We start from the raw sequence: 71,868 nt of genomic DNA on the forward strand, positions 1-71,868 counted from the left end.
ATAAAACTCCTTCAGAGTCAGTTTTGCTGCTTGCAACCGAAGAATGCTAATTGATTCAAGTGGCTTTGGAAAGTTACCACTAGCAGTAAGGTGGATATAGATAACTTTTCGGAGAAGTTTTGCTATGAAGAGAAATGGACTGATAGCTAGAAAGGCATTGGGGTCAAAGGATTTTTTTTTTAATGATGGAAGATATTACATCATGTTTATATACTGATGGGAAGAACTGATGATGCTGCAGGAGAGAGTAGAGGACAAATGCTGGAGCAAACTCCTTGTGTGTGAGAAAGGGAATACAGTCCATCGAATGTGTGAGAGGACTGGTCTTAGGTAGGCACACCCTGATTCACCCCGATTAACGAAAGACAAGGAAGGCTATATGGGCAAAGATATAGGCAGGTTGGTAAACTGTTGGTGGAGGTTCTTTTTTGGAAGCATCTATCAATTAAGAACAAAGGACATCATTGAGAGTGAGGAGGAAGAAGTGGGTATTGGAAGTTTAAAGGAGGGAAGAATATACATGTAATTGTATGGAGAGTGAGATTTGGGGGAAATAGTAGGGTGGAGAGGGCAGGCCTAAGAGTCTACTTCAGTTGTCATGAATTTTGGGTAATGCCAGGCATCATAATTGCATTTAGCTGCTAAGCTGCAGGTACGGAGTAGGCAGAGAATTGATATAATAGCCATTTGGATTCTGCCAGATAAATCTGGCAAAGACAGAAAGCGGCCAGGGTGCTGAGAAGAGTTCGAGGAACTGAGAGGCCAGGGCATTGGAAAGATTACCTACATGGATATTGAAATCATCAAAAATTATTCCAGGAGTAATGTTGGGAGAGACAAAGAATTAAGGGCTAAATCTCAGAATGAGGTCCAGCAACCTGGAGATCTTACACTTGACCTCCACAAGGAAGACTTGTGGGTGATAGCATACTTATCAAATGAGCTGGTGGTTTTAGTGTGGCAATAATTGCGTAAAGTGTTAATGAGAAATAAGTAGGCTATCCACCCCATTTCCAGGTTCTGCTGTATATGGCATGTGGAGGAGAAAGCAGTCATCAATTGACAGGGCTGCAGGGGAAAGGTATATGCGTAGGGGAGAGCCAGATTTCTTAGAGCAAGGAGATGAAAGGAACATTCATCACTTGAAGGCAAACAAGATTTTACTAATAATAGATCCCAGGCTCAGAAGTTACGCGACTTGCTCAGGGTTACACATGTAGTGAGAACAGCTGAGGAAATCCAATGCTTTTCTACTACAGTGAACAGCTTATGGTTGTTATCTGACGTAATAGGCATATACGAGAAAAGGGACTACAAAGATAAGAAAAAAAGGATCAGAAAACGCGAAGCCGCAAGACGTCAGCAGAACCCTTCAATCACAAGGAACTTCGCCAGCCCCGCATTGCCTTGTGGGTCTTGTATGCTCTCGGCTGGTCTTAACCGGAAAAGACCGAGGCAAGGGTGCGTTGCATGGCGGGAGTGTCTCCCGCCTCTAAAGAAGCCCCTCCTCCTCCGAAAGCCGGGCAGCGCCGGCGCAAATCGTTCTTCTGGAGGCGCGGGACGCTTGTTTTGTGGTGACTTCGCTTAGGCCGCTGTGCCGTACAACCGGTAGAGGCTCTGTTTCCCTGAAACTTTAGAGCCTCAGGCCATTTGAGGCATTTGAGGCGAAATGGTTACGGACGAGAGAGGATCAGGCGGTGGCAATGGAGGGGCCGCCGCCATCTCAGGCTGCCCGTAGGGAAAAAGCCTGAGGGGCCCTCGCAGTCGTTGGAGCCTGCGCTTTCTTCCTTTGCTGGGCCCTGCCTACTGCGAAGATGAGTTCGGCCTGGGTCCCTTCTTTCGAGAAGGAACATCTCTGGATGTATCTGCAGGCGCTCGGCTTCGAGCCGGGCTCGGCGACCGTAGCCGGTGGAAAGATCGTGTCGCACACGCACCTCGGAGTGTAAGGAGGCCGGGGCCGACGGGGCGGGCGAGTCTGAGCCTGGCCGGGCTGGCGTGACCCGCCTTGTTGCGGACCTCGTAGGTTGATGAATTAAGTAGTCGGTTACTGGGGCCCGGCACTGGCTGCAGAGTTCCTGCTTCCAGTGGCAGCCAGCCTGGTGGCAGGAGACTGTCTGTTACGGGACCTTGCCGGGAGCGCCTTGTAGGGGAGTAGAGTCTGCAGTTGGGGCGAAACTGAAGGGGCGGCTTATTCCTGCTTTGGTAGTGAAGCTGGGTGGTCTGTGAAGTCGAGGGAGAGGTGGCGGTTTGGTAACGGAGGGACTTGGGAACGCCTTCCGTTAGGTGCAAACGCCTTTAGGACTCGAGGGAGACTTTCAAGGTAGTTGATCTTTAGTTTATAATTTTCACTAACTGAAATAGCAGGCTGAAGCCTGCCACAGTTAGCAAAAAACTAGTAGAGAGTGGTATTAAGATGAAAAGTGAAAAAAAGCCCCTTCCTGCTTTGCTACAGATGTTACAGATCTCATCATAAAATTTAATGCTTGGGCTTCCCTCGTGGCGCAGTGGTTGAGAGTCCGCCTGCCGATGCAGGGGACGTAGGTTCGTGTCCCGGTCCGGGAAGATCCCATATGCTGCGGAGCGGCTGGGCCCGTGAGCCATGGCCGCTGAGCCTGCGCGTCCGGAGCCTGTGCTCCGCAACGGGAGAGGCCCCAACAGTGAGAGGCCCGCGTACCGCAAAAAAACAAAAAACTTAATGCTTTGTTTATATTTCTATGTCTTAACTTAAAAACTTTAGACAGTCTCTATTATCTTGCCCACTATAGGCCAAGGAAAATTTGGGATACATAGGCTATCTCCTGTTCTCAATCTTCTTGACTTTTGTAATTACGTTATTTCCGTTTTTCTTGTGGCAGTATTTAAATAATGTGCTTAGACCTCTGTTTCTTGATGTATCAATCTCAAAAGTATCTCTGGATTCCCCACGATGTAATTTCACGGTGAAGGCTGCTATTTATACGATAATTAGCGCACCTACACTTACCTACCCTCTGCCTTCTCCCTCTTGACTTTTTTCAGCTGTATTAGAACTGTTTTACTTCAAGGTTTAGAGCTGTAATTAAGTTTTGTTTGGTAACTGTTTGGAAGTTACTACTATTTATATGTAGAAAGGTTTTGTCTAGAAGTCTAGTCTAAAAATTGACAACCAGTGGGTAGCATTTTTCAGGTTATGATTATGTATTAATAAATGTGCCACCTATCTCACATGATTTGATGCCCCACCATATGGCAGAAAAACTTAAAGCTTCTCCCAGGCATCCACTGAGGATGGTTCCCATTGCCACTGCATCCTCTCTGTTGTTTTGGCAATCTTAGTTTTCTCTGCTCTGGCTTATTCAATTGCAGTCTTCTTTCTGCCTTTGAAAATTAAATAAAATCTGTCAAGTTCTGGTTCAGTGATGATAGTTTTTTTTTTTAAACATTGTTATAGATTCACTGCACCCCCCCATGTCTTTAGAGTTGTCTCAGTTGGTTAGTGGGAGGGATATACTAAAACAGATGTCACCTTTAAAATGCTTTAAGCAAGAATGTGGCATCAAATTTACTTCAAAATTAAAACATTTTTTTGATTCACTTATGTTTACATATGTTAGAATTCATTCTTTTTGGTGTGCAGTTCTATGTGTTTCTAGTTTCTGTGAGCATGTAATTGTGTAGCCACTTTTCTTATAAAGTTAAATGTACATTTAACATATGATCCAGCAATTCCATTCCTAGACATTTGCCCAAAAGATTTGCATTTTGGAAAAATAATTCTGGTTGCATTACAGAGAATGGATTAGAGGGGGAATCAGGGCTTTGCAGTTAGGTAGACCTAAACTAAGGAGTCAGTGGGAATGGAAAGGAAAGGTGATTCATTCATTTGTAGGTGTTTTTTTTTTTTTGCTTGGAAGTTGATTCGCTTTTATTTATTTTGCCAGTGAATGTGTAAGAGCAACATATACATTCTTTTGTCATCTATTTAGGAAAAATTTTGAAAGCTTAAGGATAATGTCGAGCCATATTTACTATGAGATATAAGCCTAAACAAAATTTCTATTCCAAGGAAGAAAAAAATCCAGTTTTCCCAAAGGAAAACTTTGTCTGCTTTCCTTACATTGAAATGCAAGTATTGCTGAAAACCAGTTTTTAATCCTCCACTTGACACACAGCCTGAAGTGTAATTAGCTAAGTTTGCAAGAGGGGGTTATTTTGTTAGGGTCCAAGATGTGTCTTTATCACACAGCAATGTGTTTGTTTGTTTATTTATTTATTTTGGCTGCATTGGGTCTTTGTTGCTGCACGCAGGCTTTCTCTAGTTGCGGCGAGCGGGGCTACTCTTCGTTGCGGTGTGCGGGTATCTCATTGCAGCGACCTCTCGTTGCAGAGCCTGGGCTCCAGGCACGCGGGCTTCAGTAATTGTGGCGCACGGGCTCAGTAGTTGTGGCTCGTGGGCTCTAGAGCACAGGCTCAGTAGTTGTGATGCACGGGCTTAGTTGCTCCGCGGCATATGGGATCTTCCTGGACCAGGGCTCGAACCCGTGTCCCCTGCATTGGCAGGCGGATTCTTAACCACTGTGCCACCAGGGAAGTCCCGCAATGTGCTTTTTACAAGCAGACTTGTGGACCATGACTAAAGGACATGTACAGATTCCAGTTCAATACATGACAAGGCATTTAAGGGGCTGCCAGTAGAGCTGACTTTTTGATTATTCTAGAAAGTAGAGACTCATCAACGAACACAGTAATCCCACTCTGCAAAGCTGGAGGCTGGCTAAAAGGAGCATTCCCACCAGACTTTCTGTGCCATAGCAAAGGAGATGCAGAGTCTGTGGCTGGGTACACTAAGACATTGTTAGACCTACTGTACAACTGTGCACTTCATAACAGGGTAAAATTGCAGTAGTAAATTGTCTAACATTTTTCTGAGGTTATATTCCATAAGCTTAAAATTCAGATGTACTTATTTAAAGCATTCAAAACATTGGGTTCTAAGAATGTTTATGCATAAGGTTAATATCTGCCCTGTAGAGATTTATATATTTCTGCACAAATACCTCCAGTTTATCTGAATGCATCGGTTTTGGACCAGCAGCTCCTGGCATTGGGAGAGGTGGGTTTCCAGAAGTCAGCACAGGTACATTTGGTAAAAGTTTGGCAGGGACCAGGCCCATCCCAGGATGAGGTAAGTAGGGATTGAAAGCCATGGCAGGATTAGCTTCCAGGGATGGAGTCACAGGAAAAGAAGTAAGTGATGACATTTGAGCATTTTGGAGCATAAACTGCATCTGCTGGGTGAACATGGCTGCAGCAGTCTTTTGTTGAATTGGATTGTTCCATCCATTAATTTCCAGCTGCATTTTTAAATGTGGAGGAGGGTGAAGGTACTTGCAGTTCTCTCTAGCACACCGACCCTTAAGGTCATAAGCAGCCCCCTCCATGGAATCAGCCCAGGCTCTACTAGGCCTTCAGTTGCCCGAAGCAAAGCAGAAGGCACTCTCAGCCCCCCATTCATTTGTTTATTCAACAGATATTAATTGAACACAGTATTGGACCTGGGTATACAGTGGTGAACAGAGCAAACATAAACTTTTCCCGTATAAAATTTCAGTCCAGTGGGTGAGCAAACCTTTAACAAATATCTTTTTAAAAATTAGAAGTGTTGAAGAGAACAGGATACTATATGAAAAAAATAGCAGGTTTGAGAGATGATAAGGAGGTAGGAACTTCATTTGTATTTGTTGAGGAATAGAAACATTCCAAGGATAAAAGAGTTGTTTGACAAAAGGATAAGCATGGGAATTTTAATGTTAACTCTTTTTTCCAACTCAAAGCTTATTTCAGGAAAATAGCTTTATGTGTTCACGGGAGTACTCAGATCTATTTGTCATGTCATCTGTATTATGAAGATAATCAAACTGCTTTCTAATGTTGGGATTAGATAAAATACTTCATGTTAAAGCTGCAAGCACAGCTATTAACTTCATATGATTGCAGTGAAGATTAGATGAGTTGCTGCTTGTAAAAGGCTTAATTAAAATAATATCTGATAAATAATAAACTCAATAAATATTTAGCTGTTTTTATTGTCAGAAAATGTTGGTGGGTATCATCATTTTCACCATATGTTAGACCATGGTTTTCTCTCTACCTAATTAGGCTTTCCTTTTCTTTTTGTAGAATGTTTTCATTGCAGTAAAGCCAAGTTCTACTAGTTTTCTTCTAATCGATCTATATTTTCAGAATGAAAACAAAAACTTGTGTTTAATTGTTTATAAATATATACATGAATTAGAAAAATTAATTTGCCTTGACCTCTTGAACAGAATGAAAAATATTAATAGGTCAGACTCTTAAATAGCTTTTGATGATGCTTAGTTTTATTAACCTTTTTCTTTTTTTTTTTCCTACTTCTATTTCTTTTTAAACCATTAGGAACATGTTTGACAAGTTGAACCGTGATGCCTTTCAGATAGTTTCTTATTTTTTGTTTCAAACGCTTGACCAGTCTCTCACTAAAGAAGTTTTCAAGTGAGTAAAAGTTATTTCATTTTCTTTTTGTAGGGGATTTAAAAAGGGATTAAGACTTTATATAAGCCAGAATTTCAACTTTGGACTTCAACTATTATTTTGAATGGATGTTATAAAAATTAGGCTTGAGCCTTACAAATTTAGTACTTAACCTTTATAAATCTGAGTGATTTTTTTTTGTAAAATTATTTTAAATTAAAATAAAAATATAAAAATGTGAATATTCACTAGCCTTGGTTCTAAGTTATTTTGCATGTGATTTGGGTTTCATCTATAAGAAAAAGTGTTCAAATTTGTTTTAATATTTATATTGTGCCCTCATCCTCTTACATAGTAAGTCCATTGTTTAGGGCATTGTTTTTATTTGTGATAATTTATTTTTAATATTTTGCCTTCAGTTAAAGTTATGAGTGACCAGGAGAACAAGTGTATTTGAAACATATTTTCGAAATCCCTATCATTAAGGTCTAGGGCTTCCTCTGCTCAAATAAAAATAGATTTTTTGATTTTTTTTCTAGATTATAAACAAAATACAGCTTACTTTAACCAGTTCAGCAAATACAGAAAAAGTTAAAGAAGGAAGTAAAAATTATTCCTAAACCCAACTAGAGAATATCACTGTTGACATTCCAACTTTTTAGTCTTTTTTTCTTTGCATACTTAATTTTTTTCTATGAATGTAGCATGTAAGTTATGCTATAGAAATACAAAAAAAAATGGGGCCCTAATCAAATAATTGCCTCAGAATAAACATTTAGACAAAACATTATAAGGAGAAAGCAATAGGCAAATTTTAAAGTTCATTATTTTTGACTAAAACTGAATTTTTAATAATTTCATATCTTGTTTGTCCACAAAACAGTAGCACCCCTGACTGTAATATAGGTTATCTCTAGGGGTCATGATCTCTTATGCCATTCTTTCTGTGCTTTTCATGTGTAACCATGTGTTTTTCTCTTTTTCCCCAGGTATTAATTATTATCCTAATTTATTTATACCATCTTTATGCATTAGTCCAGTGAATTCATTGAGAGTGTTGTCTTCTTTAGCTGATTTTCAGTAATTTTAATAGTGATTCATCCCTATATTTAACTTATATATTCATTGACAATTTGCACTAAACTGAATTCAACCCTATAGATATTCATAAAGAAAAAAACCTAATTTCTTACAGGTTGGTGTTTCTCTTTAGTTGAAATTTATGAATGTTAGCCTTGATTTAGCATTAATATTTCTAGTATAGGAGATAATTTTGATGTTTTAAAATTTTGCTGAGTTTGCTTTTTTATTCATAATTCTAATTTTTATTTTAAAGACTTTGTTGGCCTCCATTTGACCAAAAAAGTGATACTGAATTCCGAAAACATTGCTGTGAATGGTTAAAAAAGATTTCTGTAAGTATTTTCTTTCTGAAAGATGCAAACGTTTAAGAGGTAATTTCTTTTCAGGCTTTATTGAGGTACATTAATTTTTTTAGAGGTGAAATCTTTTTAGTGCTTTTATGCTAACAGTATAAGCAAGAAATACTAATCAGGATAATACTTTCTGGTGGTTTTTGGTTGGGATTCTATATTTTTGGGAAGCCAGCATTGTTGGCTAAGTGCATTAGAAATAGATTTTTGAGTTCCTGGGAATTTATATCACAGTTTTTGTTTAAAGAAAAATTTTTTTTACCATAGATTATTTTAGCTTATGCCCCCAAATAGTATCAATAATTGTGGCTTTAAATTTTAATTGCTTTTTGTGACTGAGTCCACCAAGAGTTTAGAAGGATTCAAAAATTCAACTTGTGGTTCAAATGGAATAATTCTGGTAAACCCTGTTATGCTTCAAAACAGTGTGATGTAAATATAAAGGTTGTTGTTGTTAAGGTCTTCAAATCATCTTGTTTCTTTTTTCCATAGGCTGAATGTGGAAGTAGCTTCCCTCAAGTTGTTGGTTCACTATTTCTTTCTCCTGGTGGTCCTAAGTTTATTCATCTGATGTATCACTTTGCAAGATTTGTTGCAATAAATTATATAAAAACCCATTCTAAAAGTAAGTTAAGCTTACAGTAGGAGTTTTTTTTGTTTTGATTCTTAAGTTTTTATTATTTTTTTATAATTTGTAAATCATTAAGAGATTTTAATAAAATAAAGATAAAAATATTACTTTACCTCAAAAGGCAAATGGTTAATATTTTATTGGAACTGTAGTTTGAAATCCTCTTGTAATGAACATAGGTAGCAATACCGATTATTTTCTTATGTTCTAATACAGGGGTTGGGAAACATTTTCTGTGTAAGGCCTGACAGTAAATATTTTATACTTTGTGAACCACATAAGAGTGTCTGTCACATATACCTGTTTGTGAGGTTTGTTTAATTTTTAGTTTTTGTAATATAACCCCTTAAAATGTAGAAAGCAGTTCTAGCTTTCTGACCTCAGAAAAACAGCGAGTGGGCCAGGTTAGACCTGCAGGTTATAGTTTGCTTATAATTCATTGTATTAAATGTTGTGTTGAATTTGTTAGAGATTTATTTTGGCTACTGGCAATGTGTTGGAATATTTTGGTTCACAATTGCTGTTTTAAAGGGATTTGATCTATTTGCTAAATTATAGAAACAAAATATTGGATTTTTCACCTAAGACTTAAAAGAATGCTATTTGTAGCTTACTAAGTATGCTGCTCAGTTTAATTGAGTTAGGCTCATAAAACATGGGAGGTAAAAGCTGGAAAAGTTGATGCAATAATAGCCCATCTTCCAATTTCTAGAGACAACCATTGCTTACATTTTGGTTTGTTTTCTTGTAGGTGTTTTTGTTGTTGTTTGTTTTTTTTTAATGCACATATTATATGTTTTAATTATTTTGAATAAATGATAGATTCTCATGATTCAAAAATCAGGAAGTGAAAAGTCTGTCTTCCATCTCTAACTACCTAGTTTCCCTTCCCAGAAGCAACCATTGTAATGAATAATACTAGCAAATGTGTATATATTCTGTTTTTTAAACGCTAAATGGTGACATACATCTGGGTTTGAATCTTGTGTTTTTTATGCAACAGTGTCTATTGGAGATCATCCCATGTCAGTTCATAGATCTTCCTTACTCTGTCTCTCTCTTAAGAACTGCATATTTGAATGGATGTGTCATAGTGTATTTAATCACACATTTGTTCTGAAATCAGTTCTGCTGACAGACAGTTGGCTTTTTTCCTAATCTTTTGCTATAAAAATAATGCTACAGTGACAAACTTTATACACATATCATTTTGTGTATGTTCAAGTATATATTGTATGTGTGTGTGTATATATATATATATATATATATATATATGTATATATGCACTCAAACACATACCTTTTTTCCAGTTTATCTTCTGTGCATGATTTTTTAAAACATGTACATGTGGTCTTGCTTTATAAGCATTTACATATTTTATTTATTTATTTTTATTTTATTTTTTAAATTTTATTTATTTATTTATTTTTTGCGGTACGCGGGCCTCTCCCTGTTGTGGCCTCTCCCGTTGTGGAGCACAGTCTCCGGACGCGCAGGCTCAGCAGCCATGGCTCATGGGCCCAGCCACTCCGCGGCATGTGGGATCTTCCCGGACCGGGGCACGAACCCGTGTCCCCCACATCGGCAGGTGGACTCTCAACCACTGCGCCACCAGGGAAGCCCTACATATTTTAAATTTAATGTAACATAAGCATTTTACCAGCTTTTCTGTTAGATTTATTCCAGTTACATGTAACCCAAACTATTTTATATGAATTATGTGTATTTGGATTTGGCAAGAGTTTATTGTACATAAGGCTTTTAAGCATGGATTGTCATATTTCTCATTTAAAGCAGTTTCATTCAACACATTCAATCTCTAGGTGACTTCTACATCCAGCGGACTCATCCCCTGTTAAATATTTAGGAGTTTTGGTTATTTCTTTGCGGGTAATCTAGGACCTGGATTTACAATGTTAAGTATGGTGTGGGGTCACTATTTTCCAGAATATCCATCTTTATTGTATTGAGCCATCTTAAAGTAGGATTTATTACATTTTATTACAGGTGAAAACCTGGACTCTCAAATGTTTAGATGGATTGTTGTCAGGGTCTGCTTTGGTCATTAGTAACATAGCCAAGAATTACTTGAGAAATAGAGATTGGTTTTATTTGGTTGTCTTGTCCTGTTGATCTTACTAGGAAGAAAAGTACGCTGATGGCAGCAATGAAGGTGATGTGATCTCACCTCACCTCTTTTAATTGATTTTCTTCCTTTGTTGTTAAAAGATCAGTTGAGAAGTTGCTTATGTGTGATGATGTATTTGTTCATGGATGTATCACGCTGTGATAATAAGAATTACTTGGGGCACATGGACTCTGAGAATTTTTAATTATGTAAAATAACTCAACTTCAGATATCCTTTTTTATTGCCTCATTTAAAAATAGGTCATCCTTGCTTTTGCTGAAATTAGTTGTATCTTTTTGTATATGTGGCATGCCAGCTCTTAAGGAGTTGTTAGTTAAATGAGGTTGTTAATCTCTCAGTAATCTCACACTTTTATATCTATTAGCTTGTACGTCTAAGTTTTGTATATTTTATTTGTGTTCTGTGTAGATTCTTCTGTACATTTTACAGAGACATTTAATGTAAAGCCACAAGATTTGCACAAGTGCATCGCCAGATGCCATGTAGCACGTAACAGATTTTTACAAATTTTGCAAAGAGAAGATTATGTTACCCGAAAATACCAGGAAAATGCACAGTAAGTAATACTTTGATAGTTAGAAAATGTAAATTCCTTTCTTTATGAACAAATGTCATCAGTATCCTTTTTTTTAACCCATTGGTGTATGCACTTTATTTTTAATTCTATCAATATTTATTTATTTATTTAATTTATTTTTGACTGCGTTCGTTGGGTCTTCGTTGCTGTGCGCGGGCTTTCTCTAGTTGCGGTGAGTGGGGGCTACTCTTCATTGTGGTGCACGGGCTTCTCATTGCGGTGGCTTCTCTTGTTGTGGAGCACGGGTTCTAGGCGCGCGGGCTTCAGTAGTTGTGGCATGTGGGCTCAGTAGTTGTGGCACATGGGCTTAGTTGCTCTGTGGCATGTGGGATCATCCCGGACCAGGGCTCGAACCCGTGTCCCCTCCACTGGCAGGCAGATTCTTAACCACTGCGCCACCAGGGAAGTCCCTCATCAGTATTCTTTCAATGGCAATAATTCATGTCTACCTCAAAACCCCCTGGCTGTTATCTTTCCTTTTTTTTTTTTTCTCGGTACGCGGGCCTCTCACTGTTGTGGCCTCTCCCGTTGCAGAGCACAGGCTCTGGACGCGCAGGCTCAGCAGCCATGGCTCACGGGCCCAGCTGCTCCGCGTCATGTGGGATCTTCCCAGACCAGGGCGCGAACCCGAGTCCCCTGCATTGGTAGGCAGACTCTCAACCACTGTGCCGCCAGGGAAGCCCCTATCTTTCCATTTTAAAGCCTGATAACTTATGAATAAAATGTTTTATAACTTTAGGCATACTGTAAATGAAAATTTAGAGAAAAGGAAGATATCATTTTAGTTCAAAAACTCAATTTCTTTAGGTGCTTTTTCTTTTAAACATGGAAATAAATTTTTAAGCTGTAATTATAGTGCTCATTCTATTTTGTATCCTTTTTTCTCTTAATATTTCATTCTATAAATTTTTCCATATTGCCATAATGTATTACTTTTAATTTCTACTTAGTGTCTTAGTTGAAGAGGTATTCCATAGTTTCTTTATCCATTTTATACTGTCTTACATTTACATTCATCTCTTCAGCACTTTTCTTTCTTGAGTTACTTCTGTGTGCTGGATATTGGTTATATACTAGTCCTACAGCATTAAACAAGACAAGCAAGGTTCTTACTCTCTAGATATAAATTGTGTCCAATTTTTTACAATTATAAACAACTGTAGTAAGATAACTTTTTAAATGCTGTTATCTATTCCCAAAGCTACAGAATCCTTTGACATCTCCTTAAAACTACAATGTTGCCTGTTTTAGGTAACATTTAAAATTATCCCCATGGTATGTGAGATAAGGATAAAAGAGCAGAGTAGTCTTAACTGACTTCCAACATTTTTACTTGAAGTCAGAGAGTATATGAGCCAAGAAGTCCTGGTCCATTTCAATAGCCGCCTATATGTTAGACCACTCCTGTAACTCTTAAAGGGAGTCTGGAGTCCCTTTATGACTGGCTGCTGGGTATAATTGGAAGAGTAGTCCTCAGAGGCCTTGAGCAAAGATATGAAATGAGGGAAAATATCAAAGCGGGCTATACTAGTTAGTTGTAATAGATTTACAGTTGTCATTTTGTATGTTTTGTATGTTTTCTTCCAGATTATCAGTTAAACAAATACAGAATTTGAGATCAGAATGTATAGGACAGCAAAACGAGATAAAAAAGTAAGTGACTTTTAGAGTTGAAAGTTCCTTGAGATACTAGTTTAGCTTCCTGCATGTTACCGGTAAGGAGATTAGTTAAAATAACATATCAATAGCTAGTTGATAATAGGATGAGAACATAATTCTGATTCCTAGTCCAGTTCTTCTAATAAATTATGATAGCTTTGAGCTTGAATTTTATTTTTGCTTTTAATAGGTGGTTGTTAGCAGGTGAGTTTGCAGATTAATTAGCTCTTTGGATGGTAAATTACCATATGGTTTTTTTATTGACTAATGAGATTATTTAATTTTTAACTAGAATGGAACCCTATGATGACCAAAGTAATATACAAGAGAAAATTCAAAAGGTGAGACCTTTTTTTTGAATTTTATTTTATTTATTTTTTATACAACAGGTTCTTATTAGTTATGTATTTTATACATATAGTGTATATATGTCAATCCCAATCTCCCAATTCATCGCACCCCACCCCCCATTCCCCCCTTGGTGTCCATATGTTTGTTCTCTAATCTGTGTCTTTATTTCTTCTGCCTTGCATACTGGTTCATCTGTACCATTTTTCTAGATTCCACATATATGTGTTAATGTATATTTGTTTTTCTCTTTCTGGCTTACTTCACTCTGTATATGACAGTCTCTAGGTCCTTTCATGTCTCTACAAATGACCCAGTTTCGTTCCTTTTTATGGCTGAGTAATAATTCACTGTATATATGTACCACATCTTCTTTATCCATTCATCTGTTGATGGGCGTTTAGGTTGCTTCCATGACCTGGCTATTGTAAATAGTGCTGCAGTGAACATTGGGGTGCATGTGTCTTTTTGAATTATGGTTTTCTCTGAGTATATGCCCAGTAGTGGGATTGCTGGGTCATATGGTAATTCTGTTTTTAGTTTTTTAAGGAACCTCCATACTGTTCTCCATAGTGGCTGTATCATTTTACATTCCCACCAACAGTGCAAGAGGGTTCCCTTTTCTCCACACCCTCTCCAGCACTTATTGTTTATAGATTTTCTGATGATGCCCATTCTGACCGGTGTGAAGTGATACTTCATTGTAGTTTTGATTTACATTTCTCTAATAATTAGTGGTGTTGAGCAGCTTTTCATGTGCCTCTTGGCCATCTGTATGTCTTCTTTGGAGAGATGTCTATTTAGGTCTTCTGCCCATTTTTGGATTGGGTTGTTTGTTTTCTTAATATTGAGCTGCATGAGCTGTATATATATTTTGGAGATTATTCCTTTGTCCATTAATTCGTTTGCAAATATTTTCTCCGATTCTGAGGGTTGTCTTTTCGTCTTGTTTGTAGTTTCCCTTGCTGTGCAAGAGCTTTCAAATTTCATTAGGTCCCGTTTGTTTATTTTTGTTTTTATTTCCATTACTCTAGGAGGTGGGTCAAAAAAGATCTTGCTGTGGTTTATGTCAGAGTGTTCTTCCTATTTAAGAGTTTTATAGTGTCTGGTCTTACATTTAGGTCTTTAATCCATTTTGAGTTTATTTTTGTGTATGGTGTTAGGCAGTGTTCTAATTTCATTCTTTTACATGTCCAGTTTTCCCAGCACCGTTTATTGAAGAGACTGTCTTTTCTCCATTGTATATCCTTGCTTCCTTTGGCATAGATTATCTGACCATAGGTGAGTGGGTTCATCTGTGGGCTTTCTATCCTGTTCCATTGATCGATATTTCTCTTTTTGTGCCACTACCATATTGTCTTGATTACTGTAGCTTTGTAGTATAGTCTGAAGTCACGGAGCCTGATTCCTCCAGGTCCATTTTTCTTTTTCAAGTTTGCTTTGGCTATTCGGAGTCTTTTGTGTTTCCATACAAATTGTAAACTTTTGTTCTAATTCTGTGAGAAGTGCTATTGGTAATTTGATAGGGATTGCATTGAATCTGTCAATTACTTTGGGTAGTATAGTCATTTTCACAATGTTGATTCTTCCAATCCAAGAACATGGTATATCTCTTCATCTGTTTGTGTCATCTTTGATTTCTTTCATCAGTGTCTTATAGTTCTCTGAGTACAGGTCTTCTACCTTCTTAGGTAGGTTTATTCCTAGGTATTTTATTCTTTTTGTTGCAGTGGTGAATGGGATTGTTTCCTTAATTTCTCTTTCTGAGAGACTTTTTTTTTTTGCGGTACGCGGGCCTCTCACTGTTGTGGCCTCTCCCGCCACGGAGCACAGGCTCTGGACGCGCAGGCTCAGCGGCCATGGCTCACAGGCCCAGCCGCTCCGTGGCATGTGGGATCTTCCCGGACTGGGGAACGAACCCATGTCCCCTGCATCCACAGGCAGACTCTCAACCACTGCGCCACCAGGGAAGCCCCAAGACAACTTTTGAAGGGAGGAATTTAATCTTTCTTTTGTGTTATGCAGTGTTTACTTAATTGAACTCATGTATCTCTCTTTGTAGCAGTGTTTTTGTTTGTTTTTCTTTTTTTTACTCATTATAAGTGACATATGTATAAAAGTATTAACAGGGTGCCTTTAGAACACTTGAACATAATGGAAAAATTAGCTTATAATCTATCAGACTAAATATATACAAAAGCAGTTTTAAATTAACCAGTTTAAATTTGGTTAATTTAAAATCTTTCATGCCAGCAGGGAAAATTTAGCTTGATTCTAACTTAATCAGTAATATTTATCTAATAAAATACATTACGTGAAGGCAGATGGTAAGTATGGAAGAACGATGAGAAGTCATGTTGAGGCTGACATGACAGTAGAGAGGAATCTGGCAGATATAAATGATCTGAGGCTTTCAGAGGTTGGCTTTAACAAATGTGGGTAGGAGTGTTTTCTTATATCTTTGTGTTTGGATGAAATGTCTCTCAAGCTCTTTTGATTCCATGGTCACCAAGCTGCCTTGGGGTATTAATTTGGCTTTTTAGGCACTTTGTCACTGGAAAAGGTGAGTGCCCTCCTCAGGTAGTAATTATTCATTAATTCAGTGAATATTTATTGATCACCTGCCATTTGCTAGGCATTCTTCTAGATATTATGGACTAGAGCACTGAAGAAAACAGGCAGAGTCACTTCCTTTATGGAGCTTCCAGTTTGGTGAATATGAATATTCCTATCGCTGAATGTAGTATCTTTGATTGTAGGCTTAATAGGTTAGGTTGGTATGAAACCCGTTAAGAGTTTTCATAGCAGTCTCTTGAGTTTGGGTAATGTTCAGTTTTCCCTGAGTCCAGTCAACTTTGAGCCATTGAGAAGGTAAACTTTCTAGATTTGAAAAATCGAGAACCAGATCTTGGATCTTTGTATGTTCACCAAGGAAATGCCATCCTATGAGATCTTTAGATGGCCAGCCAGTGAGCCTTCCTTTGGGGAAACAACTTTACTTTGTACTGTTAGAAGACACAGACACTAACACAAATATAATTAGTGTATTTCCCCTCCTCTTTCCCACTTACGTAAATTCTTTTGAGGCATAACGTACATATAAAAACGTGCAAAAATTGTAAGTGTGAAGCTTGACAAAATTCACAAAGTGGACACATCCGTGTAACCAGCCAGTTAAAGAAACAATGTTACCGTCACCCCAGGAGCCTTGAGCCCCCTTTCTTTCATGACCATTTCCTTCCAAGAGTAAACACTATCCTCACTTCTTTTTTTGTTTGTTTTTTTTAAATTAATTTATTTTATTTTATTTATTTTTGGCTGTATTGGGTCCTCATTGCTGCATGCAGGCTTTCTCTAGTTGTGGCGAGTGGGGGCTACTCTTTGTTGTGATGCGTGGGCGTGGGCTTCTCATTGCGATGGCTTCTCTAGTTGCAGAGCATGGGCTCTAGGCACACAGGCTTCAGTAGTTGTGGCATGTGGGCTCAGTAGTTGTGGCTCACGGCCTCCAGAGTGCAGGCTCAGTAGTTGTGGCGCACGGGCTTAGTTGCTCCGCGGCATGTGGGATCTTCCTGGACCAGGGATCGAACCCGTGTCCCCTGCATTGGCAGGCAGATTCTTAACCACTGCACCACCCGGGAAGCTCTATCCTCACTTCCTATGCTAAAGATTAATTTTGCCCGTTCTTGAACTTTGTGTAAGTGGGGAGTGTATAGAATATTTTCTTTTGTGTTCGACTTCTTTCACTCATGCTGTTTTATCCATGCTGTTGTATGTGTTCATTCTCATTGCTGTATAATGTTCTATTTTATGATTAAAGGAAAGTATACTTTTTATTCAAGGTAGTTCTTCGGGTTGATTGTAGTTTTTGAGTATTACAAATAGGAGTGCTGTGAACATTCTTATATGTGATTTAATAAACATAGGTTAATGTATGGTTTTCAACATTTTAACTTTTTGAAACTTGAATGACTCTTAAAATTGATGTGTAGTGTTTTTATTTTCTCCTGAAAATCTTTTATTTTCCCTGATGGCATCTCAGAATACAGGAAATGCTAATTGCATCTCCGTAGTATAAGGTTTCTTAGATATGTTTTGCAAATCATAGTGGGCTAGATTCTCCTGAGAAATTCTTTAGTTTTAAAGTGCCCTTGAAAGTAATATCAGTGCTTTTAGACTGTTAAAATAGTTAGTTTTCTTACCAGAAGCCATTCCAGGAATACCTAATTTGTTCCTAGGAATGAGCATATATTTGTATTTTACATATCTTTATGTATAGATTATGTATAGAGTTTAATAATTTCTTTGTCTCTGTTTTTGAAGGTTCGGTCTTTGTGGGCTTCAGTGAATGAAACACTCATGGTTTTGGAAAAAGAGAGAGAAGTTGTTAGTTCAGTCCTTAGTGTTGTTAACCAATATACTTTAGATGGAACTAATGTTGCTATCAATATTCCAAGGCTCTTACTTGACAAAATTGAGAAACAAATGTGTCAGGTAAGCATTTGATAATTAAGGGAGCTTTGAGAAAACTCCCTTCACAGAATTTTTTTATATATTATATATTGTTTTTCTCACAGTGTTTTTCTACTGTTTTCAGAATTTACCTTTGTGAATATATCTGGTAAGAGGGGTACTGTTAAAGGTGTTTATATTCACATCTATTGACCTTTATTCCTTGTCCGTATGTTGTACGGCGCTACATCATATAGTGTAGAGAGTAGAAGGTACTTAGTAGGAAGATGATGTGATACTTAGTTTTTTATAAATTCTCAAAGAGAGCACCAATGATCTCCTGAATGCTAAATTTCTTTTTAAAAACTCTTCTCTCGTTTTTCTTTCGTCTTGATGCTATTAAATGTTTTAAAGTGTTTTCTTCCTTTAGCTTTTGTGACCTCAGTGTCGTTGTCTTCCTGTGGTGTTTCAGACTGCTGTCTCCAGTTTTCCACTGGTTCCTTTTTCTCTAACTTTTAAATGAACATGTTCCCCATGGTTCCTTTAATGGCCCCTTTTCTTTCCCACATTATAAATCCATCTGTATTTTCTTACCCAATTCCATGGCTTCATCAGCCTCCTATACAATAATATTACCAGATTGGTATTTCCAGTCTCTCCCCTTCAACTCAAACTACATCAAATTATTTCCACTTGCTTATGGGACATTTCCATCTGAATAGCCTACATTTATTTTTCTTAGTAAACTTAAAATTTTTTGAGCATCTCCTATGTGCCAGGTATTATTATAGTGAAGGGGATTTAATAAAGATAAAATATTGTTGTGACCCTGAAGAGTGTTCACTTTAATAGGTAACATGTCAGGCACTTCAAATTCAGAGTACATAAAAATCAGGATCTGTAAACTCAGATTCCTACAGGGGCTAGGCAGGTAATACTATATAGATGAAGTATGCTAATTATGTGTAACAATAGGGGTAAAGTAGGAAATGATGAGATCTTTGGGGAACTAATTTTGTGTGAAATCTGTGATTTTAAAAAATATTAGCAACTAATTCAGATGATTTTAAAACATTGGAACTGTGCAGGCCAAATAAACATGTCTTAAGTTTGGAATCAACCTTTAGGGGTCCTTTAATTTGCAACTTTTGGTAAAACATGAATTCATGATCTTTCTCCAAACCTGATCTTTCTCCTCAGTCTTTATTTTGCTTTCCATTTATTTGCATTTCTTTTATTCTAGTTTCAGCTTTTTTGCATGATATAAAAGTGTAGCATGGTGTGTTAATTCTTCCACAGTAGTTTCCTTTGGGCCAGAATTATTTACATAGTTTTATTTTTGGGTAGACAGTCGTTTTTTTTTTCCACTCTTTTTTAAGGTAACCTTTTTATATAATAGTGAAAAATGTAAATATATTTTTGTAGCATTTTACTATGTTAACAATCTATAGTTGACTACTTTTTTTTTTCAGCTGCACATAGGAAATGTTTATGAGGCTGGAAAATTGAATCTCTTAACAGTTATTCAGTTATTAAATGAAGTCTTGAAAGTAATGAAATATGAACATTGTCAGGCTAACCAAGCAAGACTGACGATAGACCTTCACTTCCTTGAAAAAGAGACCAAAGTTCAGAGAGAAAGATTGTCAGATCTGAAGCATATGAGGTACACTAGAAAGATCTTCTGTTATTTCATTGGGGTAGGAGTAGGGTGGTTTTGATAATTTCTCAGCACAACTTTTGTTTAGTTAACAACTCAGTAGCTTTGGCAAACAGGTGTGAAAATTTTACTCGTACTCAAAAACCTTATGTCACCAACTTCTAGAGAGACACATGAAGTAGCAAGGAAAATTAATGTCGTTTTCTTTTGTCTGGAGTATATTATTTGCCCAGAGTGATAATTCTTTATCAAATAATTCTGACTTTTCTGTAGCTTTTCTTTTGTAGGGTCTACTAATAGAACTAGGTTTTAAAAAATTTGTTTATATTGAGCAGGGTGACCGGGAGGTATGGGTTCTCTTTAGAAATGGATAGAGAGTAGGAGTAGAATTTCAACTTGAGTTCAGAACCAGGAAAAAATTATATGGGGTTGGCCAAAAAGTTCGTTTGGGTAACATCTTAGGGAAAAACCCAAACGAACTTTTTGGCCAACCCAATATTTTTAAAGATAAATAGAGTACAGATGTATGATTGCTATTTGGTGTTAAAAGGAAACAAGGTATTTTAGATTCTGAACTCTCAGTGGGAGAGTTTATGCAATTTAGGTGTGCTGAATTGGTTGAACTTTCAGTTATACTTTCTGCCCTTTCTCTACGAGCTATAATATTCTTACTTCAGCACTTTTTCTCAGTGCTTCTTTTTATATATTCATGTTTTGAATGAAGTTCTTTTTTATGCCGTTACAGGTATAAAATAAAAGAAGATCTCTCAACTATAAAACATTCTATTGTTGAAAAACAAGAAGAATGGCATAAAAATTGGAAAGAATTTCTCGGCCTGTCTCCTTTCAGTCTAATAAAAGGTTGGACTCCAGTAAGTAATATTGACTTGACTTTTGGAGAGTAGTTTAATCTCTTGCAAACTCTTGATTTATCATGTTACAAATGACCTGGAAATGCTATATGTGTGTATGCTTCTCATCTTTGCATCTGAGCCTAAAGTTCCAATATTTTAGTTTCTGTGATTTTTCTAAATACATATTAGAATGTTCATTAAGCTGTTGTTGTGATATAGTTAATATTTTTAGATTCAGTGGATTGTATTAAAAAGAAAATGTGATCGGGGAGAAGCTGGCGCTGAGGCTCAAGTCGCCTGTGGGGGCTGAGCCTGCTGTCTACCTGTGGCCGCTGCCAGTCTACGACAAACCCCACGATGTTGCTCATGAAATCCTCGAGACCATCCGGCTCAAAGATTTGGAAAGAGATAGTTTAGTAGAAAAGGAATGTGTGAAGGAGAAGTGGAATCTCTTGCATGAATTTCTGCAGACAGAAATAAAGAATCAGTTATGTGACTTGGAAACCAAATTACATAAAGAAGAATTATCAGAGGAGGGCTAACTGGCACAAGTCAAATCCCTTTTTTTTCTTTTTCTTTTTTTTTTTTTTTTTTTTGCGGTATGCGGGCCTCTCACTGTTGTGGCCTCTCCTGTTGCAGAGCACAGGCTCCGGACGCGCACGCTCAGCGGCTATGGCTCACGGGCCCAGCCGTTCCGCGGCATGTGGGATCTTCCCGGACAGGGGCACAAACCTGCGTTCCCTGTATTGGCAGGTGGACTCGCAACCACTGCGCCACCAGGGAAACCCCAAATCCCTTTTAAATAAAGATTTGTCCTTGGAGAACGGAGCTCATGCTCTCAGTCGGGAAGTGAATGGATGTCTAGAAAACAGGAGCCAGACAAGTGGTGAGGACCGCAGAGTGGAATAGCAGAGAAGAACAAGTCCCCCAGACCTGTTTCCAAACTGCATGCCCAGGAGAAGCAAGTCCGATGGAGAAACAAAATCTGAAGTCTCATGTAGCCCCAGGATTACAAGGCAAACTACCAGGCAGACCACCGTCACATCTCATTTCACAGGGGGCCCTGCCAAACGGAAGCCTGAGGAAGACCCTGAAAAAGCAAAATCAGATGATTCTGTCGATGAAGAAGAAAAAGACCAGGAGGAAAAGAGACATAGAGTTACATCCAGAGAACAAGTTGCTGGACCGCTCCCTGCAGAAGAACTGGGAAGAGTAAGACCAGGAACACACGTGGAAGAAGAAGAAAGAGATGATAAAGTAAAGCCTGGTCACCTCCAGGAAGAAAAGAGACTCAGAAGTCAAACCGAAGGACTAACACCTAAACAGAAATCTAAGGAGGAGCCAGACAGAGATGCGAGGCCCGGAGGAGCTCAGGCTGAAATGAATGAAGGAGAAGACAAAGATGAAAAGAGGCACAAAAGTGAACCCAAACATCTAGCTAGCAAACGGAGACCAGAAGTAAAAGAACCTGAAAGAGTAAAACCACAGGTTTCTGATGAGAAAGATGAGGATGAAAAGGTAACAAACGCACATGGTAAACACAGCAGTTCGACATGGTAAAGTTCCCCGTCAGAGTGACGGGACCTGGACCGTATCCTCTGGGGGTCTGTGCATGCCCGAAGATGCAGAACATGAAGAACACTCAATCCCTGTGCAATCTAACAGCTCTAGTCCACATGTCTCACCCCAAACCCAGGACACTAGACCTACTAGAGCAGGAAGCAAAAATATGGTAGGACTCCTCGGAATGGCTGAGCCTTTGACCAAAGACCAAGCCCCACAGTCCCTATGAACACGTTGAGAATTTAGTTTGTTGCAAAGCACTGCTCTGAGCTTCACAGCTGTGGCGGGAGGCGGGGGTGGGGGTGGGGGGGAGTCTCCATGGGACACACCCCGGCTAGAAGTCCCGAGTGGCATTTAATAAGTGACTCAAACAAGGACAATGTGCAGTCCCCTTTTAATACTTCTGATCTCGGTGAAGAGCAAGTCTCACTTTGTTGCCAGTGCATCTCAAACCTTTCCATGCAGTTGGTTCATCTTTCAACAGAAAACAGGATTTAGGTCCAGAGTTTTTGGCCAGTAACAGTAAGGATTACAATTTAAAAAAAAAAAATAAAGAAATTGAGACATTCCTCTTTATTTTAGGTACTATTACATTTGAGGCATAATTGGAGGGCAAAGTAGCCCTCTTGTTCCTAATATCATACTCCTTAGTTTAAAAATAGTTACAGGATAATTTGTATGTTTGCTAATTCTTTCTTCGTTAGGGAAAAAAAAATCATCCATTCCTAGGTTTACTTAGTATTGTTACTGTGGTACTGAGTAAAGTGTGTATATTTCAAAATAACAAATTCTGTGTTTTAAGGCTGTGGATCTTTTACCACCTATGTCTCCCCTTTCGTTTGATCCTGCCTCAGAAGAAGCATATGAGAAGAGTATTCTTTTGCAGTACCCTGCTTCACTTCCAGGTTGGTTATTTTTTCTCTTTTAAACTTCAATCTCATTAATATTTCTCACTATGATAACAGTTCTTTTATAAACTTTCATGTTTTTTTTCCCATTTACTGTGGTGAAATGCACAAAGCATTTCAGTCATATGAGCCTCAGTAAACATGAGGCTTTCTGTGTCTCCTTTCTTTCAGTTGCACAGCTTTTTACTTTGCACAGTGTTTTCAAGGTTTATCCAAGTTGTAGCATGTATCGATACTTCATTACTTTGTTTGAATACATTCTGTTGTATGATTGAATCGAATTTGTTGATCTGTTTGTCCTTTGATGGACATTTGGGTTATTTCCACCATTTGGCTATTGAGTAATGCTGCTATAAATGTTCACTTACAAGTTTTGTGTAGAAGCCCACAATTTTTTAACATGAAAGAATAGTACAGTAATTACCTGAATATTTAACTGTTGCTTGTTTCAGCAGTTGAGATTTTTGCTTTAAATGTGTATGTTTGTTTGCTAAACCATGTTAAGTCTGAGACCTTAACACTTCACTCTGTTTCAGCATGCATTCCCATGAAAATAAGGACTTTTTCCTCTTTAATTACCACAGTAATGTTATACCTAAAATTAATAATTATCTCAGTTTCCTCAAATATCATACCATTATCACACCTAAAAAATTAATTTCTCTACAATATCTAATATCAGTTTCATACTCAGTTTCACCAATTGCCTAGTATTTGTGTACAAGAAATTTTTATTGGGTTCAGTAAATGTAAGGTAGATAGGTGGAGGGATAAATGAATAAAAAATGTATGAATTATGTAGCCAATCTGGAGCAGGTAATAAGTATAGGTTACAGTTGAGTTTAGGCAGGCCATCGGTCATGGCAGCAGTTAGCACAGGACTTAGGAAGAAAAAGGATGAACACAGCTAGGATATGTGATTGGTTTGGGAGTCAGGTGTATGTGGGGAGGACACTAGCTGGGAAAGATCATAGACCAGAGAGCAAGGGTCAAGGATAGGCGCCAGCAGAAGAGTAGACACAAAAGACTGCATAGTTTGATGAACGAAAAAGATCTTCAGATACAGAACATTGCTTATGATGATAGAATTACTTTGATAGTTCTTGGCATATTTGGTTGCCATTGTGTTCTCACTTCAGCATGGAAAGGGCCTTGGTACTCTTGGCATACTTAGTTTAGGCCCTGTGAAACCATGAAATTGTCCTCACGTCCATTTGGAGATTTCTATGTCGCCTTCAGAGTGAGGGAATATTTGTGTCTGTTTATGAAGTTTAGTTAGAAGTCCACATTTTAAAAGTGTTTGATAGGATCTTTGGGGGTAACCCTTTCCTTCACACATTGCACAGTTTGTACTCTTGGGATTCCTTTTTTTTTTTCCCTCTAGAGCCTTGGTCTGGGCTGGGGAACCTCAACATTATTTTATACTTTTTGTAGTAAACCACTTTACTTTGCTTAAAGTACAACAGCTTTTTCCCTCCTATACCTTACATATTACATCTTGCTGGAAGTGATTTTTCTTTTCAGTAGTTTTAAAAATTATATTTCAGCATTATTAAGTACAGGAATATTATAAATATCTGTTTACTGAACACTCTTGTCAAATCTTTGCAGTATTTGCTTTAGATTTTTTTAAAAAGTACTAGTGTAGTTAACCTTTGAGTATCCACCCTTCCTTGAGTATTCTTTTTTTTTTAAATTGCAGTATAGTTGATTTACAATATTTTAGTTTCAGGTGTGTAGAGCATAGTGATTTTGGTTTTTTTTTTTCAGGTTAATTCCATTATAGGCTATTACATGATATTGGCTATAATTCCCTATGCTATACAGTAAATCCTGTTGCTTATCTATTTTATGTATTAAAGTAGTTTGTATCTGTTAATCTCATACTCCTTTGTCCCTTCCCCCGCTTCCTTCTCCCCTTTGGTAACTGTAAATTTGCTTTCTGTGTCTCTGAGTCTGTTTCTGTTTCGTATATAAATTTATTTGTATTATTTTTTAGATTTTGCATATAAGTGATATCATATAGTGTTTGTTTTTCTTTGTCTGACTTATTTCACTAAGCATAATATTCTCTAGGTCCATCCATGTTGCTGCAAATGGCAATATTTCACTCTTGTATGGCTGAGAAATATCCATTGTGTGTGTATGTGTGTATATATATGCCACATCTTCTTAAGCCAATAATCTGTTGATGGCACTTCCGTTGCTTCCATGTCTTGACTATTGTAAATAGTGCTGCTATGAACATTGGAGTGCATGTGTTTTTTCAAATTAGAGTTTTCGTTTTTCCCGCCCATATACCCAGGAGTGGAATTGCTGGATCATATGGTAGTTCTATTTTTAGATTTTTAAGGAACCTCCATACTGTTCTCCATAGTGGCTGCACCAATTTATATTCCCCCCAACAGTGCAGGAGGGTTCCCTTTTCTCCACATCCTCTCCAGCATTTATTATTTGTAGACTTTTTGATGAGGGCCGTTCTAACAAGTGTGAGGTTGATACCTCATTGTGGTTTTGATTTGCATTTCTCTAATAATTAGTGATGTTGAGCATCTTTTCATGTGCCTGTTGGCTATCTGTATGTCTTCTTTGGAGAAATGTCTATTTAGATCTTCTGCCCTTTTTTTGTTTTTGTTTTTGTTTTTGTGGTACATGGGCCTCTCACCGCTGTGGCCTCTCCCATTGTGGAGCACAGGCTCCGGACGCGCAGGCTCAGCAGCCATGGCCCACAGGCCTAGCCGCTCCACGGCATGTGGGATCTTCCCGGACAGGGGCACGAACCCGTGTGCCCTGCATTGGCAGGCGGACTCTCAACCACTGTGCCACCAGGGAAGCCCTGGCCCTTTTTAAAAAAAATATTTTATTTATTTGGTTGTACCGGGTCTTAGTCGCAGCAGGCAGACTCCTTAGTTATGGCACGTGTGCTCCTTAGTTGTGGCTGGTGGGCTCCTTAGTTGTGGCTGGTGGGCTCCTTAGTTATGGTTTGTGGGCTTCTTAGTTGTGGCATGTGAACTTTTAGTTGCGGCATGCATTGATTGGGTTTGTTTTTGTGATATTCATATGTATGAGCTGTTTGTATATTTTGGATATTAACCCCTTGGCCTTGACTGTTCATTCTGCATTTGCAGAGGTAACCACTATCCTAAATCTTAAGTTTATTCTGATGTATGTTTATAAAAATAATTTTACTTTGGATCAAACCATACGTATACTGTTCTGCTGTTCTTAAGTTTATAAATAAAACTTCTCTTATCCCCCAACATGTTCTTTGTAAATGTTTGTTTTTGAACCAGGATCCAGGGAGGGTTCACTCACTGTATATGGTTGTTTTGTCCTCTTACTTTTATTCTAGGATAATGTCCTACCCCTTAAAAAAAGAATGACATTGATAGAAATTCTTTTTAACAATCATTGTGTGTGATTTACCAATATATTTACTGATTTTTTTGGTCAATATTACTTTTGTTCTGTTCCTTCCTTTTGAGAGGTATATCTTGAAGTATATCTTTCACTTCTTTTAGTGACAGACCCTGAATAGTAAGATCTCTTAGTCTTCCTTTGAAAATATCTTTGTTTTTACTTATGAATGATAGTTTGGCTTCAAGATCAACACTTATTTTTCCTTGGGACTTTAATAATATGATCTCATTGCTTTCTGCCTTTTGTTTTTGAAACATTTGCTGTCTCTCTAATTGTCGTTCATTTGTCGGTAATTTTTGATCTCTGGTTGCTTTTAAGACTTATTTATTTTTGTATTATGCAGGTTCATTGAGCTGTGTCTAAATGTAGATTTGTTTTTATTTAGCCTGTTTGGAACTTGTGTGTGCTTATTCAGTGTGAAGGCTCGTATCTTTCTTCAGTTCTGGAAACTTATTCACTAATATCTCTTGTAATATTACCCCCCTCTCTTATTCTTTTGGTCCTTTTCTTTTATCCCTCATATTATTGGGACTTCTGATTCTGTCCCCCATATCTCATAGCTTCTCATTCATATTTATAACCTCTTTGTAACTCTGGACCTGTATTCTGGGTATTTTCTTTGTATCTCGCTATGGTTCACTTAATTATCTCTTTATTTATGTTTAATCTCCTTTTTGACCTGTCCATTTAGTATTTAGTTTTCATGAATGTATTTTTTATTTGCTTCTTTTTTCAAAACTACCCATTCTTTTTCATGGTGTCATCTTCTTTCATTATGGCCCCTGTTGTTTCTTTTTTGTTGATCATTTTAAATATACTGATTTTTATCTTTATCAATTTTCCCAGTATCTCTTCATTTCAGGTACTTCTCCTGTATGCTCTGCCTGCTGATGTTCTATTGAAATATTAATATTAAAATATTTGAATGAAATCTCAACTTCAGTGGGTCCCCCACCTCTGGAGGAGTCATGTGGGCCCAGGATTGCAGAAGGGTCTCTACAGAGTGGCCAAGAGTCCCAGGGATTTCTTTTGAACTAGACCAGTTAATGTCTTTGGTTTGGGATTCCTAAAACAAGTAGCCAGTATAATTATGGATTTCACACCTCCTTTTGAGTAGGCTAGGTTTTAGATATCTTTCCTTCCTTCCTTCTATACTTTTTTTTCACCAAGGCGTCCAGGTAGACAGCAGGCTTTCCCTGTCCAGTTGGCAGAATTTTTATAATCCCTTTTCAGAGGCAGAGCAGTCTTTGCAGTGTCTTGTCTTATGGTGGTCTCTCAGATCCCAGCCTGAGAGGCCTGAGATGATGTTTCTTGTTACCATGTAGGCATTTAAATCTCCTGTGTTCAGCCCCTGGAGCCTGCCTCATTGAGCCCTTGTTTCTCAGTTTAAGTTTACCCTGCTTGTTGTGCTTTCCGTCTTTGGTTCTGTCATGTGATGATTTTTATTCTTCTGGGCTTTCCTTTTTTCTTACATTTTATTTAGTAGTTGTAGTGTCTTTACAGTAGGAGTCAGTGTCTGCTTTAGTTTCGTTTGCTTTGTAGTGGTGAGTTTAGTTTGTTTTAACCCCCTAAATGCACTATTATGACTGTGCCCTCCTTTGCTATCTTTGCATCTTAAGTTTAGTTTTCATCATTTCTTGCATGTGATTGTGTTCTAACTAGCTACTCTGCCTCCAATAGTCTATCTGTTCTGTATTCCAAATGGCTATCAGTGATCTTCCTGTAATGTAAATATGATCCTTTTCATCTCTTGGTGTAATACCCACCAGTGGCTTTTTATCACCTATCACCTTTGGAAAAGAGAAAAAGGCTCTAGATGCTTTTTCACTTAGCAGCTTTTACCTTACAGACTTTCTTTCATACCAGAACAAATGTGCATGAACTCTGCCTACCACTACCAGATGGTGTTTAAAGTTACGCATAATCATTTTTATTTCTAAAAAATCTTTAAATTTAAAACATTTAAAAATTAAAGTATAGTTGATTTACAATGTTTCAGGTGTACAGCAAAGTGATTCAGTGACCTGAAATGGAACATATATATATATATATATATATATATGTATACACACACATACACATATATATTCTTTTTCAATTCTTTAACATCATAGGTTATAACAAGATGTTGAATATATCATCATCATTTTAGTTAATGGTTGTCTACTAAGCTTGTGGTATAGTGGTATTTGTGCTTACTTTTGGAATGTTTTATAAATAACAGTAACTCCATCATAATTAGTAGGTTCAAAAGCATAGGGTATTGAAAATGTTATGAGGTGGCATTACGATGAATTAAAAGGAAAACTTTACATAGTATACACATTGGCTTCTTATACAGTAACACTTTGGACACATGTATAAATAGTGTTTCAGAAGCTAACGTGTTGAAAGAAGAGGAGCTCCTGGAATATCAAATCCTTTGAAATATAGCCATGGCTTTTGTCATCAATTTCATTGCCTATCATGCTTCTACTAGATATGCCTTATGCTGTGGCACACGAAACATGCAACTTATTCTCTTAGTACTTTCATGGCTTCTTCATGTTCCCCACTCTGGGCCGGGTGCCTTTCTGCCTCCTTGCATTCTGTGCATACTTGTGTCATAATACTGTAGCAATATACCATAATTCTGTACTGATTCCTTGAAGACAGGCCTCCATTTTAAATTTCTTTTTCCTATTGTTAGTGCAGTAATGACATAGTTATTAAATGATATGTTGAAGAATAAATACATAGGTTGACTGATGTCATAGATGCTGGGCTAAAATATGCTAAGTAGTATAACTTTTTGGCTGGTTTATGTGGTAATTGCATTATCTGTGTACTTAAACATGAAGCATGGCTATATAATACTTGAGAATTATGGATTGTCCCTTTTTGGGAAACTTTGTGTGAGCTATCTTTCTAGAAAAGCCTATTGTACATATTCTCCATCACTGTCATGCATACTACTTTATACTTAATAATTGAATAATTGTCCTTTAACATTTATTTTATTTTTCTGTTTTCTTCTGTTTAGAAGTTGTTGTAGAACTTCAAGAGATCTCTGAATATTAGAATGTACAAACATAATTAAAGAGTAATTAATTTTTCTATTCCTTTAGATACACGTAAGCAACATACCCAGGAAAATGATTGCAGAAGGGCAAGTGATATACTGGAAACTAAATGTGATCTAGCCAACAGGTAAAAGAAATTTGATTTTCATATTGATTTTTTTTCTCTTAATTAATTTTAGTCCCATCTTCAGCCAGCTTTGAAGCTTCTCCACTGTGAGATAGCTCATAACTTTCTTCTCTTAACCAGACAGTGTTTTTCTACTGCAGATCCACGTTTTCAGGAAAGATTCAACATTTCTGATCCAAGGGCATTTTTTTCCTCTATTCTTATCTAAATGTTGGGACTCATGGGGATTATGTAATTTTTGAAGAAAAAGACATATGTGAAAATTATCTAATGCAAGTTTGGGAATTTTTGCCTTTTTGTGTCTTTGAACGTCTTTGAAATCACTTGTGGCTGTTGACTAAATCCGAGAGTTTAGGGACTTCTGAGATGATCTAGTTGGTAGTCTAGTTGGTAGTTTTCAGTCTGTGTTCTGCAGCGCCCTCTGGTGCTGTGGATGAATCAGATTTAACCTGTGACTGTTCCAGTGTTTCCCACTTCAACCTAAGCAGCCTTCTGTTTTATCTGTACTATATATTGAGGCTTTATATGCCATTTGATAAAAAGAGTTCTGTACTTAAAAAAAATTTCTTTGGGAAGACTTCTGATTCAATCTAATCCCAAGATTTAGCATATGAAAAAACTGAACCTAGCTAGTTTGTTGTAACTAGGAGTATTCTTACTTTATTTATTGTCTTTTTTCCTCTATTATCCTATTTATCCCTTAAATAAACTGATGCCAGATTATAAAAGCAGAAATCTCTAAACTAAATGTGAATGTGTTTGTCCTTTATTGAAACTAAACATTATTAAGTAGCAGTCAAACACAGATATGCTAAATAGATTCCTTTATTATTTTGCTTTTTCTGATTAACCTTTGATTTAAATAGTCGATTTTCAGTTCAACTTCCCCAATTTAATGAGGCACAGATATGGAAACAAAATATTTAGGATAATTCTAAAAGAAAATTTTAAATTTTAAATGACTTGAGGCCCCCTTCATTCTGTATACTCTTAATAAGTTATTAAGTTGAAATACCATAACTATTGTCAAAGCTTACATGTGAAATTATGCTATTGGCAGTTTCCTCTGCAAATTTTCTGGTTCATAGGAGGTCAGGACTACTTGTGGGAGAATTTTATTTTTGTTCTTAGATCTGGGTGTGATGTTGATTTTCTGAGTACCTAAAGAAATAGAATGAAATCTGCAGTGAAGACCTTGTAAAGTGAAGAAATTATAAAGTTATTGGGCTTGCTAATTTTACCCCCTTATCACAATTGTTCTTAAAGCATGCCTCTTAGAGGGAAATAGTTGGTGCTTCCCGATCTCAGTTATGTTTTTGGTCTGTCTTTCCTTGAGAGAACAGATTAAATATTTTGATTTAAGGTCTCTTGTTGGACTAAAGATTGATGGAGTTAGTAGATTAATTCACAAGTCTGATTTTATTTATGAACTCCATTCAACCTCAAGATTCTTTCTTGAAGTAGAATTTTGTACTAAGATGTACTATCAGAATTCTACAGGAGCCAGATGCTCAGCCCCTAAGAATTTAATTCAAATAGAATTCTCTTAATATAGGAAAAAGTTGAATTAAATAATTTTTTGTTTGTTTGTTTGTTTTTGCGGTACGCGGCCTCTCACTGCTGTGGCCTCTCCTGTTGCGGAGCACAGGCTCCGGACGCGCAGGCTCAGCGGCCATGGCTCATGGGCCCAGCTGCTCCGCGGCATGTGGGATCTTCCCGGACTGGGGCACGAACCCGTGTCCCCTGCGTCGGCAGGTGGACTCTCAACCACTGCACCACCAGGGAAGCCCCTGTATTAAATAATTTTGACTTCCACATTTATCCTTTTCTAAGCTCTTGGATCTTTTAACTGTCTTTTCACTCTTTATTTTACTTATAGGTTGGGGTATTGAAAGGAGGTAGAGGAAGGCTTTTGGTGATGAGGGATAAACGCTTAATGGGAAATGAAAGATTATTACTGCCTAATAGGAGAACAGAAGAGAGGTAAAGAGTTGAGTTACTGGGATATGGAAGTAAACATGTTGCTCAGAATTCTTTACTGTAAAAGGTATTTTGTAATAAAATGTTTCATGTGTAACGTGGATAGACTGCACTTAAAGAAATACCCTGTTTTTGGCATGTAGTTCGGCTATTATATTAAATATTTTATTTGTAGTGGCATCATCTTACATCAGTATCAGTGTAGTTAATTGGGAAATTCATATGTGGATATGGTTAATATAATTATGCAGTTAAAAAGCATGAGATGAATGTAGTTTTTAGAGTAAGTGTGTTGTTTGCCCTTTCACGTGTGGTTTTCATTCACAAGTACTAAAATATAAGTAGTCTTCTCCATAGATCTCCTGGCTTGGTTTTGATCAGAGTGAGCTCATGGAGGCTGCACCATACTTACAATCAGAATTCAGTGACTGTTGATGCCTTTGCTGTACAATGTGGGTACTACCTTTCTTTGCAGTGGTTTCTGGAAAGGAGGGTTCCATGATATTTCTAGTGGTGGTGATGCAGTTCTTCTAGACCTTTAACCTCTACGGTTTCTCCTTTACTACATTTCAGAGATAGGGCAGTATGATCTTGCATGCATTCCAAACAAACATCCTTAGTCTTAGAAATTGAATTCTAATCTCATTTTGTTATTTCCTTTCTCTTTTTATTATTTCTCTGTTAATTGTAGACATATTATAACAACAACAAATGAAAATAAAAAATAATTAGCTAAAATTTCCAATTTCCAATAAATCACTTGTCAGATTCTTTCCCAAGTTCTTTTTTAGACTTTATTTCCAATTCCAAAGTCTTGTATTCTAAAATACAAAATTTTCTCAACATTAACATAGCATAAACGCAGTTTTTTTTAAGTGTGTGTGTATATTTACTTAACATTATATTACCACTTAAAATAGCTTTTTAACATTTCATTTATTTTTAGACTTTAGGTTTTCCTCAAAATTTTTGCTGCTATAAAAAGCATGTCTTTTTTCTTTTGGTAGTGCTTTTAGGGTTAATTTCCACAGTGGGATCAATACCCTTTTTATGTGGATTTCATGGGCCTCACTTTTGGCCTGGCAAGTGGGTAGAGAGTAAGGACTGAGCCAGGGCTGCTTTGAAGTTGACTTGAATTGAGATATTAACAAGGCTAATAGCATGTTGCCAATTCAGAAACGAGACAGAGGAGGTATAGAACGTGGTTCCATTTTTCTCTATTATGAGACTCTGCAAGAATGATTCAGATAGAAAAATTTGGTGGCATCTATGGAACCTCATCTTCAAGTGACATTTATTCATTGATCCATCGTGTGGCACTACCAAGCGCCAGGCACTGTGTTAGGACTTGGGAATAGCCTTTGGTAAGACATAGTCATCATCCTCAAGGAGCTCATCAGTCTTTTGGTGGCATCTTAAGGGCATTGGTCCATAGCTTGCTGGCCCTGCTTCAGAGGGCTTTCTGATCATTTTAACATCAATTTTGGGGAAGAATGTGGATAAAATCACACTAGATAGTAATCACTAATCTTTTGCCTTAGATATCTAGATTATATCCTGTCGAGGCGAAGTTGAAACTTGAGCGATTTCAGTGATTTTGAATTACGTTTGGAAGGTAGATTTCAAGAAGGGCATATTTGAAAAAGTTTGAAAGGCATATTTGCTATTATATAAAATATTTGCAAAGTTGTTAATTTTGTACTTTTCTGTCTGTGAACGGAAAGAAAAACACTGGCATGCTTGATGTTGAAGGTGGTTTCTGTGGTAATCCTGCCTCCATTTTACCTAGAGTAGAAAAGCTTTTGGTCAGTGAGCAGACCCAATCCATGATTGAATTTGAAGGCACTTTCAAGATGAAGATAAATAAAGTTATCATTACATTGAAGGCTTAAAAAATTTAATAACTTACTTTGTAATTATAGTGAAAAGATGCATAAGGTTTTCACGTTTACCAAAAGGGGCAAGAGAATCTAAGAGATTAAGGAACACTATGTGTGGAATGCTGCAAATTCAAATTGAATAACCTCATGACTTTACTGTAAGTGTAATGTATTTGCTATAGAAAATTCAGCATAAGAGAAATTGATTTTGGACCTGAAATATCAAAAGAATCTTAGTCTCTGCTACAGTGCTTCTGTGGTCTGAAGCCTGAGGACATTGTAATAATGTGATTCTAGTTAATTGAATTTTTTTCTTTAATTTATTTATTTTTATTTGTTTATTTTTGGCTGCATTGGGTCTTCGTTGCTGCGCATGGGCTTTCTCTAGTTGCGGCGAGCGGGGGCTACTCTTTGTTGCGGTGCGCGGGCTTATTGCGGCAGCTTCTCTTGCTGCAGAGCATGGGATCTAGGTGCAGGGGCTTCAGTAGTTGTGGCACTCGGGCTCAGTAGTTGTGGCACACGGGCTTGGTTGCTCTGCGGCATGTGGGATCTTCCTGAGCCAGGGATCAAACCCGTGTCCCCTGCATTGGCAGATGGATTCTTAACCACTGCACCACCAGGGAAGTCCCTAATTGAATTTGTTTTTACCTTGTACTCAAGTTTTTGAGTGTTCATCAAGTCATCCAACCCTTGTAAAAAATGCTGTTGACTTAAAATACATACTGGGTAAGGAAAATGTTCATTAGTTTGGGAGGCTGATACACAAATTGGGCTGAAGTACTGCTCTAATTGTCACTATACTTCCCTAGAATAATAAACTGCCTTTTGATGACCGGGACGAATTGAGTGAAATCGTAACGGACAGATACGGGGCAGACAGTTTCCTTAGAATATTCAGATACATCAAGTGAATGGAATTCTTTCTTACTCATAACTTGGATTTATTAATTTTTTTTCCTTTTAGCCCTGCTTCTTTCCTGTTGCAGCCCATTTCACCATCAGATAGAAACAGTGTTACACTACTTGAAAAGGTACATTTTAAAACAATTTAAAATTAATTCTGACCATACTCACATATGATAAAATATTCTTTACTTTTGTTGATATCCCAATTAAATTTCTATTTTCACATTTCCTAGTATGTGCACATTATCTACCATTCCTATTTACACATTAGTTATTACTTCTAAATGGGAATACTGGAATTTTTAAACTGCCAGTGAACATTTAATTTTACAATAATGTTAACCTTATAGATTAACATTAATGAAGATCAGGTACAATTATTAACGTTTTAACATTACATGTCTATCTTATTCAGGACACGAAGTTAACGACTCCTAGAGAGAAAAATGAAACAGTTTCTAAGAAAACACCAGAATTTGAAGCGGAAGACTCTTCATCATCAAATATTGCAAAGAGTAGTGCATTTGGAGGGTCTCTGCCAGCTAAAAAAAGTGATCCATTCCAAAAAGAGCAAGATCATCTGGTAGAAGAGGTTAGAAAGAGATTGTAATAAGTATACTGAAATGTCATTTTCTAAATGGTGTTGGGGTTATAAGTGAAGTACAGTTAATTATTGATTAGGTGTAATTTGGGAAGGAGGTCACAGACAATAAAAATCATGGTTAAAGCAGAATTGGTCCTCCCCAAAAGTAGAAACAGATATAAAATAAACTTATTTAGTTAAGATTATATCTGTGGTTTAGAACCCATGTCCCATTCTATAACTATCCAAAAGTATAAAAATAATACATGTATAATATTTTTGGAATTAACCATTACATAAATTGTTGGATAAATACACCCAATGATTATACTTATTAAAATACTCTGCGAATGTTATCTGTTGCTTAGCTGAGCTTCCTCTTTTTTTGAATTTTAGAACAAAGACTATACAATATATTATCACCAAGTGAAGGTTTTGTCCTTCTGCTTTTTAAATATTTCAAAAGTGAATAAATACATGATTGTTTATGATCTTGGTTTTCTTAACCAGCTCTGTTCCTTAATAATTTTCTACTTTTCACTGGCAAATGACCACATAATACGACTATTGCTGAGTATTACAGAACTCGGTTTATACAAATGAAATGGTCAGGCCATTCTTTAATGTTATTTTTATTACATATTTCCCATTGTTTGAATTTGGATAAACAGCCAGAAAATAAATCAGCTGTTTTACATTCCTGAGAGACTGAAAGAAAAGTTTGGTTTAGTGCATATTGATTCAGGTATTGGAGTTCCCTCCTTTATCTTGATCGTGAAAAAAGTTAATAAATATTGTCCAAATAAGAGAGCTGGCTGTCAGTCATTTTTCTTGTTTGCAACTTGAGGAAGTTGGACCAGTTTCATGGTCTCTAAATATTTTTAAATCTCTAAAGTTCTGTTGTTTCTCTGTATTAGTTGATTGACTCTATACTAAAGAAAAGATGATTAGTCATTCTTTTTTTCTTTCCTGATATGGGAGGAAAGGCACATTTTCTGGTTAAAAGAATTTACAGTAGCAGTGGAATGAGATAGGATGGAAGAGGAGAGCCCTAAAATCTCATAAAACTCTGAAAGTAAAGTGAAATCAATTCTCTTTAATAGTGTTTATGACAAGGAATATTTAGCGTTAGAATTCTAAGAAGCCCTCTATTTTCATGGAGGAGGAGTCAGTTTGATTATGGTTGTAGGCAGTTTCTTTTTTCAGGATTTCAGGGTGCAGAGATTTTAATTTGCTTGTTTTTTGCTTTCTGGTTTTATTAAAATGTTAATACAGAGTGCTATTTTCATATTGTACACTTTCTTTTCTCTATTTTAGAAATGTATCCCTATGTTTTCACTAACTTATGTCTGATGATGAGGTTTCTGGCAAAGAAGTTTGTTGTCAGAATGTACTCTGTTTATTGGTAGAGGTGTTACTGTGCGGTGGATTATAATTAAGAAGAACCTGCATGCTTTAGAACCAGTCATTTTAGCAGATATGGAATTGTGAAGCTCAAAAGTGTGGCAGATAGTAATTCAGATCACTGCAGTCAGAACTATATCTAAATCTTTCCAAGTGTAAAGATTTCTTATCTTTTCTCTCCTGTGTAACAGGATATCCATTTAAGATAAGGGGGGAAACGGGTTTGGGGTTTGATTTCACCTTAATAGGATTGTGCCTGGAGAGTCTATATGGAGTGTCTGGGAGCTACATTGTTGAGTTTATTTTTGTGCTTATTGTTCTTATCAGGGCCTTTGTTGCATTCTACCAGTGGGCTTGGTAATTTTTGCTTTACTTTTTCTTTTCTGTTTTAGGTTGCAAGGGCAGTTTTATCTGATTCACCACAGCCTTCTAAAGGAAAAGAAGTAATATTAGAGGAACTAATTGACTCTCTAGCTTCCAACCCATTCTTAACAAGGAGTCAAATTCCCCGAACTCCAGAAAACTTGAGTAAGTTAATAATGTTTTTTGTCACTATTTTCTTTCTTAGACATTACTACTATTAGAACCATGGTCTGACAAATCTTTTGGAAACTCACTTTAAAACTTTTTTTGTATCTATCAATTTAGTGGCATTGGCTCTATTTGTTTTCATGTGGGGGACTTTTATTGAAATATCAACTGTGGGCACTGTCACTTATATGGCAGTCCTTCAGCAGTATTATTTTGCCCTGGAACTGTACAATTTTGTTTTTGTTGTTTTACTTGGCTTTTTCGTGGAAAATATTTTAGTTGATCACTTCAGAAATATCCTCTGCCTCCACATCTGATCTGTGATCAACATTTATAGAGTATGGAGGCTGTATTCTTCCAGTCAACAACCAGCAGCATCAGCCAAAAACTCTGTACAGAGATCTTACCTACCTCTCCCAAGCTAATCAGACTCCCCAGTACTTTCTTCTTACAACCTGTATTGTGTGGGCAAAGTTAGGATATTCTTGTCCTCATGTAGGCACATCATGCTGGGTGAGTGATTAAATATAATTTCCATTTTGCTACTAGAAATGACATATCCAAAGTTAAATGGATTCAGTTCAGGTTGAACCTAGCCACTGTATAGATTGGTGGTTGGCAAACTACATCTTGCAAACCAAATCTGGCCCACCCTATGTGTTTTTGTACATAAAGTTGCATTGAACACAACCTTGTTCATTTGTCAGCATATCGTTTATGGCTACTTTCACATTACAGTGGCTGAGTAGTTACCACAGATAAGATGGCCTGCAAAACCTGAAGTATTACTATCTGGCCCTTTATAGAAAAAGTGTGTGTGTGTGTGTGTGTGTGTGTGTGTGTATGCTGTATATATATAAGTATATAAATAAATATATATATATATGCATGCCAAACCCTGGCCTAGATGGGCAAGAAAATATCTTTTCTTCCATTTATTTGTTTATTTATTTATAAATAACATCTTTATTGGAGTATAATTGCTTTACAATGGTGTGTTAGTTTCTGCTATATAACAAAGTGAATCAGCTATACATATACATATATCCCCATATCTCCTCCCTCTTGTGTCTCCCTCCCACCCTCCCTATCCCACCCCTCTAGGTGGTCACAAAGCACCGAGCTGATCTCCCTGTGCTATGCGGCTGCTTCCCACTAGCTATCTGTTTTACATTTGATAGTATATATAAGTCCATGCCACTCTCTCATTTCGTCCCAGCTTACTCTTCCCCCTCCCTGTGTTCTCAAGTCCATTCTCTACGTCTGCATCTTTATTCCTGTCCTGCCCCTAGGTTCTTCAGAACGTTTTATTTTTTTTAAGATTCCATATATGTGTGTTAGCATACGGTATTTGATTTTCTCTTTCTGACTTACTTCACTGTGTATGACAGACTCTAGGTCCATCCACCTCACTACAGATAACTCAATTTCATTTCTTTTTATGGCTGAGTAATATTCCATTGTATATATGTGCCACATCTTCTTTATGCATTCATCTGTCGATGGACACTTAGGTTGCTTCCATGTCCTGGCTATTGTAAACAGAGCTGCAATGAACATTGTGGTACATGACTCTTTGAATTATGGTTAAAAAAATATCTCTTTAATACATGTGATTTGTATGTGCTGTGTGAAAGTATATGCACATTTCAGGAACACCTTTCATTTTTTGTGTGTGGTCAGTTGGAGATGGAATTCTTTGATGTTGTTGGGCTTTGGTGTATTGTGGAGCCTTGTCATCCAACTGGCATATTTATGAACATGTACTGAGTCAGCAGTTTTATCTTAAGCACTAGAAATGAAATGTTTAATTGCATGTTCTATTCGGGAATTTATTAATAACTTGTGTTATTTCCCCCTTCATTTAATCAGTAAGTGAAATTAGGAGCTCATGGAGAAAAGCTGTTAAAATAGAAGATAACAGAAGTGCAGAACCAATTCAAATGGATACTGAACATAGAGAAGTATTGCCAGAATCCTTACCTGGGGTGCATAATCAAAAAGAGCTTAACGTGGACAGTTTTTTCTCAGCAACCACTGTGTCCGATTCTAGCCATTCTCATTTGCCTGAAGAGAAAGTTGTTTCAGATTGCCTCAAGTGTGTGCTTCAGAAACCTGTGGTAACCAGTTGCATAGGTGAACCAATAACACAGAACGTGTCAGATTTGTTAAATAAGGACATAATTTGTAAGCAAGGTTTGGAATGTACAGCTTTACAGAACAAGTTTTTAGAAACTAGCCAAATAGAGACATTCTCCCCTGCTGTAGGCAATAGGAGAGATGTGATAGGTAGCAGTGAAGAAGAGTATATTAAAATATCAGACCACTCGAAAACTTCTTACAAAGATCTTTCCATGCATAAAAGTATGTTATGGAACTCTTTTCAGATATCAAGTGGAATTAGTTCCAGTTTTAAAGATAGTGATTTTGGCATATTACATGAAACTCTTCCAGAAGAAGTCGGTCACTTAAGTCTTAATAGCTCCAGTAGTACAGAGGCCAATTTTAAACTGGAACCAAATAGTCCTATGCACAGTGGCATTTTCCCAGAAGGTGCTGTGGGAGGAAGACAGAATACTCCAGAATCAGACTTTAATTTACAGGCTACTTGGAGTGGATATGAGGCTCTGAAGAAATCTGTGCCCAAGCAAAGGGAAGAAATTTGCCTCTCTAATCCTGAAACACTTGAAAGACACAAACCAGAATTGAGCCTTACTTCCCAATACATGCAAACTGATGATATGCTTAACTTTTGGGGCATTCATGATATGCACATTGACTGTACAAAACCATCTTCACGCATGTCCCTTGGTGAAAGAAAACGGTCTCTTTCACCGCTAATTAAGTTTTCTCCAGTGGAACAAAGATTGAGGACCACAATACCATGTAGTCTTGGAGAACGTCTACCTAATTTAACAGGTAAGATTTAACTAGATAATGTGATATTAACCTGCTGAAGTTTTCTCTCACCTTCTCCTAAAAATAGCATGCAGTGAATGTTACATGATCTTTATTGTTAATATGACAAAATATGCTCCTTATTCCTTCAGCTAGGATGAGAAGAGTAAACCCATCATTTTTATGGGTACTTTCAGAATGTCTAGTGATTTTTTTTTTTTTTTTTTTTTTTTTTTTAGCGGTACGTGGGCCTCTCACTGTTGTGGCCTCTCCCGTTGCGGAGCACAGGCTCCGGGCGCGCAGGCTCAGCGGCCATGGCTCACGAGCCCAGCCGCTCTGCGGCATGTGGGATCTTCCCGGACCGGGGCACAAACCCGTGTCCCCTGCATCGGCAGGCGGACTCTCAACCACTGCACCAATAGGGAAGCCCTTCTAGTGATTTTTATATAGCTTACAATTGGTATGGGACAGGGGTGGAAAACAAAACCAAAAACCTGAAACCTATTGCTTTTGTAATAGAAACTACTGAAAGTAAACCTTGTCAAAATCTTTTTGGCTAATGGAAGGTGGTTCTAAAGTTGAGAAACGCTATGTTAAATATCATTATAATATAGTGGGACTTCCCTGGTAGCGCAGTGGTTGAGAATCTGCCTGCCAATGCAGGGGACACAGGTTCGTTCCCTGGTCCAGGAATATTCCACATGCCGCAGAGTAACTAAGCCCATGCACCACAACTACAGAGCCTGTGCTCTAGAGCCCACGAGCCACAGCTACTGAGCCCATGTGCCACAACTACTGAAGCCCATGCACCTAGAGCCCGTGCTCTGCAACAAGAGAAGCCACGGCAGTGAGAAGCCCACACACAGCGATAAGAGTAGCCCCTGCTCGACACAACTAGAAAAAGCCTGTGCGCAGCAACAAAGACCCAACACAGCCAAAAAATAAATAAATTTGAATTAAAAAATAAATAATATAGTATCTCTGGTTTCGTTTGAAATAATTTGATGGGGGTGCAGTGACAAAACAAGGTGGTAGGTCATTGTATTACTTGCCTAGGGCTGCCGTAACGATGTACCACAAACTGGGTGGCTTAAGACAACAGAAATTTTTTGTCTCTGGAGAAAACAAGTTCTGGAGGCTAGGATTCAGAATCAAGGTGTTGGCATGGCTGTGTTCCCTCTGAAGCCACTAGAGCAGCGGTCCCCAACCTTTTTGGCACCGGGGACCAGTTTCGTGGAAGGCAATTTTTCCATGGTGGGGGGTGGGGAGGTTCAGGTGGTAATGCGAGGGATGGGGAGCGACAGATGAAGCTTTGCTCGCTCGCCTGTCACTCACCTGCTGTGCGGCCTGATTCCTAATAGGCTGCGGACAGGTAGTGGTCCACGGCCCGGGGGTTGGGTACCTTTGCACTAGAGGATGATCCTTCTTGATTCTTCTAGCTTCTGATAACCCCCAGGTGTTCTTTGGCTTGTGGCAGCATAACACATTTCTGCCTCCATCTTCACATGGCATTCTCCCCTTGTGTTCTGTGTACCTTCTTATAAGGACATCAGTCCTGTAGATTAAGGGCCCATCCTACTCCCATCTTACTTTTTTTTAATTATTTTTGGCTGAGTTGGGTCTTTGTTGTTGCGCGCGGGCTTTCTCTAGTTGCGGCGAGTGGGGGCTACTTTTTGTTGCGGTGCACGGGCTTCTCATTGTGGTGGCTTCTCGTTGCGGAGCACGGGCTCTATGCGTGCGGGCTTCAGTAGTTGTGGCTCGCGGGCTCTAGAGCGCAGGCTCAGTAGTTGTGGCATACGGGCTTAGTTGCTCTGTGGCATGTGGGATGTTCCCGGACCAGGGCACGAACCCATGTCCCCTGCATTGGCAGGCAGATTCTTAACCACTGTGCCACCAGGGAAGTCCCAGAATAATGGTAATTTTATTGCAGTTACATATTTGCATGTGAACTTTTTACTGAAATTTGCTACTACTTGGAATTTGTCCTATTTTTTCTTTATAATGTTTGCTTATCCTTTTTTCTCTTTTTGAAGTCAATTTTGCAGAAGAAGAAATCTTGAATAAGAGCCTTGATGCCAAAGAATCTCCATCCGACTTGAAAGATGAAGTAGTAGCCCAGTCAACTTAACTATGATGAACTTAAGTTGAAGCAGTGTCACAGGATAAAAACATTTGTAATTTAAATACACATTGGAAGTGTAACTTTTTCAGGGTCTAAAAAAGTCCTAAATAATGCTTTTTAGCCTTCTCTACTGATTTTAAGTAAGGAGAGTATGTTTGGATTTTCTCTCTCTGTATGGATATGGGGTTGAAATGTGAAGTATTTGGAAAGCAAACAAGTTATGAGAAGCCATTTTGGTTTCTTGCATAATCTTGTGGGCATGAAATGGCATAGTATTAGGTTTACTAATTCATTATGTTCTAATTTCAGTTAATTAAGATAAGGATGAGTAGTTTTTAATGTGTTTTATTAAGTGGTTAACTTAATAGCCATTGGATATACTGATCTTTCTTTTTAGGGAAATATACAACTTTTATTGTTTCTTTTTATAACATTCTGGTACTAAACAAAAAAAGTGAGGAAAGTAATGCTTTGGGGTGTATAATCAAAATGACAAAGTTTAAGTTTGGGAAAGCTGTAAAGAGGCTTAATGATTATTCAGGTAGGTTGATCCTGAAAAATGATGTTTGATGGAATAAAGTGCATGTGATGATAGTGAAGACTGGAGCAGAATGAATTTAGAAAAAAGGAAAAGGGCAGAAGATGACTAGATACATTTGAGGGACACTAACTATAAATCCATTCAGTGGGTTGTATAGCAGTTTTATATTTAGTCTAATTTAGACTTGGAGAATTTAACTCTAGTTTTTTATTTTAACAGAAAAAATGTAAATTAAAAAATTAGTCTGTTTGGTTTTTTTTGGAGGGGCACTTTTTGGGGAAGGGAGCTAATTTTTTTTTCAATTTTTTAATTTTTTAGAATTTTTTATTGGAGTATAATTACTTTACAATGTTGTGTTAGTTTCTGCTGCACAGTGAAGTGAATCAGCTATACTCATACACACATCCCCTCCCTCTTGGACCTCCCTCCCCCTCACCCCCCATCCCACCCAACTAGGCCATCACAGAGCACCAAGCTGAGCTCCCTGTGCTATACAGCAGGTTAAGGGAGCTAATTTTGATTGTTACTTTCCTCCTCAAAAACCATCAGTTCCCCATTGCCTACAGACAGAATAGCTTCAGATTAACTTGAGGAAATTGAATTTGCAGTTAAATAACTTGTTCAGTGTTACACAGCTAAGTCAGTGGTGAAGCTAGGATTTGACCTTATTTTCCTTCCTTAATATACCAACAAGACCTCCTAGAAGTAACTAAAAGGCCAGGATTTAGGATATGGCTGCAGGAGTGGGCCTTCCGGACTCTAAATGGGAGTCAGATGTGAGGCCTCTTGTACAGTGTCCTGCCTCATGTAGTTAGACCCCCTAGCCAAGAAAACGGCTTGTCTTTAGCATCCAAGTGATGAATACATGCCATTGCCCTCTGCGAACCAGGAGGTTAAGCACACACTGGAAGGGTGGTAGCACCTACAGCACCCCTGTGTCTAGCCTCAACTCTTAACCATCACAGCCTTGTCCAGTTTGCCAAGAAACTGGCAAGAAGAGGAGAAAAGTTGAAGAGTTCTGGAAGTGGATGGGCTTAATACTTCATCTTTCTTCACTCATTTTGGCTTACTTTCTGTGTTGCTTGTTTGATCCACGTTTGAAGGCCAGTCTTTTTTTGTGAGAAAAGACAGAAGAAAAGCACAAATAACTGCCTTCTTTGCAGTGGAAAAGAGGAAGAGAAAAGCTTCTAAGGTGCCATATTATTAGTTAACAGAACAAATAGGGACTCCCTAAGTCTACTGGGAAACTGTCCTCTAGTCTTAAGAAACCTAATATTGGTAAATCCAAAATTAACATGCTAAGGAGAAGGTATTAGCATCTACAAAGGGCCAGAGCTATTCCTGGATACTTAATATATCATTTAATTCTTATACTTCTGTAAGATAGTGATATTGTACCTATTTTACAGGTAATGATACCAAAGCTAGGGAGCTTAAATGACTTGTCTAAGATGGACTTGAGGAATTACCTGGGATACATCTTAAAAAAACATATATTCTGTAGGTCTAAAGTGAGGATTAGAAATCTGCATTTTAAATAGCTGCCCTGGTAATTCTTAGGCTCAATAAATAGCTTGAGAGCCACTGCTAGGGGAAAGAGATTCACATTTAGCCCTTGGGTATCTTAAAGAAGCTAGGTACACTATTACATTCTGCTTTAGAGATCTGAGCTCTCTGATAAGGAAGCTGAAGTTCACCAGTAAGTGTGGGCCCTGAATTAATGGGAATCACAAGACCAAAATATCTTTGGATATTAATAGATTTACAAAAACCACATCGTTGTTGAGTCACACCTGTGATAGGCTGAGATTTTTTGGCATTCTTCCCTGTCCTTTGTATGCCAGTAGTATAAACAAAAGTATATTAAATCTGTCACTTTCTCCTAAACCATTTTGATTATGACTCCTCTTCCTTATCCAATACTGCCTGCATTACCTGCCTTTTGACCTTAAGGGACTGCTTTGACCATATCACTTCTTTGTTTAAAATTCCATTAATGGTTCATTGTTAATTCCAGAATTGAGTTCAAATTTAAAGGCATATAAGGTCCCCATAGATTCCTCTTTTCCCTCTTCCACTATGATCTCCGCCCCTCCCTTTTTTTTTTTTAACTGAAATGCTTTGGTGGGCATGTGTCTTTAAAAATCTTAAGGCACAGTTCTGAAGCTGGAATACCTTCACCTCCCAGCCTTTCAGTTATAGTTTGTCCTTTAGGGTTCAGAACAAATCTCACTTTCACCTTGAAGTCTTAATGTCTTATCCCTGGGACTGTCCCTTCTCTGAAATCTCCTATGGCTTACGTTAACTTTTATTCACTTAGTATTTTTCATTTATTGCTTTTATTGTATTTTTTCATGGTTGTATGTGATTTCTCCAGTTGTATTGATTAAATACATACAGACATATACTTACGTAGATATGTGTGTGGGGTGTGTCCACACATACATATACTCCAAGGGCCATAGATCATCCTTAGCAGATACTGAAGTACTGGAATTGTTTTCTTTGCCTCTGTGTGATGGAATTAAAGTAATGGTAAAGACGGAGGGCTACTTTATTGCTGTAAGAGTACTTTTTCTCATTACATTCACAGCAGAATATACCTTGTTTTATTCACTATTCATAAGATGGTGTGTAAACTGACTTCTCTATCAGTTTGAAACTTTAGATAATGCCCCTATGTTCTAATTGTTTTAAATGTTTAAAGACAAGCATATAATGTTGCTTAACATGAAAAATGTTATCAAGTGGAATAAAGACTATTGGTTGTTAAAATCAATTTGGGGGAATTTAATTGAAACAAAAATACAAGTACTTTGAAACCATTCTTTACCATGTGTTTCTTAACCATGATCTATGGAGTCAATTTTATTTAAATTCTTGAGACCTGTATAAAAGGAAATCCTGTTTTTCCCCTACTCTGAGTATACTAAAATTAAAGAAGATAGGTTTAAGGACATTTTCCTTAATGTAAAGAAAGTATTTGCTAAAGTAAAGCTCCCTTTCACGTTAAGTTGCAGATACATAGTTGATATACCTTTTGCGTTATGCACTGTGAATGTTAAATCCACATCCTGAATTTAAAATACTTGTGAGTCCTCCATGGGACTATCTGTAAATGTTTTACATACTAGTCTTGAATAAATGTTCAGTATTATACCACCTAGCTCTAGATTTATTAAATGTATTTTAAAATGATTTTTAAAAGTACATATATACCCTCAGAGTTCATTTGGAGTCTATACTAGCTTATTGCCAAAGGCCCTACTTAGACTAGTTTAATAACATATCTGAACAGCTTCTTGCTCTTCATGGGTAGGGATCTTGTCATCCACAGGTGCTGCTATAAAGGATTTAATAAATGTTAAATAACTTTATAAATGTTATTTATAAACATCCCTTTATTTATTATTTATATTTATAAACTTATAATTTTATAATATTTTATAATAATTTTATTTTTTATAATTTTATATTATAAATTTATAAAATTTATAAAATTAAAATATTATAAATTTATAATAATTTTATAATATTATATATATTTATAAAATTATTTATTATTTATAAACTCCCTATCACTTATATTTAATGTCTGTAAATAGAGATAATGCCTCATTTGTAAAATGAGGTGAGGAGTTGATCAGAGGTGTTTTGGCTCTAAGATACTTAGATTTCATTTAAAACAATCTATGAGGCGGCTGAAACAGGGCACTTTAGGTCTGTTTTTTGATTTCACTATACCACACTGCCAATTCAAAATAGGAACCTTAGAATTCTTCCCCAAAAGTATGTAATCTAAGAATCCGATTCAAAACTATCCAATTTCCAGACAAATACAGATGGGAAAGTGATCTTGCCCAAAGCAAAACACTATTCTTTGAGAGAAGTCATTTAACTTCCTGGCTTCAGTTTACTCAATCTATAAAATTGGGGAACTTATATGAAGGAATAATGTACAGCTAAAAAGCTAGGATTTTTATGATGAAGAGTTAGGAGAGGTTAGGAGAGGATCTGCAATTACACTGCCTAGGTTCAGCTGTATAACCTTAATAAGGTCATACCAGTTTTCTCATCTATTAACAGATAAAAGTAATCTACCTCACAGGTTGTGAGGATTAAGTAAGAAAATGCACATCAAGTATTTAAGAATACCTGGGATTTAGTAAGGGCTTAAATACTTAGCTAGGCTTCACATCCAGTAATTTGGGAGTGGGAAGGAAGAATGGCTCAGTGGGTGGTATTGACAGCTGACACATTACTGAGTATGTGCCAGGTACCATTCTAAATGTTTTCCATGTTGCTGTAATTTAATCCAATAAAGTAGTGCTATCCTTATCCATATTTTACAAATGAGGAAACAAGCACAGTAAAATTAAGTACCTTGCCCAGTTCACAGAGCTAGTAAGTGAAGGGACTAGAATACTAACTCAGCTCAGGTGGTCTAGCTCCAGAGACCGTTCTCTTAACCACACTGCTACAGTTGCCATGAAACATCGTTAAGGTGATGGGAGCCAAGATCACAAAATCAAACTTACCAGTTAAGCAATACTTGTGGGCAATCAGAATCTATACCTTTAATATTAACCACCTTCAAATTATTTCAAATAAGACCATATTTTAAATTGCTAACAGCAAATGTTTATTCATGGTTGAAGCCAAAAAGAATTTATAAATGCATTTTAATACCTTGCTGATAAAATAACATTCCACCTTTGCAACCTTGTAAGGAATACAGGAAGATATTGTAAAGGCTTTGATGTGTATATCTATTATAACCAGGTAACCAGAACACACATACACACATACACCACCACCTACTTTAGTGTTAACACCATACCAACTTTTCAGAAAGGCCATCTTGAAGCTCTACTGGATAGCTGAGTAAATAGCGTCCAAGGCTTGAAGACTGGGGAGAAGGGAAGAAAGGGATGGAAGAAGTAAGCAGCACACATTTCAAAGCCCACTTTTACGCACACGACATTATGAATATTAAAAGAAAAAGGGGGAAGGCAATTCAGCATTTTCAGAGAGCGCATTTTGGCAATATTCAACGCATAAGAAGGCTGTGCTTGGGACCATCCACTCTCTCCAGCTTCTCAAAGTGTTTCCTGGCATTGCGAATGTTGATCAGAGTAGCTGCAGAAGGGATCGACGGATCTGACATAACCACCATCACGTACGTGTTTGATGTGAAGATGTCGATGAACGCAGCGAAGTTAGAATTCCTAACCTCCATGCTCTGGAAAGAAGCGGCCAATTTACTGCAGCTCAGCTTGAACTGCTTAATAATGTTGCTGATCTTCTCGAATCGGTGGACGTCACGCTGCTCTTTGCACTGGTAATGGGAAATGACCAAGAACGTCGCCCTCTCAAACAGCAGAACTTCATCGGCCTCAATAATCTGGGCAAAATTCCTGAGGTTCATCTCCAGCTGCTGAACATTGGGAATCAGCTGATAGACAATACTGGACCAGGCTTTGTAGAGCGTTTCATCCCAGATGGATGTTCGAAAACAGGCACACTCCAGCGGGCGAGACAAACGCCTCAGGTCTTCCTCTCGCTCTTTAAAAATCAGGTCACGCTGATCCTCCTGAACCAGATCCATTTTGTGCACCAGGCAGAAGATTTTGGCATCAGGAGAGTTCTGGAGGATGGCTTCCAGACACGACTGGTAATAATGCATGTCCTTTTCCAGTTCGCGGCTCTCCACGTCGAACACGTAAATCAGAACCTCGACATTACGGAAGATGTTGTCTCGCTGGCTGGTGAAGTAATTTTCCATGAAGGTGTCCTGACCGCCACAGTCCCACAGATTCAGCACCAGGTTGCCCAGAAATCGGACGTGGGAGTGCTCCACATCAATGGTGGCACCCAGGCGCCGGGTGTCACGAGCGATGTAATTGGCAAAGATAATGGACCGCATGCTGGTCTTCCCCGACCCGCTCTTCCCCATCAACAGCACCTTTTTCTTCATGGCTGTATTTGGCATCACCCGCCGGAGCTGCTGCGAACTGGGCCTCAGGGCGCGGCCTAACTGCAGCGAGGTCGGAGGGAGGGAGGGGCCGGGGCTTGCGGGGGCTCCGACGGCCGGGCCGTGCAGCTGTGCAGCCGGAGAAGCCGAAGGTGCGAGCTCGGGGCTGGGAAGGCGGCGTCCGGTGAGCTCTTTCTCGGGGCAGAGCGCCGTGGGGTAAACCGCTGCAGCCGCTACGGAGAAACGCTCGCCTTCCGGAGAGGAGAGTCTCTGCGTCTCCGCTGCCACCCACTTCCGGCGGCGATCTCGCGAGAACCCGCGATCTCGCGAGAACCCGCGGTCTCGGCCTTCGCTGCACAACGAGCTTTGATAAACCGCTGTTTTAACGAAACGCAGCAGGGCCCACCCGAAAGAGAAAATGGAAGGTGAACCCAGGACTCCGGTGTTCTGTTCTCCTATTTAAACGGGGCCTACGGTTGCAAATTGTACGTGTGTGGGCAGTTGGGAGAATGCTGCCATCTCGTGGCCGAAAAATCCCGAGCACACCACTACGCGCTTTAAGAGCGCGGTGTGCTGTTGCGTGGTTTTAGGCCTGAGCAGCAGACAGGGAAAAGCCGAAGAAGGCTTAACTTCTCCGCCCAGTTAGGGCTCCTCAGATTCCCTGGTTTACTCAGTACAAGGACAGGGGAGATAAAAACTGTACAGATGTTCAGAAGTAAGTGATTGCCCATTGCTACACAGCTGAATGGTGGTGAATCCCTCCCGGGAGATATCCTAACTCCCAGTTAGTGCTTTTTCCACTTGGAAGCAAGTTCCTTTCTTACACCTGCTTTCTCGGTAGTCTCAGACTTTGGGATTTATAATCAGAATTCCAAAGCTTGAGGAAACTCTAATATAGAACATTACTTACTACTCACAATAACCCTATGAATAAATAACCTCATTTTCAAGTCAGTAAATGGAAGCTTACAGGGGTTAGGTAACTCTACCAAGTTACACGTCCATTACACAATGAAGTGCAACTTATTTTTAAAATATGAATTGTATATATTTAAGGTGTCCATCATACACAGTGAATACACAGTCCATACACAGTGAAATGATTACAGTCAAGCTAACCTATCTTGTATAGTTACCAGTTTTGTGTGTGTATGTGGTGAGAGCACTTGAAATCTACTCTCAGTAAATTTCCAGTATTCAATACAGTGTTAACTATAGTCATCATGTTGTAGGTTAGATCCCTAGACTTACTTATCCTGCATAACTGCAACTTTTTATCCTTTGACCATTATCTCCCCATTACCCTCACTTCCCTCTACCTGGTAATAACTATTCTCTCTGCTACTATGTATTTGACTTTTTTTAGATTCTACAGATAAGTGAGATCATGCAAGGTTTTTCCTTTCTGTGTCTGGCTTATTTCACTTAGCCTGATGCCTTCCAGTTTCATCCTTGTTGTTGCAAATGGTAGGATCCCCCTTTTAAAGGCTGAATAATATTTCATTGTATATATAAACCTCCATTTCTACTTTTTTTAATGTAAAAAGATTTCTTTTGATTTTTTTGTTTAAAACTTAACACATCTTCAGTTTTCTGAGCCAGTAAGAATGTTCTCTAACACCATATTCTACAAGTGGATATTGACATAAATTTTAGCTAAAATATATCAACAGAAGAATTCCTGCTATTCTTAGAAAAGTTGAACATTTTTGGTTTTTAGCATTCAGTTTATTTAAATTCTTCTAGTACTTATATTGGATTATGGTGATTTTTCCCCCTTTTCCCCAGTGTTATTGTGATATACTTGACATATGATATTGTATTAGTTTTAGGTGTACAATGTAATAATTTGATATGTATATATTGCCAAATGATTACCACAATAAGCTTAGTTAACACCCATCCCCTCACGTAGTTACAATTTTTTCTTGTGATAATTAATAACTTTTAAGATCTACTCTCTTAGCAAGTTTCAAATATACAATACCGTATTGTTAACTATAGTCACTGTGCTGTACATTACATGTCCAGAACTTATTTATCTTATGACTGGAAGTTTGTACCTTTTGACCACTTTCACCCATTTTTCCAGCCTCTTCAAACCCCACCTCTGGCAACCACCAATATGCATCTATGAGTTTGGTTTTTTTAGATTCCACATATAGATGAGATCATATAGGATTTGTCTTTCTGTGTCTGACTTATTTCACTTAGCATAATGCCTTCAAGGTCCATCCTTGTCGTTGCAAAAGGCAGGATTTCTTTCATTTTTATGGCTGAATTCCCTCTCCTCTCCCTCTGATATTTATTGATATATTAATATCAATCACATTTTCTTTATCCATTCATCCATCAGTGGACACTTGGGTTGATTCCACATCTTGGCTATTGTAAGGAATCCTGCAGTGAACATGAGCGTGCAGATATCTTTTTGAGATAGTGACCTTTCCTTTGAATACATACCTAGTAGTGGGATCACTGGGTCATATGGCAATTCTATTTTCAATTTTTTTGAGGAAACGCCATACTGTTTTCCATAGTGGCTGCACCTACATTCCCATCAACAGTGTACAAGTGTTCCCTTTTCTCCACATCCTCACCAACATTTGGTGTTTGTGGGGGTTTTAAAAAATTTTTATTGGAGTATAGTTGCTTTACAATGTTGTATTAGTTTCTACTGTACAGCAAAGTGAATCAGCTATATGTATACATATATCCCCTCTGTTTTTGGATTTCCTTCCCATTTAGGTCATCTATTTGTGTTTTTTGTTTTTTGGCTGTGTTGGGTCTTGGTTGCACACGCAGGATCTTTGATGAGACATGAGGGCTCTTTCATTCTGGCGTGCTGGTTTTCTCTTCTCTGGTTGTGGTGTGCGGGTTTTCTCTTCTCTAGTTGTGGCGTGTAGGTTTTTTCTCTCTCTAGTTGTGGCACTCGGGCTCCAGAGCGCGTGGGCTCTGTAGTTTGCAGCATGTGGGCTCTCTAGTTGAGGCGTGCGGGCTCAGTAGTTGTGGCCTGTGGGCTTAGTTGCCCCGCGGCATGTGGGATCTTAGTTCCCTGACCAGGGATTGAACCCATGTCCCCTGCATTGGAAGGCGGATTCTTTACCACTGGACCACCAGGGAAGTCCCTACTTGTTTTTTTTTTTAATGATAGCCATTGTGAAGTGATATCTTACTGTGGTTTTACTATGCATTTCTCTGATGATTAACTATGTTGAGCATCTTTTCATGTGCCTGTTGGCCATCTGCATGTCTTCGCTGGAAAAATGTCTATTCAGGTCTTCTGCCCATTTTTAAACTAGGTTGTTTGTTTTTTTGATGTTGAGTTGTATGAGCTGTTTATATATTTTGGATATTAACCCCTTATCTGTCATATCATTTGCAAATGTTTTCTCCCATTCAATAGGTTGTCTTTTTGTTTTGTTGATGGTTTCCTTTGCTGTGCAAAAGCTTTTGAGTATAATTAGTTTCCATTTGTTTATTTTTGCTTTTATTTCCTTTGCTTTAGGAGGTAGATCCAAAAAAATATTGCTGCAATTTATGTCAAAGAGTGTTCTGCCTATATTTTCTTTCTCTTTTTTTAAAAAAATAAATTTATGTATTTATTTATGCCCGTGTTAGGTCTTCGTTGCTGTGCGCGGGCTTTCTCTAGTTGCAGTGAGCGGGGGGCTACTCTTTGCTGTGATGCGCGGGCTTCTCATTGTCGTGGCTTCTCTTGCTGCAGAGCACGGGCTCTAGGCACGCAGGCTTCAGTAGTTGTGGCACGTGGGCTCAGTAGTGGTGGCTTGCGGGCTGTAGAGCTCAGGCTCAGTAGTTGTGGTGCATGGGCTTAGTTGCTCTGCGGCATGTGGAATCTTCTCGGGCCAGGGCTCGAACCTGTGTCCCTTGCATTGGCAGGCATATTCTTAACCACTGCGCCACCTGGGAAGCCCCTGCCTATGTTTTCTTCTAGGAGTTTTATGGTTTCCAGTCTTGCATGTAGGTCTTTAGTCCAGTTTGAGTTTATTTTTGTATATTGTGTTAGAGAATGTTCTAATTTCATTCTTTTACAAGTAGCTGTCCAGTTTTCCTAGCACCACTTATTGAATAGACTATCTTTTCTCTATTGGACTGATATTAATTCTTCTTTTAGTGTTTGGTAGAATTCAGCAGTGAAGTCATCTGTTCCTGGATTTTTCTTTGTTTGGAGATTTTTGATGACAACTTCAGCCTCCTTATATGTTACTGGTTTGTTCAAGCTTTCTACAATATTTCTTCTTGATTCAGTCTTGGTAGGTTTTATGTTTCTTGGAATTTATCCATTTTTTGTAGTTTATCTAATTTGCACACACATAATTGTTCATAATAGTCCCTTCTGATCCTTTTTATTTCTGAGACATCCATTGTAATGTCTCCTCTTTCATTTCTGATTTTATTTGAGTCTTCTCTCATTTTTCTTACTTGAGCTATGGGTTTGTTGGTTTTAGTTTTTCAAAAAACCCAACCCTTAGTTTTGTTGATTTTTCCCTCTATTCTCTATTTGATTGATTTCTTCTCTGATCTTTATTATTTCTTTTCTTCTGTTAATTTTGGGTTTAGTTTATTCTGCTTTTTTCTAGTTCCTTGAGGTGTAAAGTCTGGTTGTTTATTTGAGATCTTTTTAAGGGTAGGTTTTCATCACATCGTCCTAAGTCCTCTTAGTCTTGCTTTTGCTGCATCCCATAAGTTTTGGTACATTGTGTTTTTGCTTTTGTCTCAAGACATTTTTTGGATTCCCTTTTGGTTTCCTGTTTGACCTAGAGATTTATTTAAGAGTGTGTTGTTTAGTTTCCATGTATTTGTGAATTTTCCTGTTTTCTTACTTTATTGATTTCTAGTTTTTCCATTCTGATCAGAAAAGATACTTGGTATGATTTTGATCTTAAATTTTTTAAGACTTGTTTTGTGACCTAATGTGATTTATCCTGAAGAATGTTTCTGTATGCACTTAAGAAGAATGTGTATTCCTCTGCTGTTTGGTGAAAAGTTCTGTATATATCTTTGGTTTATAGCATTGTTCAAATCCACTGTTTATTGATTTTCTGTCTGGATGTTCTGTCTATTATTGCAAGTGGGGTATTGAAGTCTCATATTATTATTGTATTGCTGTTAATTTCTCCTCTCAGATCTGTCAATATATATATATATTTTTTTTTTGTGGTACGCACGCCTCTTACTGTTGTGGCCTCTCCTGTTGTGGAGCACAGGCTCCGGACGCGCAGGCTCAGCAGCCATGGCTCATGGGCCCAGCCGCTCCGCGGCACGTGGGATCTCCCCGGACCGGGGCACGAACCCATGTCCCCTGCATAGGCAGGTGGACTCTCAACCACTGCGCCACCAGGGAAGCCCCTAAAGTGAGTTTCTTATGGGCAGCATATAGTTGAATCTTGGTTTTCATATTCTTTTAGCTACTCTGTATCTATTTATTGGGGAGTTTAGTCTATTTACATTTAAAGTAGTTATTGATAGTGAAAGATTTACAGTTGCGATTATGTTAACTATTTTCTCTTTGTCTTGTAGTTCTTTTGTCCTTCTTTTCTCTCGTTATCTTCCTTTGTGTTTTTTTTTTGTAGTGTTTCGATTCTTTTCTCTTTTTCTTTTGTGTAACTTCTATAGGCATTAATTTTGTGATGACAAAGGGTCTACATAAAATATCTTATAGTTTTAACAGTCTAAAATAGACTTAAAATAAGCTGATAAAAACTTAACTTCACTTGCGTATAAGAACTCTCCATTTTTACCTCTTCTCTACATTTTATACTTTTGATGTCGTAATTTACCTCAATTAATAGTATGTATCCATTAATATAATTTAGTTATAGTTGTTGAAATAGAAATTTGAACTCATATAGAATAACTGCAGGGTCTACTTGCCTAATAATAGGCTGTACTGCCCCCGTAAAAATATAACATTGTTCTGTCCTTGGTCTCTAAGTAGATGAATGAATTAGTTTTATTCAGTATCATTCATTCAGAATTTATCAGTGTTTTCAGGATACTGAAGCTTCCTAAGTTAGGATACTCCAGATCCACCATACAGCCCTTTTTAGTGTGCTATACTCTACAAATATAGGTATTCCATTCTTCCATTCACTTATTCAAATGTCTCATCCTGTCCATCTGATACACATCTGTAACTTGCCTTAATGGGGGAAGAAAAAGCCATTGTTTATCATCGTACTATCATTGAGGCAACAACTAGCACCTTGCTTTGTATTCTGGACTAAAACTGATTAAAAACAGTGCTGCTTTTCAGAAAAAAATAAAATAAAAAATATTTGAATATTGGGCTTCCCTGATGGCACAGTGGTTAAGAATCCGCGTGCCAATGCAGCGGACATGGGTTCAAGCCCTGGTCCGGGAAGATCCCACATGCCGCGGAGCACCTGAGCCCGGGTGCCACAACTACTGAGCCTGCGCTCTAGAGCCTGCGAGCCACAACTACTGAAGCCTGTGCGCCTAGAGCCTGTACTCCACAACAAGAGAAGCCACTGCAATGAGAAGCTCGTGCACTGCAACGAAGAGTAGCCCCTGCTCGCCACAACTAGAGAAAGCACATGCACAGCAACAAAGACCCAACATAGCCAAAAATTTTAAAAATAAATAATAGTTATAAAAAAATAAAACAATACCCTGTAATTAAAACTTTTTTTTGAGTATCTAGTATGTGTAGGGTACTATGTTAACATGTGTGCAAGACAGGAAGTTAAAATATCCTCCCTTGCTCTAGTTTATGGAAATAAAACATACAGCAAAATGTCATAATACAAAATGGTGTATGGAAAATCTCATTATATTCAAACTCAATTTCATCTCCTTGGTGACATCTGTTCTGGGATCCTCAGTGTCTCCTCTACAGGTGAACTGATCTCCTTTCACTATCATTCTGGGATTTCCTTCCCCTTTCTTAAGTACCCTTTTTCCTTGATCCTATCTGTTCTTCATTTTTTACCTTATTCACTCACTTGGTGGAACACATTCTCCAGTAGCTTCCTGATAAAAAGCATGAGAGCAATAAAAGATTCAAGACATCGCCTTTCTGAAATTGTCTTTATTTTTACTCTGACATTTGGTTGGTTGGAAACAATATTCCCTCAAAGTCTTAGAGGCATTACTCCATTGTCTTTTAGCTTCTAGTAAGTCTGATGCCTGTTAATTTGTGTTTGATCTATTTACTATTATTATTATTGATCTATTTTTTCTCTCTTAAAAACGTAGATTTTCTCATTATCTCTGGTGTTCTGAAACTTTGAGCCCCAGTTTGCTTTGTGCTGGGCCTTCTCATGTCCTTTAATTCTGGAAAATGTTCTGGACTTTTTTGATGATACATTTCTTCTGTATTCTCTGTTCTCTCTTATCCACACTCCAGTGATCTGGATATTGGATCTCATGAACTATCCTCTAATGCTTTTATATTCCCTTTCTTATTTTCTATTTGTCTTTTTGTTCTGTTTTCCAGGAGATTTTCATCATCTTAATCTTCCATCTCTTCTTTGGAGCTTTACATTTTGGTATCATATTTTAAATTTCCATAGGCTATTTCTTTTTCTGATGGTTCCTTTACAAATATAAATTATTTTCTTGGACAAAACATCTTTTACCTCTTTGAGGATCTTGGTAACATTAAGGAAAGTTTTCATCTCTGTTTAGTCTTGATTTCTTCCAAATTTCTTTTGTTGGTTTGTTTTGTTTTAGTGTGTCTTTTTCATGTTAGAAACTTTCCTCAATTGTCTAGTGATTTTTGGCTGTCTGCTCCTATTTAAATTCATTTAAAGCCTGTGGGTAGCACTGGCAGACTATGAGGTTCATTGGAAAGTCATCTGGCTGAGCCATTTCTTTGAGGAAACTTCTGCTGCCTGCATCTTTAGACTTGTTCTGTTTGGCTGCTTTGATTCTTCCAAGATTCTTCTGCTGGGCTGGGATGAATATAAGCCTGATGATAAATAACATTCTGGTCATTCTAGGAGAAGAAAACCAGGGTCCTAATATTCAGTTTATAGGCAGACTTCACTTAATCCTCCTGTTTTCAACATGGTACTCCATTCCTCAATGTCCTTGGTGTTCCCCCAATTCATAGACACTCTGGTTTACTCTTTTCAGGGAGTAAAAACTGATAAGTGTTTGGGATTAGTGGGTGAGGAGCAATTGCTTGGCTATCTGGAATTGGGGAGGGGATCTGTGGGTCTAATTGCTTCATTTTTTAAATTACTGAGGGATAATTGATGTATAATATTATATAAGTTTCAGTTAGACAACATATTGATTCACAATGTTTAAAGGTGGTTATATTCCATTTATAGTTATTATAAAATATTGGCTATATTCCCTGTGTTGCACCATATATCCTCTAACTGCTTCTTAAACAGGTCTTCAATCCGTCCTTCTGTTTCTAGTGTTCTACTGTCACTGATGCTGCTGAATCTTGAACATTTTGGAGGTTCTGTGGTAAAAATAATTCTTCTTCCCGACTTTCTCTGCTGTTGGCTAAGGATTCAGTTTTCTTGGGTCAGCTAAGTCAGGCACCATTCTTCCTTGTGCTTTTCTGCTTCCCCAAATTTGATGCTATTATCTCTTATTCTGTCTTTGTCCATACCCCGTCCTCCCATTAGTCTCATTTTAGTGGGATTTTGGAGAGAGAAAGTTAAATCTGTATGTTTAATCTACCACCTTGTTTGGAAATAAGAAAAATCTTTACCTAAATTATTCAAAACTAAATAATAATTTGATAATGACACTAAAGGGGACTTTTTGCAAGTGATTTTTTTCTTAAAAAAATCTTTCTTGACTGTACACCTGAAATTAACACATTGTAAATCAACTATACACCAATGAAATTGAAATATTAAAAATAACTTTATTGAGGTATAATCTACCTACCATAATTCATCCATTGTATATAAGGTACATTTCCATTACCACAGCTCATTTTTAGAATATTTCTATCACACCATCCCCCACCAAATCTCTTGCTTCTGTTTGCAGTCAGTCTCTACTCTCAACCTTAGACCCAGGCAACTACTGTTTTGCTTTCTGTCTCTATAGATTTGCTTTCTCTAGAAATTTTATGTAAGTGGAATCATATAGTTATTTTGTATCTTGCTTCTTTCTCTTAGCATAAGGTTTTTGAGGTTCATCCAAATTGTAACATGTTTCAGTATTCCATTTATTTTTATTGCTTAATAGTGCTCCATTGTATGAATATATACTACTACATTTTGTTCATTCACCAGTTGATGGAAATGGGGATTGTTTCCAGTTTTTATGCCATTATGAATAATGCTACCATAAACATTCATATTAAAGTTTTTGTATGGACACATGTTTTCATATCTCTTGGGTAAATACCTATGGGTAGAATTACAGTAAGTATATGTTTAACTTTTAAAGAAACTACCAAACTTTTTCATAAGTGGCTGACCCATTTTATACTCCTACCAGCAATGCATGAGAATTCCACTTTTTTCAGATCCTTGGGAACAATGTTGGTTTATAGCCATTCTAATGGATGTGAGGTGGAGTCTCATTATGGTTATAATTTGCATATCTCTAATAATTATTGATGTCATTGATTGTGTTGGGGGTCCTGAAGACCACCCTCCAGGTTCCATGATTTGTTAGGAGGACTCACAGGACTTAGCATGTTGTCATGCTCATGGCTATGATTTATTACAGTAAAAGAACTCATAACAAAAGTAGCAAAGAGAAAAGACACATGGAGTAAAGTCTGGAGGAAGTCAAGCACAGGCTTCTAAAAGTCATTTCCCAGTGGAGTCACACAAAATATACTTAATTCCTCCAGCAACGAGTTGTGACAACACGTGTGAAATGTTGTCTACCGTGAAATCTCATTGGGAACTCAGGGCCCAGGGTTTTTTATTGGGGGCCAGTCATTTAGGCACCATTTACCTACCATGCACCAAAATTTCAGGTTCCTAGAAGGAAAGTAGGTGTTCAGTGTAAACTACAGTGTTTACACTTTAGGCACAGTGAGTTATTGTTACTAGGGAATGGTGGGAACTCTCCTGAGATCCAAGTTCTTAGCCAAGGGCAATCCTTGCAAGTAGGACTTTCTAAGCATAGCAGTCTCAGGCTTGCTTTGTTAACTCTTTTCTGCACAAGTATATTTTCATGTGCTTATTAAGCATTCATATATTTTCTTAGGTGAAGTATCTCTTAAAATCTTTTGCTCTGGGCTTCCCTGGTGGCGCAGTGGTTGAGAGTACGCCTGCCGATGCAGGGGACGTGGGTTCGTGCCCCGGTCCGGGAAGATCCCACATGCCGCGGAGCGGCTGGGCCCGTGAGCCATGGCCGCTGAGCCTGCGCGTCCAGAGCCTGTGCTCCGCAACGGGAGAGGCCACAACAGTGAGAGGCCCGCGTATCGCAAAAAAAAAAAAAAAAAAAATCTTTTGCTCTTTTAAAATTGGGTTGTGTTATTAAGAGTTGTAAGAGTTCTTTGCATATTCTGGCTATGGTCCTTTATCAGATAAATGATGTGCAAGTATTTCTCTCAGTCTGTACTTATCTTTTTTATTTTCCTTTATCAACTATTCTTTATTTAATTTTTCACTAAATTATTTTCTTTCTGTTGGCCTTATCACTGACATCAGTTCCAAGTTGGTTCAGTGGTCACTCACATAGTAGCAATTTTTTTTTTTCTTTTTAAAAATTTTATTGGAGGGACTTCCCTGGTGGTGCAGTGGTTAAGAATCCACCAGCCAGTGCAGGGGACATGGGTTCGATCCCTCGTCTGGGAAGATCCCACATGCCGCAGAGCAACTAAGCCCGTGCGCCACAACTACTGAGCCTGCACTCTAGAGCTCGTGAGCCACAACTATTGAGCCCACATACCACGACTACTGAAGCCCGTGTGCCTAGAGCCCATGCTCTGCAACAAGAGAAGCCACCACATGAGAAGCCTGCGCACCGCAATGAAGAGTAGCCCCTGCTCCCCGCAACTAGGGAAAGCCTGTGTGCAGCAGTGAAGACCCAACACAGCCAAAAATAAATAAATAAACAAATTTATTAAAATAAATCAAATAAAATAAAAATTTATTGGAGTATAGTTTATTTACAATGTTGTGTTAGTTTCAGGTGTATAGCAAAGTGATTTAGTTATACATGTATATATATTTATTCCTTTTTAGATTCTTTTCTCATATAGGTTATCATAGAATAATGACAATCATTCCCTGTGCTATACAGTAGGTCCTTGGTGGTTATCTATCTTTTTTTAAGTAGGCACTATCATTTTTTCTTTAATATTTATTTATTTATTTATTATTTGGCTGTGCTGGGTCTTAGTTGTGGCAGGTGGGCTCCTTAGTTGTAGCAGGCTCCTCAGTTGTGGCTTGCCAGCTCCTTAGTTGTGGCATGCAAACTCTTAGTTGCGGCATGCATGTGGGATCTAGTTCCCTGACCAGGGATTGAACCCCAGCCCCCTGCATTGGGAGTGCAGAGTCTTAACCACTGCACCACCAGGGAAGTCCTTTGTTATCTATCATATATAGCAGTGGGTGTGTGTTCATCCCAAGCTCTTGATTTATCCCTCCCTTCCCCTCCCCCTGCCATGTTCCCCCTTTGGTAACCATAAGTTTGTTTTCAACATCTGTAAATCTGTTTCTGTTTTGTAAACAAGTTCATTGGTTTCTTTTCTTTTTTAAAAAATTAGATTCCACATACAAGTGATATCATATGATATTTGTCTTTCTCTGTCTGACTTAGTAAGATAATCTCTAGGTCCATCCATATTGCTGCAAATGGCATTATTTCATTCTTTTTTACGGCTGAGTAATATTCCATTGTATATATGTACCTCATCTTCCTTGTCCATTCTGCTGTTGATGGACATTCAGGTTGCTTCCATGTTCTGGCTATTGTAAATAGTGCTGCAGTGAATATTAGGGTGCATATATCCTTTAGGATCATGGTTTAGGATTATGCCGAAGAGTGGGATTGCAGGATCGTGTGGTAGCTCTATTTTCAGTTTTTTAAGGAACCTCCATACTGTTCTCCATAGTGGTTGTACCAATTTACATTCCCACCAACAGTGTAAGAGGGTTCCCTTTTTTCCACACCCTTACAGCATTTACTGTTTGTAGACTCTTTGATGATGGCCATTCTGACTGCTGTGAGGTGATACCTCATTGTAGTTTTGATGTGCATTTTTCTGATAATTAGTGATGTTGAGCATTTTTTCATGTGCTTTTTGGCTATCTGTATGTTTTCTTTGGAGAAATGTCTATTTAGGTCTTCTGCCCATTTTTTGATTGGGTTGTTTGTTTTTTGACGTAGAGCTACATGAGCTGTTTGTATATTTTGGAGATTAATCCTGTGTTGGTCACTTCATTTGCAAATGTTTTTTCCCATTCTGAAGTTTGCCTTTTCATTTTGTTTATGGTTTCCTTTGCTGTGCCAAAGGTTTTAAGTTTAATTAGGTCTCATTTGTTTATTTATTTTATTTTCATTACTCTAGGAGGTGGATCAAAAAAGATATTGCTGTGATTTATGTCAAAGAGTGTTCTGCTTAAGTTTTCCTGTAAGAGTTTTATAGTATCCAGCCTTACATTTAGGTCTTTGATGCATTTTGAGTTTATTTTTGTGTATGGTGTTAGAGAGTGTTCTGATTTCATTCTTTTCCATATAGCTGTCCAGTTTTCCCAGCACCACTTATTGAAGACACTGTCTTCTCTCCATTGTTTATTTGTGTCTCCTTTGTCATAGATTAATTGACCATAGGTGCGTGAGTTTCTTTCTGGGCTTTCTATCGTGTTCCATTGATCTATATTTCTGTTTTTGTGCCGATAGCATACTGTTTTGATTTCTGTAGCTTTGTAGTATAGTCTGAAGTCAGGGAGTCTGAGTCCTCCAGCTCCATTTTTCTTTCTCAGGATGGCTTGTACTTGCCTTTTCATTCTCTTAATTGTCTTTTTAAAAAATTAATTAATGAATTAATTTTTGGCTGCATTGGGTCTTGCTCTGTGCAGGCTTTCTCTAGTTGCCGTGAGTGGGGGCTACTCTTCATTGCAGTGCATGGGCTTCTCATTGCGGTGGCTTCTCTTGTTGTGGAGGATGGGCTTTAGGTGCGCAGGCTTCAGTAGTTGTGGCATGTGGGCTCAGTAGTTTTGGCACACAGGCTTAGTTGCTCCATGGCATGTGGGATCTTCCTGGACGAGGGCTCGAACTCATGTCCCCTGCAATGGCAGGCAGATTCTTAACCACTGTGCCACCAGGGAAGTCCCTTAATAGTGTCTTTTGAAGAGTAAATTATTTTTTTAAAGTCCAACATGTCAATTTTTTATTTTTATGGATCATGATTTTGGTGTATGTCTAAGATATCTTTGTCTAACAAAGGTTATAAAGATTTACTTATATGCTTTCTCCTAGAAGTTTTTACAGTTTTAGGTTTTCCATTTAAGTTTATGGTGTATTTTGAGTTAATTTTTGTATGAGGTGGTGTGAGTGTTTAAGATCTTTTTTTAATTTCCTGTATATGGATGTCCAATTATCCCAGTGTCATTTGTTGAAAAGACCATCCTTTCCTCATTGAATTGCCATGACACTTTTTTGGCATCAATCGACCACACGTGTAAGAGTTTATTTATGGATTCTCCATTCTTTTCCTTGATCTGTATGTCTATCTTTAGCCAATATCATACTGTCTTGATTACTTTAGCTATAATTTTGATACTAAGTTTTGAAGTTGAATGGTTTAAGTCTTTTTTGTTGTTCTTTTTCAGAATTGTCTGGCTATTTTAGGTCCTTTGCCTTTTGTATACATTTTTAGGATCAACACACCAATTTCTGTAACAGAAAGTTTGCTGGGATTTTGATAGGGATTGCACTGAATCTATAAATCAGTTAGGGGAGAATTGCCTTCCTAACAATATTGAATATTCTGATCCATGCATAGGGCATATCTCTCCATTCATGTATATCTTATTTAATTTCTCTCAGAAATGCTTTGTAGTTTTCACTGTAAAAGTCTTGCACTTAAGGGGTAAATTTATTCCTAGGTGTTGTATTCATTTTCATGCTATTGTGAATTGCATTGTTTTATTAAGTTAACTTTTGGATTGTTTGTTGCTAGTATGTAGAAATTCAATTGATTTTGTAATTGATCTTGTCTCCTGCAGCTTGTTTGTTTAACTTTCTTGTTTTTGGTAGTTGTGTGTGTGTGTGTGTGTGTGTGTGTGTAGAGTTCTTAGGATTTTCTACGTATAGGACCATGTCATCTGTAGACACAGTTTTATTTTTTCCTTTCCAATCTGGATGCCTTTAACTCTTTTTTCTTTTTTTTTATTCCACTGGCAAGAACCTCTAGTAGGGTGTTGAACAGACATTATTATATGTCTATGTATATTATATTATACTATATTATAATAGTAGGGTGAGAACAGACATCTTGTTTTGTTCCTCACAGTGGCAGGGAATATTCAGTCTTACTGCTAAGCATGATGGTAGTTGTAGCTTTTTTGTAAATGACTTTTATCAGGTTGAGGAAGTTCCCTTCTTTCCCTAATTTCCTGAGGATTTTGTAAAAAAAAAAGAAATCAAGAATGGTTATTGGATTTTGTCAAATGCCTTTCTGAATCATTGAGAAGATCAAGTAGTTTTGTCCTTTATTCTATTGATGTGGTATATTACATTAATTGATTTTCCAGTGTTAAAACCACCTTGTATTTCTGGTATAAACTCCTCTTGGTTATGGCATATAATCCTTTATATATATTGCTGGTTCAGTTTGCTCATATTTTTAAAGGATTTTTACATTTATATTTACAAGAGATGGTGGTCTGTAGTTTTCGTGTGACAATTTTGTCTGGCTTTGGAATCCGGGTAATAGTGGCCTTGTAGAATTAAGTGGGAAGTGTTCCCAAATTTTCTAAAAGATCGTGTGTAGGACTGGTGTTACTTCTTTCTCAAATATTTGATAGAATTCACCGGGTCCCCCTATTTATCCTTCTTGATACTTAACATAGTTCATAATGATACACTTGGGCAATATTTTGGTCACCTGCTTCTCCTTCTGTATTAAGGTTCCATGAGGTTCCTGTTCCTTGTCTCCGTCATTCAGCACAGTGTCTGATTCATCATAGGAGATCAGTAAGTGTTTGTGGAGTGAATGGTAGATGCCCAATTTATGTGTCGTGATGGGCTAGTCTTCTATTGGTGCCAATGAAGTTTAGCAATTCCAAATAATTAAAGATGGTAGGAAAGGCAATGTTTGCTAAAGTGCTTTGTACTCAGAGGAGTAACTATAGAGTTTTAACAGTGGTCTACAAAGAGTAGATTTTCCGATGGTATACAGCAGTGAGTTTGGGGTTGGATGGGTTTTAAGGCCACAGGAAAGAAATTGTATAGTTTCACTGAGTGTCAATTTTACAAAAAGAGTTTGGGGAAATATTAAAGATGGCCATATTAAGAAGTAAATATAAAATTTTAAGATAAAATACCATTTGCAGTGGTCCCTAATATCTCCAGCTTACCCATTCATTCTTTTTCCTGGGAGGACAAGTTTGAAAAGAAAGATCAAAGTGGGCCTGAATCTCATCTCTAGTACTCATTAGCTGTGTGATCTTGAGTGAGTTTACCTCCTAGCTTCGGTGTTTTTGTTTGCAATGTGGGTAAGACAGATTTGTGCCAGTTTTAAGAGATGGACAAGAGAGCTTAAGGGAAAGTATGCAAAAGTGTTTAATGCGTAGCAAGTGACAGTAAATTCTTCATAGGCAAGGACGTTTTGGAAGAGGATTAGAGAGTTGTTTATATGAGTTAGGGTAGAGTTGTCTGGAACTAACAAAACATGGGCAGTAATTGTAACAGGGAGGGGGAGGAAAGGTTGTCTTGTCCAGCACCAGCCTACAAAAGTACCAGTGTTGATGCCATTTTATCCATACCATCTTCATCTTTCAAGATCTCCACCCTCTGTTGAGAGCAGGGATGGGGGAAGTTGGGAGTGCCATGGGTTGTTGACAAAGCTGCTCTCCACAAGGGCAGTTTGAAAGGTGGGGGGGTGCTTCTCATCCAAGTCTGGGGGCATGAGTGTGACATTTTTCTTCTGGAAGATTCATAGGTAATGTAAAGACAGCTGTCAAGAGAAGGCTGGTGTTCATCAGTGTAGTTCCTCTGTAAGGCCCATGTGATGTTCCCTGTCAATGGCAAGGGATGGCATGCAGGCTTTTCCTCGGCTTCCAATACCTCCCCTGTCTCCATCCTGTCCCCTCAGGTTTCCATCCTCAGCTGTTAGGGCCCTGACCTCCTACTGAGAAGGCAAGGAGCAGCTTCACCCTCCCCTGTTCTTAAGAATGATCAGTAAGCTTTGCTCCCCTCTGGATCTCCCTCTTTGACTTTTTAGAGCTGAGGTCAGCAAACTTTCTCTGTAAAAAGTCATATAGTAAATATTTTAGCTTTTGTGGGCCAAGAGGCAAAATCAGGAATATTTCTACAAATTTTGTAGGCACCGAAACTTGAATTTTATATGTTTCATGGGTCTTGTATTATTCTTTTAACTTTTTTCAACCATTTAAAAATGTAAAAGAACATTGTTAGCTTGCTGGCCATAGAAAGACAGGTGGCAGGCTGAATTTGGCCTGTCGCCAATACTTTGCTGAGCTCTATTCTAGAGCCTAACGTGGAAGAAAAAAATCCAAAAAACTCTGAATATTAAGTGTTCTGCAGTCTAAAATGCCTCTGACTTACTGACTCACTCCTTCACAAAAACTAATGGGAAGAGTGAGGAAGTGTGGGAAAGAAAAACAAGCATAGGATTGTCAATACTTGAAGCTCCCATGTCCCACAATGGGGAAGTCATCGTGTTTAATTCCAAACCACCCATCAGAGCAGTCTCCTGAGTTTGCTTTGTGATTCAAATCACCTGGCTTCTTGCAGCAACTAGGGTCCCAGATTAGAGTTATTGATGCCAGTGGTTTCTAGGTAGGCTCTGTAGTGGTTCTCAGGGTCAGGTGGGCTGAAGAAACACTATAATAGGGGAAGGCTGGTTATAGAGAGGGCAAAATAATCTCCCACACTGTGCTTCTTAAAGTGTGGCCCCTGGCCTAGCAGCCTCGGAGTGGCTCAGAACTTGCTAGGTCCACGGAATCAGAAACTCGGGGGTGGGGTGTGTCAATCTGGCTTTTAATCAAGCTTGATTAAACTTGAGGACCACTGCCCCGGCATCATTACTATCACCTGGGGCAGTGATTGAGCACCCCCTTGAGCAGTCAAGGCCGAGGCGCCCTGAAACTGCTTTGTTCTCAGAGTGCGAGGTCTGTGTGAAGAGCTGAAGGCATCGATTTCCACAAGGAAGATCTGGAAATGGATGCCTTTCTATACCAAGGGGCACCATGGATCCTAGAGATAGAAGATGCCACCCAGTGTGATGAAGGTGGGGTTTTCGGCCTTTTTGCCCAAGTGAGCAGGGCGTTTGCTGACTTGTGCACCCACGAGCTTTCCAAAGTCGTCACAGTCTTCGCTTTTCCCGAGGTTTCAACAAGGCCCAATGGGGGACCTTGGTCCTGGGCCTGCCAGGCAAGCCTCTGCAAGATTCCCGACCTCACAGGTGCACCCGTGGCCCCGGTGACGTCACAGAGGCCCAGCGGGCCTGGGGCGGGCAGAGGCGGGGCCGGTGCGTGGAGGGGCCGGGGCGGTGCGTGCAGGGCGAGGGCGCCCGGGCCCGCGTGGTCCACGCTCTGTTCTGCCCCCGTGCAAGGCCGGCTCAGGGAAGGAAACGGGAGACCAGAGTTTGCAAAAGGGTCACTTAAGTTTTCTCTGGAGTCAGTATTCAGGATATTTTCCAAGATCCAGGGGACTCGGTGCGCCCCCTGCGAGGCGGTCGGGGTCTAGGAGGCAGCGGCGTGGGATGCTCTGCGCCGGCCTCCAGGCCTCTGCATGGCCCCGGTGAAGAGGAAGTGCATCTGCGACCTGTGCTCCTGCGGGTAAGGCGGCCGCGCCCGCGCCTCGGGCCCAGGAACCTGGAATTTCAGACTCTGAAACCTAGGCTGAGCCCTGACCCTGAGCTTCGAGATCAGGCAGCACCACGGTGGGTGCGTCCACTTGTCGGCGGCCTCTTTTAGGCTGCTGCTAACTGTTGTTAGCAGTTAACGCGCCGCGTTGAATCAGCCCCGATGAACGTGGCTGTTCTCAGGCCTTCTCCGTTTTCCTTCCCGCCGAGAGCTGCGCGGACGTTGAAAATGGGCACAGACCCGCAGAGTCTGTGCTCCCCTCCCTGCAGCCTTGAGAGTGTCAGACAAGGATAGAAACCCCCCTGGCCAGGTTGGGCCAAGTCTTGCATCTTTTGTTGGTCTCCTTTTGGGGAAGAGGAATCCTTTCATGTAACTGAATTTCTCATTCAGAGAAATTCTTACTACTTAGGAGTGTAAGGTATTCTAAAACTCATGTCCACACTGGTATAGAGTTGAACAAGAATAAGGAAAGGAAATTATTTTTGCGCTCACTTGTCCTGGCCTTGCCAGGTTTCTCTCCTGGCCGTTGTCTTCATTAACCATGCTTGGGTGAAGCAGGTGGTTCCAGGGAGAAATCACGGGTTTTAGTCAAAGTTCTGCCGCTGACTCCTTTCCTGTATCTCACAATGCCTGAGGTGCTTCTTTCATCTCCTTCTTAGGACATGTAAGAATTGCTGTGTTTGAGGACAGCACAGGAGCAACAGAAAAGAGGGGCGGCTCTGGGGTCAGCCCTCATGGGCTGTTGTTAATTGTGGGGTCTTGGGCAGGTAACTGAACTTCTCCAGGATTCTCTAAGTAGTCAATGAGATGATGTGTGTGAGACTCCTGCTAATGGGTTGTGCTTAAAATATGTTAGCATCTGGAAAGCTGCAAAAAACACTTGCTAACTTTGTTACGTGAATATTGAAAATGTCACCAGTAGTGGGGAGAATTAAAGGGAACTCTAGTAACTGGGTGAGAAAGCTTACACATCTCTGGCATCAGTGGGTGGTTCTCAACCGTGGCTGCCCCCTAGAGTCACCTGGGGAGCTTTAAAGTGATACTGGTTTCCCAGGCTGTTAAATCATCCTCTCTGAGGGTGGGCCCCACCAGCAGTCTTTCGGTGATTTCTCCATTTGCCAGGATTGGGAACCACTGAGCTAGATCACATAGAAGCATGGGTCCTGCTCTTTAAGGTTGGTTAGTGGGATCCAGAGCAGTGTTTTAATCTAGGGCTAATTTTCCACACTACTGAGGCAAAACCTCTACGGCTCACCCTCTGCTGGTGCCCTTTACATACCCTCGCGTCTCTTCTTGAGGTATTGAGTTATTCAGGTAGGACTGGAGCTTAATTTGCTCCCTTGTGGACATTGGGATTGAAATATCTGATACAGTCTCCATCTTTGCCCAGTATGCATTCCAGTTAGGAAGCCAGGAATGCTCATTGAAGAGGTACAGAGGGTATGCAGTGAGAAGTCTCCATCCTGTCCCTGTAGTAGGGGACATTCCTTCTCTGTTTCTCCTTCACCCCTGAAAAGGGGCTGTTTCCCATTGGATGCAGAGTCTGTCCATGGGTCTCTTCTTCCCTTCCTCCTCCTCCTGTACCTACCCCTGTACTCTGATTTCGGTCAGAGGTCTCTGGTTTGACTCTCACACCCCTCAGCCTCTCTTCTCTTATTTCAGTCTCCTTTCACTTCTCAGAGTTCTTGTTGGTCCATCTGGTTATCTCATCAACCTCAACTTCAACAACCTTCAGATAGTCACCACGTTCCCTTTCTCCAGTATCTGCCCCATTAATGGTGCCGTCCATTGTCCATTTACCCTGGGTGTATTCATTTTAAAATTAATTTTTATTGGAGCATAGTTGATTTACAATGTGTGTTAGTTTCAGGTATACAGCCAAGTGAATCAGTCATACATGTATCCACTCTTTTTTAGATCCTATTCCCATATACGTCATTACAGAGTATTGAGTAGAGTTCCTTATACTATACAGTAGGTTCTTATTAGTTATCTATTTTATGTATAGTAGTTTGTATATGTCAATCCCAATCTCCCAAGTTATCCCTCCCCTCCCCTTTCCCCCTTGGTAAGCATAAGTTTGTTTTCTACATCTGTGACTCTATTTCTGTTTTGTAAACAAGTTCATTTGTACCTTTTCTTTTTTTTAGATTCCACATATAAGTGATATCGTATGATATTTGTCTTTCTCTGTCTGACCAACTTCACTCAGTATGACAATCTCTAGGTCCATCCATGTTGCTGCAAATGACATTGTTTCATTCCTTTTTATGGCTGAGTAATATTCCATTGTATATATGTACCCCATGTTCTTTACCCATTCATCTGTCATGGTTACTTACATTAGGTTGCTTCCACGTCCTGGTTTTTGTAAATAGTTTTGCAGTGAACACTGGGGTGCACGTATCTTTCCGAATTCTCTGGATATATGCCCAGGATTGGGATTGCTGGATCATGTGGTAGCTCTATTTTTAGTTTTTTAAGGAACCTCCATACTGTTCTCCATAGTGGTTGTACCAATTTACATTCCCATCAACAGTGTAAGAGGGTTCCCTTTTTTCCACACCTTCTCTATCATTTACTGTTTGTAGACGTTTTGATGATGGTCATTGTGACTGGTGTGAGGTGATACCTCATTGTAGTTTTAACAATTTTTTTTTTTTTTTTGGCTGCATTGGGTCCTCGTTGCTGCGCGCAGGCTTTCTCTAGTTGTGGCGGGTGGAGGCTACTCTTCATTGCGGTGCACAGGCTTCTCATTGCAGTTGCTTCTTTTGTTGTGGAGCACAGGCTCTATGCACATGGGCTTCAGTAGTTGCAGCACGTGGGCTCAGTAGTTGTGGCATGTGGGCCCTAGAGCATGCAGGCTTCAATAGTTGTGGCTTGCGGTCTCTAGAGCGCACACTCAGTAGTTGTGGTGCATGGGCTTAGTTGCCCCGCGGCACGTGGGATCTTCCCGGACAAGGGATTGAACCCATGTCCCCTGCATTGGCAGGTGGATTCCTAACCACTGTGCCACCAGGGAAGTCCCCCTCATTGTAGTTTTGATTTGCATTTGTCTAATAATTACTGATGTTGAGCATCTTTTCACGTGCTTTTTGGCCATCTGTATGTCTTTTTTGGAGAAATGCCTGTCTAGATCTTTTGCCAATTTTTTTCAGCTGGTTGTTTGTTTTTTTGATGTTGAACTGCATGAGCTGTTTGTAAATTTTGGAGATTAATCCCTCGTCAGGATTAATTTGCAAATATGTTTTCTCATTCTGTGGGTTGTCTTTTTGTTTTGTTTATGGTTTCCTTTGCTGTGCAAAAGCTTTTGAGTTTAATTAGGTCCCATTTGTTTATTTTTATTACTCTAGGAGGTGGATCAAAAAAGATCTTGCCACGATTTATGTCACAGTGTGTTCTACCTATGTTTTCCTCTAAGAGTTTTATAGTTTCTGGTCTTACATTTAGGTCTTTAATTCATTTTGAGTTTATTTTTGTATATCATGTAAGAGACTGTTCTAATTTCGTTCTTTTATGTGTAGCTGTCCAGTTTTCTCAGCACCACTTATTGAAGAGACTGTCTTTCTCCATTGTATATTCTTGTCTCCTTTGTCATAGACTAGGTTACCATAGGTACGTGAATTTACCTCTGGACTTTCTATCATGTTCCATTGATCTATATTTCTGTTTTAGTGCCAGTGCCATACTGTCTTGATTACTGTAGCTTTGTAGTATAGTCTGAAGTCAGGGAGCCTGATTCTTCCAGGTCCATTTTTCTTTCTCAAGTTTGCTTTGGCTATTTGGAGTCTTTTGTGTTTCCATTTAAATTGTAAACTTTTTATTCTAATTCTGTGGAAAATGCTATTGGTAATTTGATAGGGATTGCATTGAATCTGTCAATTACTTTGTGTAGTATAGTCATTTTGACAGTATTCTTGCAATCCAAGAACATGGTCTGTCTCTCCATCTGTTTGTGTCATCTTCAGTTTCTTTCATCAGTATCTTATAGTCTTCTGAGTACAGGTCTTTGCCTCCTTAGGTAGGTTTATTCCTAGCTATTTTATTCTTTTTGATGTGATGATAAATGGGATTATTTCTTTAATTTCTCTTTCTGATCTTTCATTGTTAGTGTATAGGAATGCAAGAGAGTTCTGTGTATTAATTTTGTATCCTGCAATTTTACCAGATTCATTGATGAGCTCTAGTAGTTTTCTGGTATCATCTTGAGGATTTTCTATGTATATTATCATGTCATCTGCAAACAGTGACAGTTTTACTTCTTATTTTCCAATTTGAATTCCTTTCATTTCCTTTTCCTCTCTGATTGCTATGGCTAGGACTTCCAAAACTATGTTGAATAAAAGTGGCTAGGTGGACATCCTTGTCTTTTTATCCTGGGTTTAAAAATTTGAATCATCTCTTATCCTCCACCATCCCCAGTATTCATATCATCTCCAAAGTCTCGAACCATCCTCTTTTGAAATCTATATTGGTTCCTTCCTTTTTATTCTCATTGTTCTCCCCTTGGGTCTCTAATTTTTATGTTTGGAAACTGGTCCTAATGTACCTTTCTAGTTCTCTCCATGACCCCCTTACATAAAACCACTCATACTGGATTGGGCTTCTTGGCATCCCCTAAACAGACCTTGTGACCCTCCCCATCTCTGTTCCCCTACCCTTACTGCCCCTTTTCTAAAATGCTTGTGTCCCCTCCTCCTGTTGCATGATCTTTTAAGGCCCTGCATCTGTTGCATGTCTCATTAATCGAGCCCTGTAGCTCCCCATTGGAGAGGGACCCCATTTTCTGTTAATGGTTCTAGTTATCTGTCTGCATGCTTTCTCCCCTCTTTGTGTACTCTTGGAAAGCAGAGCCCATGTTTTCTCTTTGTGTGTGTGTGCTGTATAATACTAACACACCGTTCTCCATAGAGCAGTCAAAACATATCCTTTTGAATAAATAGATGGATTTTGTTTGTCAAGGTGTTATACCGGAATGGATTAGGGAGCCTGCCTTTACAGCTGTGCTGTCCCGTAGGTTAGCCACTAGCAACATGTGGCAACTTCATCTAAATTGTTTGAAATTCAATAAAATGTACTCAGTCACGTGTGTAGCCACATTCCAAACACTCAATAGCTATGCATGTGCAGTGACTACTCTGTTGCACAGTGCAAATAGGGAGCATTTCCATCATTGCAGAGTTACACTGGACAACCCTGACCTAGAGTCTCATTATTTGGAAGGCTTCCTCCTCACCCCCAATTAAATCTGCTTAGAAATGGGTTGGGAAGGAATGAGAGGAATTATATAGGTGTTCCCTAAGCTTTAGAAGTCGAAGATTTTTTACTTTGCCAGCCTGAGATTATGGGAAAAAGTGATGAGAAATCTGGAGGAAAAGCATGTGTGAAGATGAACACTACTGGTCAGAGGAGAGAGTGTTTCAGTGGGAGAGGAGAGCCTGGGGTTTCTGAGTGAGTCATTTGATCTCCCAGGGCTTCAGTTCCTCCAAGTTTTTAAAATCAGGAGACTTGTGGAGGCTCTTGGGACTGCCAGGGAGGGAAGGAAGCCCACATCTCTTTCTTCCTCTGCCACTGCATTTTCCTCCTGAGGCTTTGTTTGAGCAAATAGTTCTTTAATGTCCTTTCAAGTTTAATTTAAAAAAAATTTTATTTATTTTTGTCTGCATTGGGTCTTTGTTGCTGCACACAGGCTTTCTCTAGTTGCGGCAAGCGGGGGCTGCTCTTCGTTGCGGTGCGCGGGCTTC

General features: G+C 38.6%; 2 protein-coding genes and 1 non-coding gene across 4 annotated transcripts; 2 read left to right on the forward strand and 1 right to left on the reverse strand.

The window, feature by feature from the left end:
- The first annotated feature begins 1,532 nt into the window (after nt 1–1,532).
- Nucleotides 1,533–45,451, forward strand: HAUS6 (HAUS augmin like complex subunit 6). 2 transcript variants are annotated; one of them, XM_029203063.1, is made up of 17 exons: nt 1,533–1,942; nt 6,415–6,510; nt 7,826–7,904; nt 8,415–8,547; nt 11,112–11,259; nt 12,868–12,933; nt 13,232–13,280; nt 17,608–17,778; nt 19,209–19,402; nt 20,142–20,268; nt 22,616–22,718; nt 29,249–29,330; nt 34,155–34,221; nt 34,512–34,688; nt 36,476–36,611; nt 38,487–39,533; nt 41,546–45,451. In XM_029203063.1, exons 1-17 carry the CDS (start codon nt 1,815–1,817, stop codon nt 41,638–41,640), a joined length of 2,898 nt encoding a protein of 965 aa, XP_029058896.1. In that variant the 5' UTR covers nt 1,533–1,814; the 3' UTR covers nt 41,641–45,451. The 2 variants fall into 2 exon arrangements, with proteins under 2 accessions (XP_029058896.1, XP_029058897.1); XM_029203064.1 differs by lacking the exon at nt 1,533–1,942 and adding an exon at nt 1,971–2,019.
- On the forward strand, nt 33,939–34,072 carry LOC114884862. The gene has a single exon (XR_003790927.1).
- A 1,342-nt stretch (nt 45,452–46,793) lies between the features above and the next one.
- On the reverse strand, nt 46,794–48,637 carry RRAGA (Ras related GTP binding A). The gene has a single exon (XM_029203933.1). It carries the CDS (start codon nt 48,165–48,167, stop codon nt 47,226–47,228), a length of 942 nt encoding a protein of 313 aa, XP_029059766.1. The 5' UTR covers nt 48,168–48,637; the 3' UTR covers nt 46,794–47,225.
- Between the last annotated feature and the right edge of the window lie 23,231 nt (nt 48,638–71,868).

The sequence above is a fragment of the Monodon monoceros genome, unplaced genomic scaffold (assembly GCF_005190385.1).
Source record: "Monodon monoceros isolate NGI ecotype Baffin Bay Population unplaced genomic scaffold, NGI_Narwhal_1 Super_Scaffold_5, whole genome shotgun sequence".
NCBI classification, from domain to species: domain Eukaryota; kingdom Metazoa; phylum Chordata; class Mammalia; order Artiodactyla; family Monodontidae; genus Monodon; species Monodon monoceros.

Bases quoted from the DNA above. Each gene is read 5' to 3' on its own strand.
- HAUS6 (XM_029203063.1), top strand. From the start codon at position 1,815: ATGAGTTCGGCCTGGGTCCCTTCTTTCGAGAAGGAACATCTCTGGATG. The intron at 1,943-6,414 runs GTAAGGAGGCCG...TTAAACCATTAG, and splicing joins TCGCACACGCACCTCGGAGT to GAACATGTTTGACAAGTTGA. The intron at 8,548-11,111 runs GTAAGTTAAGCT...TGTTCTGTGTAG, and splicing joins TATAAAAACCCATTCTAAAA to ATTCTTCTGTACATTTTACA.
- RRAGA (XM_029203933.1), bottom strand. From the start codon at position 48,167: ATGCCAAATACAGCCATGAAGAAAAAGGTGCTGTTGATGGGGAAGAGC.